The sequence below is a fragment of the Miscanthus floridulus genome, chromosome 11, assembly GCF_019320115.1.
Source record: "Miscanthus floridulus cultivar M001 chromosome 11, ASM1932011v1, whole genome shotgun sequence".
In the NCBI taxonomy this organism is placed as follows: domain Eukaryota; kingdom Viridiplantae; phylum Streptophyta; class Magnoliopsida; order Poales; family Poaceae; genus Miscanthus; species Miscanthus floridulus.
In genome coordinates this window covers 12,082,017-12,148,589 of record NC_089590.1, presented here as the reverse complement: position 1 = coordinate 12,148,589, position 66,573 = coordinate 12,082,017, and the positions used below count along the sequence as shown (strand labels likewise).

At 48.2% G+C, this 66,573-nt stretch overlaps 2 protein-coding genes and 1 pseudogene across 5 annotated transcripts; 1 reads left to right on the top strand and 2 right to left on the bottom strand.

Moving 5' to 3' along the window:
- Positions 1-21,424: 21,424 nt before the first annotated feature.
- On the bottom strand, positions 21,425-43,166 carry LOC136494484 (lactoylglutathione lyase-like). 2 transcript variants are annotated; one of them, XM_066490648.1, is made up of 8 exons: positions 43,077-43,166; positions 42,842-42,976; positions 30,094-30,155; positions 22,853-22,913; positions 22,665-22,744; positions 22,503-22,573; positions 22,264-22,353; positions 21,425-21,787 (listed from the first exon to the last, which is right to left on the bottom strand). In XM_066490648.1, exons 2-8 carry the CDS (start codon positions 42,938-42,940, stop codon positions 21,690-21,692), a joined length of 561 nt encoding a protein of 186 aa, XP_066346745.1. In that variant the 5' UTR covers positions 42,941-42,976; positions 43,077-43,166; the 3' UTR covers positions 21,425-21,689. The 2 variants fall into 2 exon arrangements, with proteins under 2 accessions (XP_066346745.1, XP_066346746.1); XM_066490649.1 differs by lacking the exons at positions 42,842-42,976; positions 43,077-43,166 and adding an exon at positions 41,765-42,134.
- Positions 24,422-26,148, bottom strand: LOC136493795 (uncharacterized; annotated as a pseudogene).
- Positions 31,852-37,657, top strand: LOC136494607 (uncharacterized). Of its 3 annotated transcripts, XM_066490769.1 has the most exons (6): positions 31,852-32,800; positions 32,962-33,047; positions 33,252-33,372; positions 33,483-33,659; positions 33,790-33,853; positions 34,017-37,657. In XM_066490769.1, the coding sequence occupies exon 6, from the start codon at positions 34,243-34,245 to the stop codon at positions 36,451-36,453; it is 2,211 nt and encodes a 736-aa protein (XP_066346866.1). In that variant the 5' UTR covers positions 31,852-32,800; positions 32,962-33,047; positions 33,252-33,372; positions 33,483-33,659; positions 33,790-33,853; positions 34,017-34,242; the 3' UTR covers positions 36,454-37,657. The 3 variants fall into 3 exon arrangements, with proteins under 3 accessions (XP_066346866.1, XP_066346865.1, XP_066346864.1); XM_066490768.1 differs by having other exon boundaries at positions 33,000-33,047; positions 33,483-33,853; XM_066490767.1 differs by having other exon boundaries at positions 33,483-33,853.
- Positions 43,167-66,573: the final 23,407 nt, after the last annotated feature.

Genomic DNA, 66,573 nt, shown 5'->3' with positions numbered 1-66,573 from the left:
GAGTCGGAAGCGAGGGTCGCCCTCCCTGGTCAGGCCTTCCGATCGGAGAAGAGGGTTGGAGCCAGAGGCGAGCGTCGCCCTCCCAGGCCAGGCCTTCTAGTCGGAGAAGCGGGCTGAAGTCGGAAGCGAGCATCGTCCCTTCCTGGCCAGGCCTTCCGGCCAGAGAAGCGGGTCAGAATCAGAAGCGAGCACCGTCCCTTCTTAACCAGGCCTTCTAGTCGGAGACTGAATCGCTCTTCTGACTTGTCGTTAGGCACTTGGGTCGGCCCAGGAGTTGCACGTCGTTCGCAACGTCATCTGCTGGGCTGAGCTTTTGCTGGGAAGCAGGCCCATTAGGGACCCCGGGTTTATGAACCCGATAGGAGCCCCCGAGCCCTCGGGCGATTCGGGTAGAATCGTCTGGGGGATTTTTTGTTTTGATAGTGGGTGTGCGTGAGCGCACCCACGGGTGTAGCCCCCGAGCCCCCGGGCGATTCGGGTAGAATCGTCTGGGGGATTTTTTATTTTGACAGTGGGTGCGTGCGAGCGCACCCACGGGTGTAGCCCCCAAGCCCCCGGGCAATTCAGGTAGAATCGTCTGGGGAGTTTTTTGTTTTGACAGCGGGGGCATTTTTTGTTTTGACAATGAGTGCGCACGAGCGCACCCGGTGGGTGTAGCCCCCAAGCCTGCATCCGACTAGCGAGTCGGTTGGAGGCTGAGCATCTTGGTACTCTTTCCTAGAGCCATAGACTATCGTTTGGGGTGTTTGCCCATGTTTGTCTTGCCCGCGACCTGCGTGGTCGGTTGATTTCCTGAGTCAGTGTCGGGCAACCTGAGCCCCTGAGCCCTATTGGGCTCGGTAGGGGTTGGTCTAGTTCCGTACGTTACCCCATCCATGGTTTCCACAACCAAAGGGGCTGAGCTAACGTTGCTTGCCTCGATGGCTTGAGTGACGTGCTCGGTGAGCTCGCTAATGGGCACGTTCGAGTGGAATCCGGGTCCATTGTTCGTGACGGGGTCGACATAGCCCTCATGTGGCATTCCACTGCTCCTTAACCCGTGTCCCAGCAGATGCCCAGGTCATTTCGGAGACTGACTCAGGTGGCCCGCTAGCCTCCCCTCGATGGAGATTCTATGGGCATGGCTCAAGGTTAGGATCGAACGAGAAGGTTGAGATGACCCTATCTGCTTCTGAGCAAATCGAGCCAGGGCTACTAAGGCTCATCTATGTTTTCTCCCTAGCTCTATTTGATGTGAGGCGGCCTCAAGCCCTTCGTGGGCCGGCCTTCGAACCTCGGTCGGTCGTTGCTCATGTTGAATGAGGCAACTACCGCTTCGTGAGGAAACACGTAGTGTTGTGATGCATTTAATTGCATATACGATGCTTTGGATGTATGGGATGAATGAATGACTATATGAATGAATGTGTGAATGCATGTATGAGAATGGATGAATGAATGATCATGCATTAGAAAAATAAAGTATGAGGGATTGGTAGAGTTACCTTGATGACTCGAGTGATAGGCTTGAGGAGTTCTTATCGGATATGTCTGAATGGGATCCATGCTCGTCATTTGTGATGGAGTCGGCATGGCCCACATGGGGCATCCCTTTACTCCTTACCTATCTCTTGGCATTCGCTTGAGCTATTTGATCGACTCAGGAAGCCCGTTGGTCTCTCCTTGGCAGAGATCCAGTCATTGGGCAATTCTAGGTCCTACTTGGGAAGGCGGAGGGCCGCCTGCATGCGGTTGCGCCTTGTTTCCCATGCTCAACGTGTGGTAGTGGTGGACCATGCCCAAGCCACATCCCATCTAACTAGACGTCGTCTCATCGGTCAGGACGCATCCCATCGCGTTCCCATCTGCATTGAATAGAGGAAGGGAGAGGGGTTTTCGCCCCAACCCTTCGCCTTTCTCCAACTGCTATCTCCTCCTTAAATAGGGAAATGTAGAGGGTTTTCATCCCATTCCTTTGCCTATTCCCCAACTATCGCCTCTCCTCCTTCCTTCTCGCCAAGTGCGTTCATGTGCCACAGCGGTTCCTAGGAGAAAAAGGGTAGAGCGAGGGAGAGGAGAACTCACAGATCTATTCATGAGTTCGAAGCGCGATGTCGAGTTGGAGGCCATCCAATGTGGATGAGATGGTGCTGGCCGCCTTCGGTGAGAAGGGGCTGCTTCCACCGAAGGAGGTGGCGCACTAGAGGGCTCCTACAAGGGAGGCTTTTTCTCAACCTTGGGCCGACGAGGTTATCTCCTTCCTCGCCTTCCATGAGCGTGGGCTAGGATATCCTGCGTGGGCTCCTCAATGAGTGGGGCCTGGAGTTCTAGCACCCCAATCTGACTAGGGTGCTATATGTCACCGGCTTCATGACCGTCTACGAGGCCTTCCTTGGGATGGAGCAGCACGTGGACTTCTTCCGGTGGATCTTCACTAGGCGGGCTTTGTCAGAGGGGAAGCCGCCTTGGACCACGCTAGTTGGGGGCTTCGACCTATAGAAGAAGCTGAGTTCATCGGGCTCCTACCCTGTGTACACCCCCTATGACTCCAATAGGGGGTGGTATGGGGAGTGGTTCTACATCAGGAACCCGGTGGAGGCACCATTCCCGTCGTTCACCAGTAGAAGGCCAAAGAGGTAGGAGAGCTGGTCATGGGTCCCTCCAGCCCGTAGAATAAGCTAGGGATCATCGAGGCGGAGCTCAAGAAGCTATTGCAGCACGGCCTCGATGGGTTGTGGGTGTTCCACACCTTCTTCCATCATCGGGTCGCCCCGATGGCGGAAAGGGCACGGCCGATGTGGCTGTACTTCGGCCCAACAGATCCCGACCGCACATTGTCGGTGGAGTTGGCGAAGGATGAAGTCTAGAGCCGACTCGACTGGGTGCTGCAACTGAAGGCCCGGGAGACCCTCGAAGGAAAGCCCGGACCTCTCCACGCTGGGAAACTCCCAATCTGGTATGTTCTCCTCTCCTTATTCTGTGTCCCTTCTGATCTTGCCCTCCTGTAATTTGACTTCAAGTCATCCATTTCGCAGGGACTCACCAGTTATAAATCTTGGCCGCATCTTCTGAAGGGGTCGAAGGGCGTGGCTCAGCAAGCTGCCCTGAAGGAGGCAGTGGTCGTGAAGAAGAAGAGAGTTGAGAAGGCTCAGAGGAAGCACATGAAGGAGATGGAGATCGCCTATTGGGTGTAGGCCGATGAAAATAGGAGCGACATGGAGGTGGAGCTCAAGTCAGAGGAACCCTCGGAGATGGGTGGCGACGTGACCTCTTTTGAGGATGGACGAGGTCAGAGCATCGTCACGACTTCAGTGGAGCATCACGAGCCTACGGCCACGTCTGCCGGTGGTGGGCGGGAGGCAGATAGGCGTGGTGATGCTCCTGTGCCAAGGAAGTAGGCCACGAGCTCGGATGCCATTGGCGAGTGGGAGGCGAAGCGGACACGGTCGCCACGACCTTTGGAGGCATCATCAGCCTTGTCCCCACTTGCTCTGGGCATAGCAGGGCAGGCCAGGTGGTCAAAGGAGTGGGCTCGCACCCCGTGTCTTCGGGGTCAGCGCATGCGTGTAGCCCACAATGGGGGGACACCCCGCCAGCTGCTCTGGTGGGCACGCCTCGAGCCGACAGTCGCTGTGACTCATGGGCCGATCGAGAGCTGGCCGGGTCGACTCACCCCAGTCAAAGTGAGGGGCATGGCTCATGACCTATGAGTGGCCCCCGTCTAGCGTGCCTGTTGCCAACGGGTCGAGGCTTTAGAGCCCTGCTGCTTACGTCCCGGTATGCATTCTTTGTTTCTTTTTCATCTCATAATTTGAGTTTTTTTAGCGTGACTAACCTATACTTTTTTTACAGTGGCCAGATACTAACGAGACTGAACATCGCCCTGCCTCCCATGCAGGAGGAGTGGAGACCTAGCTTGTAGCATGTTGCGATGAGCGGTGGGGAGAGCAGGGTGGTGGCGGTGCAACCTTCCCCTCACGGGGTTGCACCCTCCCGGCCGGTCATGGGCTCAGTGGCAGCGGCGGCGATGGTGTTGGCGATGATCCCGGTGGCGACGGTGGAGGCTGGATCGGTGGTGACCCTTGCGACCCCTCCCCCAACAGTCATGGTGGAAGAGAGGAGGGAGACTGGGCTCCCTGCCTCACCCGATGGAGGGACGCACGGCTCGCCCTCCTGGTCAGAGCTATCGGGGTTAGGAGGAGACATGGCCAGGCCAAAGGCAGAACAACCGCTGGTGGACTATGAGGTTGTGGAGGTGGAGATCCCTTGCTTCAACATGGTGGGTGCTAGGGTGGAGCCGTTGGCCATCCCGCTGTCGTGAGAGTTGGCGATGGTCCTTCGGGCATGCTTTGTTGAGGCCCGTATAATCAACGCACATTCTCCATTTTTTGGTTTTCTTCTTAACAAGAACAGGATTGGCAAGCTAGTCGGAGTGGTTCTCCTTGATGAACCCAGATGCTAGGAGTTTGGTGACCTCCACACCTATGGCCCTATGCCTCTCAACATCGAAGCGATGCAAGCATTGCTCGGCAGGCTTTAAGCCTAGGACAAGGCGTAATGCATGCTCAGTGACCTCCTGTGGTATGCCTGGCATGTTAGAAGGTTTCCATGTGAAGACATCACAGTTGGCATATAGAAAGTCAGCGAGCTCTCATTCCTATTTGGCCAGGAGTTGTGTCTCGATCTGCACCATCTTGGTTGGGTCGGTGGGGTCGATCCCCACTGCCTTAGTCTCCTTGAGTGGGCGGAAGGCAGTCGAGGAGGTTAGCTTCTTGCAGTCTAGGACTACTGGGGTCGACAACTCCCCGAGCCGAGGGAGCTCAGATGAGTTGATGATAGCAATGGCAAGCTTGAAATGCTCGCGGTGGCATGTGTAGGCATGCGAAAAGGTGCTACCCATGGTGATGACGCTGTTCGGCCCTAGCATCTTTAGCTTGAGGTAGGTGTAGTTGGGGATCACCATGAACTTGGTGTAGCATGGCCGCCCGTAGATGGCATGGTAGGACCCTAGGAAGTCCACCACTTCGAAGGTGAGGACCTCCAAGCAGAAGTTAGCTCGGTCGCCAAACATGACAGACAGGTCGATCTACCCGAGCGGGTATGCCTGCGTCCCCAGGATCATGCCATGGAAGGGAGAGCTCACTGGGTGGAGCTCCGATCGGGGGATGCGCATGGTGTCGAGGGTGTCAATGTAGAGGATGTTGAGGTTGTTGCCTCCATCCATCAGCACCTTGGTGAGGCACTTCTTGCAGACAATGGGGTTGACGATGAGTGGGTAGTGACCCAGTCTAGCGACATGGGAAGGATGGTCCCTCTAATCAAAAGTGATTGGAGATTCCAACCAGCTAAGGAAGGAGGGTACGGCCATCTCGGCGACACACGCCTCTCTGTAGCGCACTTTGTGCTAGCACTTGGAGTAGATGGCATTAGATCCTCTGATGATCATGGTGCATTCCTCAAGGTTGGGAAAGTTGTCCCCATCCTTGCCTGCCACGCCTCCTTTCTTGGCTGCTGCCTCCTTGCCATTTCCTTCTTTTGGCCCACCGGCCTATCGTAGGAAGCACTTGAGGAGCTCGCAGTCCTTATAGAGGTGCTTGATAGGGTAGGTGTGGTTGGTGCATGGGCTATCCATGAGCTTGTCAAAGTGATCAGGCTGGCCCTATTGGGGCCACTTTCCTACGTGATTGGCCGCGGTGACCAATGCAGAGTTGGCCAGTCGTCACCAATCGTTCTTGTTCTTTTTGCCCCTCTGTGTGGAGGGGCCCTCGTCTTGATCCTTGCACTTTGCCTTGCCCTTGTCTTGGCCTCCATTAAAGACCTCTCCGACCACCTCCTCACCAGAGGCATGGTTCATAGCGATGTCAAGCTGGTCATGGGTCGTCCGGGGCTTTAAACAGCCAAGCTTGTGAATCAAAGACTCATAGGTTGTCCCAGAGAGGAACGCATTGATGACGTCTACATCGATGATATCAGGGAGGGAGTTGCATCGTTTTGAGAACCTATGGATGTAATCCCGTTGGGACTCATTGGGCTCCTGTTGGTAGCTCTTGAGGTCCTAGGAGTTGTCAGGGCAGACATACGTCCCCTGGAAATTCCTGACGAAGATCCTCTTGAGGTTCGCCTAGTCGTGGATGATGTCATGTGGGAGGAATTCGAGCCACGCTCGAACATGTTCCCCCACATAGATGGGGAGGTATTGAATGATGAAGTGGTCATCATCCACTCCTCCGGCTTGGCAGGCGAGCTAGAAGTCTTTGAGCCATATACTAGGATTTGTCTCCCCGGTATATTTGGTGATGTTGGTAGGTGGTAGGAAACGCTGTGGGAACGACGCTCTCTGGATGCGTCGGCCAAAGGCCCGTGGTCCCCGGCCATCTAGGCTAGGACTCTGGTCATCAGGGGTGCGTTTCACTGGTCCCCTCAATGGTCTGGCTGGAGCCCATGCTGTCTGCTCTTACCGCTGCTTGATGGACATCATCATCATGCCGGGCCTAACACCGGTTGTTGATGACACTGCGAGCGTCTCGGTTTGGCCCGAGGCATTCACACATAGGTGGCCAGTGTGGAGCGGGTGCCGGGTCAGGCCATGGCGTAGCTGTGGCCTCCTATTCTGCGCCTAGCGACTATAGTGGTGAGTGGATGGAGCGATTCGTCTGGTGCGTCTCCACTCCCGTGGTGGGGAGAGAGGCAGTGAGTCGGTGCCACGACATGGAGCTCTCCACCTATTGAACGGTAGTGGTTTCCGATAGCGCTCGGACGTTCCGGTGGACCATCTGCTCCTAGGGTTGATAGGCTCTAGAAGGCCACGTAGAAGCATCACCATAGCGGCGATGTTCTAGCTAGCCCGAGCGAACTATGGGGGATCATTCCCCCCATCCATAATGTTGTGCTATACCTAGCGGGCGTAACCCCAAGTGTCGCTCGTCAGGTAACACGCCATAGCACACTCCCGAGACAGAGGGTGGCTAGGCACCACGATGTCACCGATGCTAGAGTCATCGCTCTCAACCTCATCATCCATGAGGATGTGGAAAGAGGCAGGAGCATAGCTTGTCATCCCCATGAATTCAGATGTGAGATGGGGCGGCGCCAGCATCCCTTGGAGCCCCTGTGCGTACGCGTCCGCGGGATACGCGAGGATGTAGGGGAACTGGCTGCATGGCGATCACGCGCGAGGACAACGGGATCCCTCTGGAGAGTCGGCGGAAGATATGTAATAGCGAGTAAAGAACAATATGTACGTTACCCACAGCGGGGTTTGAGCCTAGCATAGGCTCAGAGCAAAGCATAGGTGCCTCGTCGTTGAAGTCACCGGGTGTCCCAGAGCCGATGGAGGATGCTCCTCCTCCAACGGGCGCTAGGACAAGTGCCTCCTCATGAAGGCAAAGCACGCCGAGCCAATCAGCGATGAAGTCTAGGCTTCCGAAGAGGAAGGTCTAAGATGGCTCGAAGATGGGAGGAACCCACATCCCAACAGGTGGGAGCACAGAAAACTCCAGCGAGCCGAAGCGAGTCGTATCGCTTGAGCCCGCTGAAAGCTCTAGTTTGGTTTCGGTTAATTGATGAAACCCTAAGTGCTAACCTAGTTTATCAAGGTGATCATGAGATAGGTAGCACTACTCAAAGTGATGAAGCAATGGCAAAGATTATGACAATGGTGATGGCATGGTGATGATCAAAGGCTTGAACTTGGAAAAGAAGAAAGAGAAAAACAAAAGGCTCAAGGCAAAGGTATAAATAGTAGGAGCCATTTTGTTTTAGTGATCAAGACACTTAGTGAGTGTGATCACATTTAGGATCGATAGCCGTACTATTAAGAGGAGTGAAACTCGTATCGGAATATGGTTATCAAAGTGCCACTAGATGCTCTAACTCATTGCATATGCATTTAGGAAATAATGAAGTGCTAACACTCTTGAAAATATTTGTAAAAATATGCTAACACATGTGCACAAGGTGATACACTTAGTGGTTGGCACATTTGAGCAAGGGTGAAGGAGATAGAGATGAAAGAAGGTCAGTCTCGCTGATTCACAAAGTGACTGGACGCTGGTCCTAGGGGAACCGGCGTGTCCGGTTAGGCGTGGCAACATAGACCTAGTGTTGGTCATTTGACCGGACGCTGGGTCTTGGACTAACCGGACGCTGGAAGGCAGCGTCCGGTCAGAGCTGACATGGTAGTACCGAGATCAAGGGGACTGACCGGACGCTGGCAACGTCCGGTCAAGGTTTGCCGTCTCTGGGAGCTTACTGAAAACGACCGGACGCTGGGGGTTCAATGTCCAGTCACTTGTGCCAAAGCGTCTGGTCATGTCGTGACCGTTGAGATTGGGCGGCTTTGATTGAACGTAGTGTTACACGTGGCTATCATCGGGTGACCGGACACTGGGTCCAGCATCCGGTCAACATGACCGGAGCGTCCGATCACCCCAAGTTGTGCCCAGTGAAGGGGTACAACGACTCTATTTCATGGGGGCTTCTATTTAAGCCCCATGGCCGGTTCAAGCTCTCTCTCTTGGCTATTTTGCATTGACATAGCAACCTTGTGAGCTTAGTCAAAGCCCTCCTACTCATCTCCATTATTGATTCATCATCATTGTGAGATTGGGAGAGAATCCAAGTGCATTGCTTGAGTGATTGCATCTAGGGGCACTTGGTATTCATGTTTCACTGTGGGATTCACTTGTTACTCTTGGTGGTTGCCACCACCTAGATAGCTTGGAGCAGCGAGGATCGTTGAGCAGAGGTTGGTGATTGTCTCTAGTTTCGATCATGGTGATTGTGAGGGGCCTTGTGCCTTCCCCGGCGGAGAGCCAAAAGGTAACTCTAGTGGATTGCTCGTGTCATTGAGTTACCTCACTTGTGGGTAGGTTCTTACAGTGTCCAATTGTGTGGATGGGGTTCATGCAACACCTCTTAGCCGCCAAACCACCAAGTATTGGTCGACACAATTGGGACTAGCGTGCCGGCAAGCACGTGAACCTTGGGAGAAAAATTGGTTGTCTCTTGCCCTTTGGTATTCTCCCGGTGATTGATTTAGTATTCATCTTGTGATTGGTTCACTCCTCTACACGGTGGTATAATCACCATTCTCACTCATTTATATTCTTGCAAACTAGTTGTGGCATGCTCTTTAGTATAATTAGAATTGAGAGCTTGCTTTGTTATTTTAAGTTCATCTAGTGGAGCTCTTTAGAGTAGCAAGATTGAGAGCTCTTAGTGAGTAGTAACATTGCAAGTTGTGTACCTAGTAATCATTACAACTAGAATTGCTGGATAGGTGGCTTGCAACCCTTATAGAGCTAGAGCAAGTTTACATTTTGCTATTTGTCATACTAATCAAATTGCTCTAGTTGATTTGTAGATTTTTAAATAGGCTATTCACCTCCCCTCTAGCCATATTAAGACCTTTCAAGTGGTATCAGAGCCATGGTCACCATTTGATTGAAGGCTTAACAACCTCAGTGTCAAATTATGGCTTAAGTTGTGTTCAACCATGTGGGGGGCAAACCACCGTTCTTTGATGGCATGTGCTATGATTATTAGAAGAGAAAGATAAGGATGTATCTTGGTTCAATCAATGATCAAGTATGGGAGGTGACCGAGAATGACTATGCTATCATTGATCCCGATGACCCCACCAACCAAGACAAGACCAACAAGCAATGCAATACAATGGCTCTCAACACCATATACAATGCCATTGATTCTAAGGTGTTTGAGCAAATCAAGGATTGTAAAAGAGCAAATGAGGTGTGGAGGAGATTAGAGGAAACATATGAGGGCACACCGGCGGTGAAGAGTGCTAAGTTGTACATTCTCAAGGATAAGTTGACAAGCTTCAAGATGAAGGAAGATAAGAGCATTCCGGAAATGTTCCATCAGTTGCAAGTGATTGTAAATGACTTGAAGGCCTTGGGAGAGAATATCAAGGATGATGATGTCTCTCATCGGTTCTTGATGTGCTTACCTCTAAGATTTGAGATGTTGAGATTGCTTATCATAAGAGGAGGATTGAAGGAGATTACCCCTAACCAAGTACTAGGTGATGTCATGACCCAAGAGACATACCGTGTGGAAAGGGAGGGGATGACAAGGATGACAAGAAGGAAGAAGAAGAAAAGAAGAAGAAGAAGAAGAAGAGTATAGCATTCAAGGCTAGCACATCATCATCCAAGAACAAGGGCAAGTCCAAGAAAGAATCAAGTGATGATGATGATCTTAGTGATATTGATGATGAAGCTATGGCCCTCTTTGTATGCAAGATGGGAAAATTCATGAAGAAGAAGGGCTATGGTGCAAGAAAGAGAAGAGATTACACCAAAAGCAAAGAATATGTGAGAAGATGCTATAATTGCAAGAGTCTTGATCACGTTGTAGCAAATTGTCCCTACAATAGTGACAATGATAAGGAGGAGAAGAAGAAGCACAAGAAGGACAAGAAAGAAAAGAAGGAGAAGAAGGAGAAGAAGGAGAAAAAGATGACCTTCCAAAAGAAAAAGAAGGGTGGATAGTGATGGCTCTTCAGATAGTGATGACTCTAGTGATGATGGCAAGAAATCTATCAAGAAAGCACTAGCAAGCATCGCCATCAACAACAAGCCCTCCATCTTCGACACTTCATCAATATGCCTTATGGCAAAGCCTACCAAGGTAAAATATGATGTGAGTGATGATGATGAATGTGAAAGTGATGCTTGTAGGAGTGATGATGATGAAGAAGAGTACTCCAAGGAGGAGCTCATGGATATGTGTGAGCAAGTGCACACTTGCTTTGAGATGAAGAGTAAGGAGTGCAAAGAATTGAACAAGAAAGTCAAATTTCTTGAGCAATCTCTTGATGAGCTCAATGCCACTCATGAGAGGCTAATGGGAGCCCATGAGAAGCTTGGCAAAGCTCATTCTAAGCTTGAAAAAGCTCACTCCTCTCTCATCGAGCAAGTCAAGAAGGAGGAGGCCAAGAAGGAGCAAGTGATTATGTCTTGTAATGTGGGACTAACATGTGATCTTATTGATAAAACTTTTTATACGCCCATTGTAGTTGCTCCCACTAACACTTCTTGTAGCACTACTACTTCTACTTCACCTTTGAGTGATGATCTCACTTGTGATGCCTCACTAATGGTGGAAAATGAGACTCTCAAGAAGGAGGTGAATGAGCTCACTCGTGTCTTAGGCAATGCTTATGGTGAAGATGCCCGCTTGCTAAAGTGCTTGGATAGCCAAAGGTTTTCTCTCAACAAAGAGGGATTAGGCTATACCCCCAAGAAAGGCAAGGTGGCCTTTGTCACTCCCAAAGCTAGCTTTGTGAAGGGCAATGGTCGGTTTTGCAATAGATGCAAGCAAGTTGGGCATATAAAGCAAAATTGCAAGATTAGCAAGAACAAGCTACCTAATGTATCCTCAATTAAATTTGATTCTTGTTACATGCTTATTAAGGGTGCCAATGGTCTAAAGGCTAAATTCATTGGTACACCAATTGTGGGCCCAAAGAAGAAGGTTATTTGGGTACCAAAGACTTTGGTAACTAACCTTCAAGGACCCAAGCAAGTTTGGGTACCTAAAAAGAATTGATCTTCTTTTGTAGGTCAATTATAAAGCCAGAGAAAGGCATTGGGTGCTTGATAGTGGGTGCACACAACACATGACCGGTGATCCAAGAATGTTCAATTCAATTAATGAAAACAAGAGCAATGGGATTGATAGTATCACATTTGGTGACAATGGCAAAGGCAAGGTCAAAGGGCTTGGTAAGATTGCAATATCCAATGACATGAGCATTTCCAATGTGCTACTAGTAGAAAGCTTGAACTTCAACCTATTATCGGTAGCTCAATTGTGTGATCTTGGTTTCAAGTGCATATTTGGTGTGGATGATGTAGAGATCATAAGTGTAGATGGCTCTAACTTGATATTCAAAGGATTTAGATATGAGAATCTATACTTGATTGATTTCAATGCTAGAGAAGCTCAATTAACAACATGTTTGATCACTAAGTCTAGCATGGGTTGGTTATGGCATAGAAGGCTTGGTCATGTTGGAATGAAACAATTGAACAAGTTGATTAAGCATGACTTAGTTAGAGGCTTAAAAGATGTCACATTTGAGAAGGATAAGCTATGTAGTGAATGTCAAGCCAGAAAGCAAGTTGGTAACACACATCCTAAGAAGAGCATGATGAGCACATCTAAGGCATTTGAGTTGATACACATGGACTTGTTTGGACCAACCATATACACTAGCATTGGTGGAAACAAATATGGATTTGTGATTGTAGATGATTTCACTAGATACACATGGGTGTTCTTTCTTGTTGACAAGAGTGATGTATTTGCAACATTCAAATTATTTGTCAAGAGCATTCACAATGAGTTTGAAACAACTATCAAGAAAGTTAGAAGTGACAATGGTAGTGAATTCAAGAACACTAGAATTGATGAGTTGTGTGATGAATTTGGAATTAGACATCAATTCTCGGCCAAGTACACTCCACAATCAAATAGCCTAGTTGAAAGAAAGAATAGAACTTTGATTGACATGGCAAGATCAATGTTGAGTGAGTACAATATGAGTCATTCATTTTGGGCCAAAGCAATAAACACGGCTTGCTATTATAGCAACCGACTCTATTGTCACCCCATGATGGAGAAAACACCATATGAGCTATTGAATTGAAGAAAGTCCAACATAGCATACTTTCGGGTTTTTGGTTGTAAATGCTACATATTGAAGAAAAGCACTAGATTGAGCAAGTTTGAAAAGAAATGTAATGAAGGCTTCTTGTTTGGTTACTCCACTACTAGCAAGGCATATAGGGTTTAGAATTTGGCTAGTGGTACTCTTGAGGAGGTTCATGATGTGGAATTTGATGAAACAAATGGTTCCCAAGAGGAAGATGAGAATCTAGATGATGTAAGAGGCACTCAATTGGTCAATGCAATAAAGAACATGGACATTGGTGATATAAGGCCTAGAGAGGTGATTGATGTTGAAGATGACAAGAATCAAGTGCTCTCTAACTCAAATGTGCAAGCTAGTGGTTCTCATGATCAAGTTCAAGCAAGAACTAGTGATGACAAAGTGCAAGATCAGCAACAAGTGGCTAGTTCATCATCTCAACCAAGTGATCTATCAAATGCAAGCAATCAAGTGCAACTGCTTCAACCAACCAATGTTGCAAGAGATCGTCCCTTGGACATTATCATTGGTGATATTTCAAGAGGTGTGCAAACTAGATCAAGATTGGCTTCATTTTGTGAGCATTTCTCATTTGTGTCATCCATTGAACCTAAGAAAATAGATGAAGCTTTGAAGGATGTTGATTGGGTCAATGCTATGCATAAAGAGCTAAACAACTTCACAAGAAATCAAATATGGGAGTTAGTTGAGAGGCCTAAGGATCATAATGTGATTGGAACCAAGTGGGTCTTTCAGAACAAGCAAGATCAAGATGGGATAGTAATAAGGAACAAAGCAAGATTAGTGGCTCAAGGTTACACTCAAGTTAAAGGTCTTGACTTTGGAGAAACATATGCCCTGGTTGCAAGATTGGAAGCAATTAGAATCTTGTTAGCCTATGCTTGTGCCCACAACATCAAGTTGTACCAAATGGATGTGAAGAGTGCATTTCTCAACGGGTAAATCAATGAGCTTGTGTATGTTGAGCAACCTCCCGGTTATGAAGATGAGAAGAAACCCAACCATGTTTACAAGTTGAGAAAGGCTTTGTATGGATTAAAACAAGCACCTAGAGCATGGTATGAGAGGTTGAGAGATTTCCTACTCTCTAAGGGGTTCAAGATGGGAAAGGTTGACACCACTCTCTTCACCAAGAAGCTTGGAAATGACTTGTTTGTAATACAAATCTATGTTGATGATATCATTTTTGGGTCAACAAATCAAGATTTTTGTGAGGAGTTTGGCAAGATGATGGCAAGTGAGTTTGAGATGTCCATGATTGGAGAGCTTAGCTACTTCCTTGACCTTCAAATCAAGCAAATGAAGAATGGCACATTTGTGAGTCAAGGCAAGTATATCAAGGACATGCTCAAGAAGTTTGGAATGGATGATAGTAAAGCTATTAGTACACCAATGGGGACAAGTGGAAGCTTGGATAGTGATGCTAGTGGCAACATGGTGGATCAAAAGATGTATCGGTCTATGATTGGAAGCCTACTCTATGTGACCGCATCAAGGCCGAATGTGATGTTTAGTGTATGTATATGTGCTAGATTTCAAGCCTCACCAAGAGAAAGTTATTTGAAGGCAACAAAAAGAATATTGAGGTACTTGAAGCATACACAAAATGTTGGATTGTGGTATCCCAAAGGAGCAAGATTTGAGTTGATTGGATATTCGGACTCCGATTATGCGGGATGCAAAGTTGAGAGAAAGAGCACATCGGGCACATGTCAACTATTGGGAAGATCACTTGTGTCTTGGTCATCAAAGAAGCAAAATAGTGTAGCACTTTCAACCGCCAAAGTGGAGTACATTTTAGCCAGTAGTTGTTGTGCTCAATTACTTTAGATGAAGGCTACTTTGAGTGATTTTGGAATTAAATTCAAGCAAGTGCCATTGCTATGTGACAATGAGAGTGCCATAAAGCTCACTAACAACCCGATTCAACACTCAAGAACAAAGCATATTGATGTCCGCCATCATTTCATAAGAGATCACCAACAAAAAGGGGACATTTGCATAGAGTGTGGGCACCAAAGATCAACTGCCGATATTTTCACCAAGCCACTTGATAAGAAGAGGTTTTGCAAGCTAAGGAATGAATTGAACATACTTGACTTCTCTAATATGCGTTGATGCACCCCCATTATATGACATGCCTCTCCTTCGAGCAATTCAAGGTATAAATTGATTGGCATGGCATACATCCTTGCTAAGGACATGATTAGTATATCTAGACATCTTTCACATTTAATTAGGCTCATTAATGAAAATTAAATGAATTTGATGCTTGTATGGTACCACTATTGCTTCTATGTTTGAAATGATCTAGTGGTAGCATATGACATGTTTGTGGGCTTGTAAACCTAGTGTTTGATCTAGAAAATAAGCTATAAGTGTTTAATTCAATATGGTACAAGATAACCCTTATTGGAGGTGTGAAGAAGCTTGTCCTTGGATCAAACCGAGTTAAATATCTTTTAAAAGTGATCTAGATTGAACCAAATTAGAAAATGATCCTCATTTCACATGGTTTTACCCCAACCTATCTATAATTTGAGCTCACCTTTTGTGCTAATTGTTGACAAAGGGGAAGAGAAATTCACAAAGATAGTAAGATAGGAGGAGCAAACAAATGAAATGAAATTGTAAGGGATCAATTAAAAAGTGCACACAAGTAGGGGGAGCAAGCTCATAAACTTGTATGTTGCATTTGAATGTGCATTTCATATGTTTGCTTGCATGGCACAAGTTTTAAATTTGAATACATCATATCCATGCTTGTGTGATGTATGCTAGTTGTAAATTTGAATGATAAAATGAAAATCTAGCATGCATAGGATATGTAGTGATTTTATTTCCAAGTATTTACAAGTGGTATCTAGCTAACAATGATGCTAAGGATGGTATAATTGTGCACTCCAATTGGTATCATGCTTCAAAGGTCCATCCCTTATACCTTAGCATCATTTGGTAGAAATTGTCTCCTATATTTTCTATCTAATCATATGTGCAAGCTACAATCCAAACTCTTAGCACATATGTAGGGGGAGAAATTGCTACTATATGGAGTTCATGAAACTTGTCCATATCCTTTTACACATGGTAAATATGTTTGGGCAAGCAACATGGATTCAATTAAAATTCAATTCATATCTTTGTGAAAGGATTGTCATCAATTACCAAAAAGGGGGAGATTGAAAGCTCTAGTTTGGTTCTGGTTAATTGATGAAACCCTAAGTGCTAACCTAGTTTATCAAGGTGATCATGAGATAGGTAGCACTACTCTAAATGATGAAGCAATGGCAAAGATTATGACAATGGTGATGGCATGGTGATGATCAAAGGCTTGAACTTGGAAAAGAAGAAAGAGAAAAACAAAAGGCTCAAGGCAAAGGTATAAATAGTAGGAGCCATTTTGTTTTAGTGATCAAGACACTTAGTGAGTGTGATCATAATTAGGATCGATAGATGTACTATTAAGAGGAGTGAAACTCGTATCGGAATACGGTTATCAAAGTGCCACTAGATGCTCTAACTCACTGCATATGCATTTAGGAACTAGTGGAGTGCTAACACTCTTGAAAATATTTGTGAAAATATGCTAACACATGTGCACAAGGTGATACACTTGATGGTTGGCACATTTGAGCAAGGGTGAAGGAGATAGAGATGAAAAAGGGTCAGTCTCGCTCATTCACAAAGTGACCAGACGCTGGTCTTAGGGGAACCAGTGCGTCCGGTCAGGCGTGGCAACATAGACCTGGCGTCGGTCATTTGACCAGACGTTGGGTCTCGGACTGACCGGACGCTAGAAGGCGGCGTCCAGTCAGAGCTGACATGGCAGTACCAAGATCAAGGGGACTGACCGGACGCTGTCAATGTCCGGTCAAGGTTTGTCGTCTCTGGGAGCTTATTGGAAATGACCGGACACTGGGGGTTCAGCGTTCGGTCACTTGTGCCGAAGCGTCCGGTCATGTCATGACCGTTGAGATCAGGCGGCTTCGGTTGAACGCAGTGTTACACGTGGCTGTCATCGGGCGACCGGACGCTGGATCCAATGTCCGGTCAACATGACCAGAGCGTCCGGTCACCCCGAGTTGTGCCCAGTGAATGGGTACAATGGCTCTATTTTGTGGGGGCTTCTATTTAAGCCCCATGGCCGGTTCAAGCTCTCTCTCTTGGCCATTTTGCATTGACATAGCAACCTTGTGAGCTTAGCCAAAGCCCTCCCACTCATCTCCATCATTGATTCATCATCATTGTGAGATTGGGAGAGAATCCAAGTGCATTGCTTGAGTGATTGCATCTAGGGGCACTTGGTATTCGTGTTTCACTGCGGGATTCACTTGTTACTCTTGGTGGTTGCCGCCACCTAGATGGCTTGGAGCAGCGAGGATCGTTGAGCGGAGGTTGGTGATTGTCTCTGGCTCCGATTGTGGTGATTGTGAGGGGTCTTGTGCCTTCCCCGACAGAGAGCCAAAAGGTAACTCTAGTGGATTGCTTGTGTCATTGAGTTACCTCACTTGTGGGTAGGTTCTTGTGGTGTCCAATTGTGTGGACGAGGTTCGTGCAACACTTCTTAGCCGCCGAACCACCAAGTATTGGTCGACACAACGGGGACTAGCCTACCGGCAAGCACGTGAACCTCGAGAGAAAAATTGGTTGTCTCTTGCCCTTTGGTATTCTCCCAGTGATTGATTTAGTATTCATCTTGTGATTGGTTCACTCCTCTACACAGTGGTATAATCACTATTCTCACTCATTTATATTCTTGTAAACTAGTTGTGGCAAGCTCTTTAGTGTAATTATAATTGAGAGCTTGCTTTGTTATTTTAAGTTCATCTAGTGGAGCTCTTTAGAGTAGCAAGATTGAGAGCTCTTAGTGAGTAGTAACATTGCAAGTTGTGTGCCTAATAATCATTGCAACTAGAATTGTTGGATAGGTGGCTTGCAACCCTTGTAGAGCTAGAGCAAGTTTGCATTTCGCTATTTGTCATACTAATCAAATTGCTCTAGTTGATTTGTAGATTTTTAAATAGGCTATTCACCCCCCCCCCCCTCTAACCATATTAGGACCTTTCACCCACCATACCAAAGATGGCGGAAAGGTGGGCCATCCGATGATCAAAGGTGTGAACATACGGCGTCTTCCCCACAGACGGCGCCAACTATCGGTGCGAAAAGTGACCAACTAGTAAATATTTGTCGTTTTGCCGTATGTTGTGATTGGATGTGGCCTAACACTCAATGATATAGGGTTTATACTGGTTCAAGCAACGTGTCCTATGTCTAGTTTGAGTTGGTCGATAACTTTATTCCTGAGCCTAGGTGCTTGAAGTTTGTTGTGGGGTTACAAACGAGATAGAGTAAGATGGAGGTATCAGAGGTCCGGTCGGACTCCAGGCCAAAGGGCCAAGAGTGATGGGAGCTCCTACGTGCGCAAAGTATTGTAACGTATGCTTTGTGTAGCTTTAGAATATCTAAAGCTAGCAGAGAGTGAGTCGGAATGATCCGTCTGTTGTCTGTTGTTTGTTGGATCGATCCTTTGTTGGTTGTCCGAATCCTTCGAATCATTTGTCATCCGAATCCTCCCCTTTTAGAAGAGAGCGCATTCCCTTTTATAGATGAAGGTGATGACCTTACAAGTGAGAGAGAGGGAGTGTGTGCTACCTAGTCTTGTTGCCCACGCTGTCGGGTACGAGACGGTTTGTCGGCGCCTACAATACTATTGGCGCCCTGATGTATGTGGTTGGTTCCATCATGTTCTTCTGATATGGCAAATGTCAGCGCCTACCATACTGTAGGACAAACGTCGGCGTCCACAACACTGTTCGTGTTCTGACATATCTAGAATGTTATAAAGTATCCTTCTAACATGACCTGACAGTACTGTCCTGTAGGCGTGCAGGGTACGGTCCTCGGTGTTACGGTTGACTTGAGCACCCCGCCTTACTTGCTATGTCCATTTCCTAGGTCTTTACCAAGCTGGCGTCCCCGGTCGGTTGTTCCCCAGTCGGCTCCGGCCTCCCGGTCAGAGAAGAGCTGTAAGCAGAGGTTCGGTATATTCCCGATCGGAGAAGCGGGTCGGAGTCAGAAGCGAGCACTGTCCCTTCTTAGCCAGGCCTTCCAGTCGGAGAAGCGGGTCGAAGTCGGAAGCGAGCGTCGCCCTCCCTGGCCAGGCCTTCCGGTCGGAGAAGCGGGTCGGAGTCGGAGGCGAGCGTCGCCCTCCCTGGCCAGGCCTTCCAGTCGGAGAAGCGGGCTGGAGTCGGAAGCGAGCACTGTCCCTTCCTGGCCAGGCCTTTCGGTCGGAGAAGCGGGTCGGAGTCGGAAGCGAGCACCGTCCCTTCTTGGCCAGGCCTTCCGGTCGGAGACTGGATCGCTCTTCCGGCCTGTCGTTAGGCACTTGGGCCGGCCCAGGAGTTGCACGTTGTTCGCAACGTCGTCTGCTGGGCCGAGCTTTTGCTGGAAAATAGGCATATTAGGGACCCCGGGTTTATAAACCCGACAGTTATGAAATGTTAATCGATTGAATGATTATAAAATAATAGACATTTAGACATGTTCATATTTCCATGTTTTATAGTTCATATAATTAAGAATTTTTCATATTTTCTATAAACTTCCTAATGAAAAGCTTTTTGCGTATTTTTGTAGCTTCTAGATATCCGCTATTTGAAACCTTGTAATTTAGGCTTTGATCCTAGGAAAATTGTGCCTCATCTTGCTGCAGTGTTATTGACAGTATATACAGTTTGAACATACATTGATCAAATTTCATCCAAAAATGTCAGCATTTCTCTTGAGCATGGTGCTTTGAGCCTTTAATTCTCAATTTCACAGTTGTTTTAACTCGACATCTTACAGTTTTTTCATGGGGCAATTTCTTATTTGGCCCTGGTTTAAAATTGTCTTTTTTCCTTGGCCCTGCAACAAAATTCCTTACCTATTTGGCCTCACTTGAAGTTTCGTTTTTCAATCTGGCCTTACCGTCATCTCCAGCCTCTAACACCGTTATGTGGCACATGAAATGACCAAACTGGCCCTGAAACATTATGAGAAACCAAAGGTCACCCAGGCAGCATAACAACATAATTTTGAGCACTTTGAATCCAATTTTCATAACATAAAAATTTGTGTTATGAAAATTGGATTCAAGGTGTTCAAAATTATGTTGTTATGCTGCCAGGGTGACCTTTGGTTTCTCATAATGTCTCAGGGGCAGTTTGGTTATTTCATGTGCCACTTAACAGTGTTAGAGGCGGGATTTGACGGTAAGGCCAGATTGGAAAACGAAACTTTGAGTGAGGCCAAATAGGTAAGAAATTTTGTTTGAGGACCAAGAAAGAAAGACAACTTTAAACCAGGGCCAAATAAGAAATTCTCTTTTTTCATAGCACATGACTTACAGTAGCTTTTACATAGCTCGTAGCTGACAATAATTTTTTACAACTCACCGCTGAATCAAAAAGACCCTGAGTTCCCTGTCAAAGTTCGATCGCAGGCATTGCCACCAGTTGACCACAACCACTGTGAAATGTGTATTGCTTTGTTACACTCATCTAGTTTTGCAGCAGATTCAGCCCAATTGTTTCTTGTTCCCGGTCTCCAGCCCAATTGTTTCTTGTTCCCAGTCTCCTGGCAATGGGCTCACTTGCTTGCAGCGTCATTATCATGCTAGGAATTGGTTATATCATTTGCGCAGATCAGAACTACTCTTTATGTTCCAGATTATAAGATGGTTTTTCTGGATACATTGTTTTTACTATGTGTATAACAAAAACTACGTACCTAAAAAGACAAAACGTTTTATAATTTGAAACATAGTACTAAGTTCAAAATGTCGTATGTGGAATTCATGACTAAATGTAATAGCTTTTGGAATTGTTACCTCTTCTTAGACTATCTCCAACAACAACATCCAATACAAGACCCATTTAACGTTTGAGTAGCGTTATAGCCAAAAGGTTCGATACCCATTCGACGTCTTCTCCAACAACAGAACCCAAAAGACAATCATTTCTGCAAAAAAGATGATACATATTTGGGTTATGCCTTTCAGACAACCAAAATGAGTCTCCCGTATAGGCACTCTATTAAAGACTGATTTAGGTCTCCTGCTACCTATTTTGGGTTTGAGTGCACATATGTATCATCTATTGGAGACAGTCTTAGGTTGTCATTTTTCATTGAGTGCCTACTGCCTAGGCCTTGGCCAGTGCACATAACTTTGGTACAAGTGTGTCCATGGATTATGGCCCTGTTTGTTTCCGCTTATAAGCGGCTTATCAGTGGAAATAAGCGAGAATCCCGCCAAACGCTTTGCTTATTTCCACCGATTCTCGCTTATGTGGTAAGCCGCTTCAGAGATTTGAACTACGAGAAGCGAAAAGCGAAAAGCGAGAAAATCTTCGTTTAGATTATAATCCAAGCGTGTCTGGGAGAAGCGGAAACAAACAGGGCCTATGTTGCATCCAGATAAATGAACTACTATGTCGCGTAGTGTGTGCCAGGATAATTTGTTGAGGTTTACCCAGTGATGTGTCCCAAACTCCCAACAGAAATTTATCCTTCTCACAAGTTAGAAAAATCGGTAATTGTCTCATGTAAATCATCCAGTGACTAAATTAGCCAACGTGTGACCCAGCGCAGCTTTGGCTAACGTCCCCAACAGAACAACTGCTAACAAGTTCCTTACCACCTGTTTGCATTTATCCAACATTTCACGGCTGCCTATATGCAAACAAACAACAAAAACTTGAATTCTTTATCCGAACCTATTTTATTTCCAACGCTACTGTTCATTCCTCAACATAGTTCGCATATTATTATTGCAACAAGATACAAGGAGTAAGCAGATTCTAGCCCTTAATCCGAGTCCAGACTCCAGACACCCATATCAAAAGCAGTTCCTATGCCCACCAGAGTGTATGTTCTTGTGCACCATACAAGGAATCAACTATAGTTCATAACGACAGGTATAAAGAATCTGGACACAAAGCCTCCTAAATTTGTGAAGAACAGCACTTCATGATGCTGAAGAAGTCACCATCCCAATGGTGTGGTCAAAGATTTCGATCCAGTAACCGTCAGGATCTTTGATGAAGGCGATGCCTTTGATTTTTCCTGCAGCCAAAGGCCATCTGTCAAATCGCAGGGCTATGTGCTACAGAGATAAGAATGTAAATGGGGTATCATGACTAGATTGAAGGTAATACGCAGGTGACATTATCAACCATAAGCCAAAGAGCATGTCCTTCTTCATGATTTTAAGAAAGCAGAGTTTTCAATGTGTAGATCAGCAAATTGGTCCTATGCAACCATAGGCTTCACCATACTAACATAAACTGCTGAACTGGCCACTTCTCATTTTTCTTGTAGAGTAGGCAGAGGTTGGTAAGCACAAATACAAAGTTTGTATACTGCAAGAGTGAAGCTATGACTCAAATAAACACCACGGGTCAATATTTTGGGCAATCCCTATTGTACATCAGTACTAGTCATATGCTCAGTTACACCATAACCCTGCAAATCTTACAGAAAGAAGCATTTAACTATTTATTTTTCTTGTTTGAGTAACACTACAAAGCAAAATCACTTACCATCATCAGGTTTCTTCACAAACTCAACCCCAAGACGTTCAAAGCGTTCACATGCCTTGTGGACATCATCCACAGTTACTCCTATATGACCTGAATGAACAAAAGTGAGCAAATACAAGTGTTAGAGCACTATGTGATTCACAATTATATATATCTTAGAGCACCGAAACTATGCCTATGATTTCAGAAACAGCAACTGTCAGTCATTTCAATTGAACATGGATGGTCAAAGCACATACCAAAACCACGAGGGTCTGAGTTCCCATTATGGTAACCTTTGAATTCAGAGTCATTTTCCGTGCCCCAGTTGCTACAGATACCAAGTGTTAATTAATTTGCTGGTGACCATTCAAGCTATTAAAGAAGGGCATCTCACAAAGATACAGGGTAACAAGACGTACTGGGTGAGCTCAAGAGTAGCTTTTTGCCTAAAGGTCCATTCAGTCCGCTTGATATGATCGTCAGGGGCTGAGGTCACATCCTACAAGCACACAGTATTATTAAATTTACATAAATACTTAAGAATCAGGATTGTGTAAATTCTATTTTCAGGTGATGCATAGTTTCACAAGTCCATAGAAACTTATACCTCGTAACCAAGAAAATACAAACTGAATTTCATCTCTTCAAAATCCAACCTTTTCAGCAACCTGGAGAAGAAAGTGCACATCATAAGACATATACCTAGAAAATCTTTTGACCCCGAACACAAAACAATGACCAAACAACTTGTTTCGGTGGTGGTGACAATAGTAGTAACAAATTAGCAAGGGTATCAACAGGAATCTGGAGCCACAAAAACTTCAACTTTTCTCAAGTGTGTTCAGCATCAAAAGCAATCGTACTAGCCTGTGTAAATCGCTTGACTAAGTAGATAGCACATGAATGTATTGCTTGCAGCTGTTTACAGAGCCAGATGTGACTATGTAGAGTTACAACCAGAGGTGCTGGACAGAACCTTTGGGATCTCATCTCCGAAGTGGTACTACAACAGGATTGTGATGGCCTGATGGGCAATGTTCAGCAAAGCCCACCTACAAAAGCCTGTTTCAGGGTACTGTGCTTTTCAGCCCTTGTTTTTCTTTCATGTGGCTGGTGGTACATGAAAGGTGCTCAACAACTGATCGGTTAGCACGAAAAGGGTTGTCACATCCAGCCTGTTGCCCCCTCTGTGACGAAGAGGAAGAAAATATTAAACACCTGCTGTTGACTCGCGTCTTTGCACGAGAATTTTGGTTCTTCCTTCTGCGCCGGGTTGGCTTGCAAAGTCTCACTCCCCACTCTGATGAGATTGACTTTGATGATTGGTGGGGCAGAAGCTCAAGTGTGGTGGATGATCATTTAAATAAAGGCCTCAGCTCCATCATCTTAGGGGCCTAGACTTTGTGGAATCTTCACAATCGCTGTGTTTGATGGTAAACCACCTAGCCTAGCTAGAGCACTGTTGCTCGCTAGTGAGGAGCTTCCTTTTTGGAGTATGGCTGGGCCACAAAGTATCAATCACCCCCTTGCCCGGGGGCTGAATGTATATTAATTCTGGTTGTGGTCGTCTTCAATTTTCGCTAAGGGCGCGTTTGTTTATATAAGAACCTAGTGGTGTGTGTGAGAGAGAGAGAGAAAGGTTTTTTTGTACGGTTTCTTGCCCTATTTTTTCTTCTTAATATAATGATATGCGGCTCTCCTACATGTTCGAGGGGGAAAAAAACTATGTAGAGTTACTGTAGGTGTCTTTTCCGGTTCCTTCTCGATGAACTTTTGAATAATTTTCTACCAGCAACACACAACTGCAAAAATCAATCCAACTGTGAGGCTCCCATCTCAATGAAAGAGCAGTGCTCTGATAAAGGTTCTGCAGATAAGCTTATCTCATTTGTTCAGACTTCAGAATTTTCACATGAGTCACATTGTCAGGACCCATTTGGAAAGTGAATGCCCTAATAACTTTTGGATAAAATCCTAAGGATTTGAATCCATAATGACCCCTATCTAAAGTGGACCTTATGGCTTGTTTGGGTTTACTGCATGGATCTGATCAAATAGCCTTGATTTCTAAGAAAATAGTTTATTATTCTATTCAATCCAAGGGGAAACCATAAATCCTTAGCCCCCTCTATCTAAACAAACATTTAATGGCAATAAAAATATCAATGCAGGTAGGTCAATTTTCATCTTTCTTGCCTTCAATTAGAATACAGAAAATTTGCAGAAAATAATTGACTCGTTCAACGTACTGGTGCGAAATTATCCAACAATGTTTTTAAGGCGTCGCTTTGGCGTCGCCTAATCGGCAAGGCGCTACAGGCAGGACGACTTGGCGGACGACTCGCCTCAGAAGGAACTTGTGTTAACCAATGTTGGAGCACATTTGAGTCAGTAAGTAATCTGTCAATTACATAAGTACTCCCCTCGATTCCGCCGTCTCCGCGTCGATTCCGCTTGATTCTGCCTTCTCCTCGCCGCTGACTGCTCGATTCTGCCGTCTCCTCGCCACCATCCGCTCGATTCCGCCATCTCCTCGCCGCCGTCTGCTCGATCTGGAAGGGGACGGTGCCAGCTGTAGATCTAGAAGGGGAGCAGCGAGGGAGGGGAGCAGAGCAGCGGAGAGACGAACGGAGATGGCAGAGCAGCAGAGGGAAGCGGCGCCGCGGAGGGATGAATGGAGGCGGAATGAGTGGTGGAGAACGAGAGAAAGCCCTGGAGGGGATTAGGATAAGCCACGCCAGGAGGGGGACGGGCACATGGGCCGCCTGGTGGGCTGGGCCAGCCCACTTCTTACTCCTCTTTTCTTTTTCCTTTTTTCCTTTTCTTTTTTCTTCATCATCTACTGCTCTAAGTTGCTGTTTTAAGTTTTTCTTAAATTCGTAAGGCGTCGCCTCGCCTCACGATTTAGTCGCTTAAGTGTAAGGCGGTAGTCACTCGCCACGCCTCGCCTTACCGCCTTAAAAACATTGTTAGACTGTCTCCAGCAGGCTATGCATCACGCGACGCATCCCCAAAATGCCTATTTCACATCGAAGAAACGGCCTCCAACAGAGTAGGCAATGGGAAGACCAATTTTGCATCGGAGGTGAGAGGGCACTCAAAAATGCGTATCTCTCTCCTCGACCCAAATCGACGACAGGAGGAGAAGCTCGTCGGACGTTGCAGGGGATGAGGCGGAGCATGCGCGCGGACGGGGTGCGGAACCGGAACGCCGGCGTCTCGTCGATGGAGTACTCGCGCTCGCCGTGCCGGAGCCGGTCCCGGTCGCCGCGCGCCGCCCAGGCCGGCGAGGCCGTGGCCGTGGCGGCGGAGCGTGCGGAGGAGGCGCAGGTTGTGCGTGTGCGCCGCGCCGCCCTTCCGCGCCCACAGCACCGCCAGCCGCAGCAGCCGCGACGCCCGCGTCCCAAACGACGACGACGGAAGGGCGGTAGTGGCTTTGGCTCCAGCGAGGAAGAAGCACGGGGGGTGAGCAGTAGTGGCGGAGCAGGAAGCAGAGAAGAGGAGGTAGAGGGAGAGCAAAGCAGGACGCCGGCGAGGGTGCTTGGCCGCTCGCGGCTCCATCAGGCAGAGGCGAGCGCGGCGCTCGGCCTCGGGCGGAGCTGCAGAGCAGGGCGGCGGCGGCGGTGTGGAGCAGAGCAGAGATGAGGAGAGAGAGGAGAATGGAGGTGGAGCAGAGATGGGCGGAGCTGACCCTTTGGGTTGGCTGTTGGAGAAGAGAAGATTTGGGTGGGTGACTTTTTTACTGTGCCGGACTCAATTCATACGATGGGTCGTATGTTTAGGTTTGCGCTGTTGGAGACAGCCTTATCCAATACAAAACACTACAGTTGATAATACAACATGTTGAGGAATCTCGCATAATCAGGAAAACAATAACAATCACCCTTTGAGAAATCAACACAGGTCTCATTTTCTTACAGTTATAGGAAACAAATGTTTAGGTGTAGATCTAATATAAATATATGGCCTATTTGTTTCAAATGTGATCCTAAACTCTGCCACGAGAAACCAAAGCTAAAACAAACAGTGTGCTAGAATCAATTCACAGAATGCAGCTACCTCAGTTGCTAAAAGCCTAAAATTCTCAAAATGGAGAAGTTTTATTGTTTAGAAGTATAAGGTGGCAAAGAAGACTGCAAAGCGAGCTGTAAGTGTGGCAAAGGGTAGAGCGTACGAGGATCTTTACAACATTTGACTACGAAGGAAGGAGAGAAGGACATTTATAAGATGGCTAGGGTTCGTGAGAGAAAGACACAGGATTTCAACCAAGTTAAGTGCATTAAGGATGAAAGGGAGCATCTCTTGGTAAAGGAGAATGAGATCCGACATCGATGGCAAGAGTATTTTGACAAATTGTTCAATGGTGAGAATATGGACACAACCTTTCAGTTGGATGACTCTTTTGATGACACCAATAGGCGCTTTGTGCGGAGAATCCAAGAATCTGAGGTCAGAGAGGCGTTGAAAAGGATGAAAGGAGGTAAGGCGATGGGACCGGATGGTATCCCAATCGAGGTGTGGAGATGCCTCGGGGACATAGCTGTAGTATGGTTAACCAAGCTGTTCAACCATATTTTTCGATCGAACAAGATGCCTGATGAGTGGAGGAGAAGTATATTGGTACCGATCTACAAGAATAAAGGGGATATTCAAAGTTGTACAAATTACCGGGAAATTAAGTTGATGAGCCATACTATGAAGCTATGGGAGAGAGTTATCGAGCATCGCTTAAGAGCAATAACGCGGGTCTCTATGAACCAATTTAGTTTCATGCCCGAAAGGTCAACCATAGAAGCCATTTTCTTAATAAGACAAGTTATGGAGCGGTATAGGGAGAAGAAGAAGGACCTACACATGGTTTTTATTGACTTGGAGAAGGCTTATGATAAAATACCAAGGAATGTTATGTGGTGGGCTTTGGACAAACATAAAGTCCCAACGAAGTACGTCGGGCTCATTAAGGACATGTACAACAATGTTGTGACTAGAGTTCGAACAAGTGATGGAGACACGGATGACTTCCCGATTAGGATAGGACTACATCAAGGGTCAGCTTTGAGCTCTTATTTGTTTGCTTTAGTGATGGATGAGGTCACAAGGGACATACAAGGGGACATCCCTTGGTGTATGCTTTTCACGGACGATGTAGTGCTAGTTGATGAAAGCCGGACAGGAGTGAATCAGAAACTGGAGTTATGGCGGGAGACTTTGGAGTCCAAAGGGTTTAGACTTAGTAGAACTAAAACTGAGTATATGAGATGTGATTTCGGCACGGCTACTCGGGAGGAGGAAGATGTTAGTTTGGAAGGTCAAGTAGTGCCTAGGAAGGATACCTTTCGATATTTAGGATCAATGCTACAGAGGGACGGGGATATTGATGAAGATGTTAGCCATAGAATCAAAGCAGGGTGGATGAAGTGGCGGCAAGCATCTGGTGTCCTATGTGACAAAAGGGTACCACAGAAGCTAAAAGGCAAGTTTTATAAGACGGCGATTAGACCTGCTATGTTGTATGGTGCAGAATGTTGGCCTACGAAAAGACGACATATTCAACAGCTAAGTGTCGCGGAAATGCGTATGTTGCGTTGGATTTGCGGTCATACAAGAAGGGATCAAGTTCGGAACGATGATATACGTGAGAGAGTAGGGGTAGCGCCAATTGAAGAAAAGCTTGTCCAGCACCGGCTGAGATGGTTTGGACATGTGCAACGGATACCTCCAGATGCACCGGTGCGTAGTAGAATCCTAAGTCAGGATAGTAACGTGAAGAGAGGCAGAGGAAGACCGAAGTTGACTTGGGTAGAGGCAATAAAAGGAGACTTGAAAGGATGGAATATACCCAAAGACTTAGCCTTAGATAGGAGTGCTTGGAAGACAGCTATTCACATGCCTGAACCTTGATTGCTTCTATTGGGTTTCAACTCTAGCCTACCCCAACTTGTTTGGGACTTAAAGGCTTTGTTGTTGTTGTTGTTGTGGAGAAGTTTTATTGTTTATTCACTTCTAATTATTTTGCTCACGAAATTGCTAAGTTTGGAGTGTCTTCAGCTCATGTTCATATAAGTGGTTCAGTGATGTGCTAGAGATAATTTAGGCACCAGAGATTTCGTGGCTGCACCAAACTGAAGGAGTAAAGCTGCCACTGCCACTCCAATAAAAGTTATAGTTAATTTTGCCTCTCTGAGTCTCGCTTATAAGCTGAGTAGGATTTTCTGATAAGTCGCGATACGTAAAATCTAAGCTGAGCGTTTGGCTGGCTCGATTATTTTGGGATGGACATTTTGCACTAGGAACCCTGACTTTTCTCAAACTATGTAGCACTGTTTACTACTATTCTTGTGAGTCTACAGCCTTACAACTGGACCCAAATAGAAGTTTCTATTTACATCTAGGTCCTTCGTCGTGGGGGAGAAGCTACGGCTGCGGGCTCCGGGGAGGAGCTCCCGACGAGGGGGGGGAGCTCCGGCGGCCGGCGGAGCTACGGGCGGGCGGGGCGGCGAAGCTGCGGGCGGTAGGCGGAGAAGCGAGCGGGTAGATCCGTCGGCGGAGCTACGGGCGGGCGGATCCGCCGACGGAGCTGCGGGCGGGCGTCGTCGGGTTGCTGATGAGGCGGCGGAAGGAAACGCACGTGGCGGAGGCGCGGGCGAGGTCCACAGGGGAGGCGACGCGAAGGAAGATCTCCTCGAGGAGCTCGCTGACGAGTGACGGCGGCGGCCACTCCGGCGCCATGGCATCCAGGCAGGGAAGGACCGGGAGAGCACGCGACGCCATGGATCGAGGGTTTCAGGCGGATTTGGGTACGGAGTGGAAGCGAGCAGGCGGATCCGCCCGGGAGGGAGTGCGAGCGCTCGGGAACGCGGCTCGCGTTTTCCAAATCGCAGCCCTTCGGTCGCTTTTCCAATCGCCGTTGCGGGGAGGAAATCGAACGCGAACGCCGCGTTTGCGATGGAGACCGTCGCGAGCCGTTTGGCGGGATTATCCTGCTTCTCCCGTCGCGAACGAGCGTATGAGCGGAACCAAACAGGGCCTTAATTGCATTTTGCATTTAATTCATTTTACTGATTTGAATAATTCAATATTATCAAATATGAGGAAGAGACTAGTAATAACTACCAAAAAGCATGCAAGGCGGCAGCAACGAAAAGTAAAACTGGCTGCCTGCAGCATTCACTTGACAATTACCATTTATTACATCCTATCTTTTGTGGTTGGTGTCTAACAATTAGCTTCGACAAGATGAAATAGCTAGCACTTGTGTATATCAGGAGAGGCAACATGCTGTTCAGAATTAAGTACAAATGAAACAGGGCATGAAACAAACATAATCACACCAACCCCAAAAATCTAGATCTATTCACTCTCCATTTCAGCTTCCTTCAAGCCATTATGTATGGCCTCTTTATTGTTTCTGCAGTCTGCGCTTTATTAACCCATCACAAACAAGGTTCATGACATCACATCAGCTTTTGGACTACAGCTTTTTCTTATATTACTAAAAGATAACATCAAATGATTTGCTGACATTACCCAGAAAGCAAATAAACAAAAATGCAAGTAGTATCCTGCATGTATGGGGCAGGAAAGTTTGGCATTCATCATCAACACAACAGGCAACTAGGCAGGCCGCTTTTAACACATTAAGGGCAATTCAAAAGATGTGGACAGTGAATTTTTTTCCATATTTTCGACCAGAGCTTAATTGTCCAGGGGGGGATCCAGCGCATGACTTCTCTTAAGAACATCCACACATTTACGGAACGTAACTATTGACAAGAACAGATATGAGCTGTTATTGTTTTTCTCAGCATGGGTACATTATTTGGAGGAAGAGAAAGAAATAAAACTCACGACATGCCCATCACACGTGAGTAGAAGTCAAGGCTCACTTTTGGGTCCTTCACACGTAACATCTGAAACAAAACAGCAGAAATTTTCGTGATCATTACCTCCGCAAGTACAACAGCAGAAATTATTATGGTAATAAGCTGGCCCACCAATGGTTAATTCCAAAACCATGGAACGATTTTAGTTTAGCAAATAAACAGGAATAGTAGCAATACAAGCCCATCAAATATTTAGAACCAAATTTTGAGATTTAGGGGCCCATTTAGTAGCATTCCTAAGCACCGATTCCTTGCAGAAATCGATATCCATGTATATAGAACGATGATGATTTTGCCAGTGCCCACAGGATTTTGCATACATGTGCTTAGTTATTTGTAATGTCTGGCACTTAATTTTTCTGTGGACTATGTGATGTCTGCTACTTGTCATGCTCACAGTGCATGCTAATAATGACATGTTCAAAAAAGGGCGTACAAGCTGCTGAAAGCTCTCACACAAGGTAGGGTTTAGGGAAGGGGATTTCTAGGCAGTCTTACCCTGGATTTATTTTGCAAGGAAAGCTGGACCTAACCTAGATCCTCGAGGACACAAGTGGAGAGCTTCTACCACTGCACCAGGCCTACCCTTCTAGCAATGACATGGTACTACATTATGATTTTCACTCCAGTTTTTACATGTAACCAGTAGCTGCAGCATGTTCTTGCTTGAGCTGATTCAGTCATGAAATATAAATGCAAAAAGAGTGAAAAGGTTGTGAAATTGTGAATGCAAACAAACTGAATATATGTTTTCTGAATGTGAGAGTGTTTCCTCTGCTCATCTTATTCTTTGAACATGTATGGTGCTGCACTCCCACTACTTCTGCCATGGTGCTTTGCTGAAGAGCACTCAGAGGACAACTGCACATGAAACTTTCTGAGTGTGTTTCACACACAAGCCTACCCCCATGGTGCTTTGTTGTTGTGTTTCAGACAAAATTATTTACATCTGACCATTGAAATGTGTAAATGGCAGGTGCACTTCTAACGTTTTCAACCATAAACTATGATTTACGATATGATTTTTAAGGGCCAGATAAAAGTTCAAGAAGTGTACCATGGAGATGGAGCTTGTCAATTTCTTCATGTGCGATCAAGCAACTATGGGGATGATTTGTTGTCTTGCCCAACCTTGTCCACTAGCCTATCTTGGAAAGGTTACGCAAGCAAACCTTGCTAGGTGAGGGCGAGCAAGAGTATCCAAAGATGCTTCCTTCCCCTCTAACCTTGTTAGGCAAGGGCGAGCAAGAGAACCAAACATGCTCTATGTGACTGAAAGAGCTTGTTCATGTCCTGCCTTAACTTATTTGTTATGTTCTCTGAAAATGAGTGCTTTCCGATATGTGCAAATTTCTTTGATGTTTGGTCATGCATGCAGATATTCTTTTAATGATCCAATCAAATCTGTAAATTTCTTTCTGCTTTTCCAACAGAACAATGGAAAGCAATTGTGTTAATGCAATGATGCCCAGCTCTCCTACAAGTTCGACCCCCCAAAAAAAAGGAAAACGGGGCTTCTGGAGCCCTGCCTTACAAGCCCTTGTAGCAGGCCCGGCCCTGGGGCAGGGCGAGAAGGGCACATGCTCCAGGCCTCTGATGCCAAGGGGCCCATTAGCGGCCAGCAGGTATTTGTTCTGTATACGTATTTTATATAGTTGAGCAGAGGACATCATAGCACCGTCCATCAATACTCGGATATTGCTTGTACTGGTAGATACGTGCTGGTTGCCGACTTGTCCTACTGCACTATAATCTATCTTTTAATCTTTCAATCTTTAGAACTGAGATTTGGGATCCACGAGTCATCTATCCATTACCCTTATTTGTGTACATCAAAAAATGATCCATCCTTCAGCCACGTCACCTCTTATTCCCAGCCACAAGATTCACGGTTCTCTCCATCAGTTCGCTCCCACTACGACACCGTCCGTACACACCACGCGCAGCACCGTGCAGCCTCCAGAAGCATCGCCACCAGGGAAAAAAAAAGGAAGCAGCCCGAAAAAAAAAAGAATCAGCTCCCTCCATCTTCACGGCCTCCGCTCCCTCCCCGCGGGCGCTTCCGCCGCCACCGCTGTGCATCCACAAGGAAGCCACCACGACCTCCCTTCTGCGTCCCTGCGATCCACGGCCCGGTACGCCCACGCCGGCACAGGTCGCGGGGCCGATGTAGCCAGTCGCCGGAGCCCTCCCCAGTCCAGCCCTCTGCGGCGCACGCAGGCGACACCGGCGGCATAGGCGGCGCCGGAGGAGAATCCCTTGGCTGGCCCCGTCTCCGCTGGCCCGGTACACCGCGAGTGCCCTTCCTCCTGCGCTCCACCGGTGACTCCATCGTGACTTCTTCGCGTCCGTCTCCGCTAGCCCGGTACACCACGAGTGCCCTTCCTCCTCCGCTCCGCCGCCGACTCCGTCGTGACTTCTTCGCGTTGTTCCTCCTTCCTGTTGACGGTGACACTTCAAGACCTATTTTCTGTTCCCTTCGTGTGTTGTGCGTTCCAGGTGCTCCGGTGCATTTTAGGTGCTCGATATAATGCCGAACCAACAAAAAAAAAGACCTGCCCACGCTGAACCCACTATTTTTGACATGTGCTTTGCATTTCAGGTGACCATGGAATTCCAAAACAAGGAAAAAGAAAGGGTTGCCTTTGTGTTCACTATCTGCTGTAGGCAAGGTCAGGATGCTTACCGTTCCTTTTGTCTATGCGGATTGAACAGTACAGTCTTATTTTATGCAAATGAGCAGATTCTATGTGTCTCTTATTTTTCCTTTCCTTACTTCCAGTACCCCTTCATTTAAATTGTTTATTTGTTCAAATGTCCCATGCATGTGCAGTTTGGTATTGTTCCTAACATTCAGGATCATTGATACAGAGAAGACCAAAACATTGACATCAACAAGCACCGCAGCATCATCTTTGGGTAAGAACAGCTGCTTCTGATCAGATAATCTTTTTCAGTTTTATTTCATTGCCAGTGCGCAGGTATCTTTCATGTCAATACTCTGCTTGCAAATCTCTGTGTGTTTGATTGTGTCTACGGTATCACCATTACTTTGCTTACGTGCTTGCTTCAAAGTAATAAACCACAGACATTGATACTTTGTCCTACGATTGATTTATTCAGGTACTCTAACGGGTTGTTTATCATACTGTCCTTTGCCCTCCAACTGCCTGCGTTGTAGGTTCTTCCATTATGGATAGAGGCCACAAATGCAAACCTACTCATGTCGATCAGCCACATACAGGTAATGTTGTCATCATCAGCCCTGGTGATTTGATTTATTACTGTTGTTCCAGTAGTTGCCTTCAGTACGCGTGCACATAATCATTCATTGCCTTTTCCTTTCTGATACAGCCAGCGGTGCCAGTGCACAGCTAAGTAGTGTTGCTTCATGTACATTGCCTCCAGATTTCGGAAGGGCATCACTGAAGCTTCATCTGTAGGACAAATACCCATCTTACCAGGCTCATTCACAGGAAGTCCACGCTACTACTACCAGAACTACCAAGATTGTGTTGCGATATGTCGTAGGTTTGGATGCCCAGATCTATTCATCACCTTCACATGCAATGCTTTATGGCCAGAAATTGAAGATGCCTTATCATTCATACCAAGACAGCATGCTTCTGATAGACCTGACATTGTTGACCGGTTTTTTCAGATGAAGCTTAAACTTCTGATGGATGACATCGAAAAGTATGATTTTTTTGGGCCCATACTTGGAGGTATTGTTCTCGCTGTCCTATCATCTTTGTTTTCCCATCGCCCCAGCATCACCTTACTATTATTTACCTATTATACCTAGGGCATCCTACCTTCCAAACATGCAATTCACTACCCTTCATACTCTAAGGCACACTAAGTTTTGGTCTCCGTTCTTTTCCACAGTTGTCTACACAATTGAGTTTCAAAAGCGAGGTCTTCCACATGTCCATCTTATACTCTGGCTCAAAAAAGATAAGCCTCTTGATGCCGCTCAAATAGATGCCTTCATATCAGCACTGTTGCCGGATCCATCTATTGACCCTACAGGTTTCGAAGCAGTATCAAAGTTTATGATTCATGGCCCCTGCGGACCTCTGCGCACATCTTCTCCTTGCATGACTAATGGAAAATGGACAAGTTCTACCCCCAAAAAAATTGTGAACATATTATGGTGTTACCTAACAGCCATGTCACCTACGCCCGCCCAGACAATGGTATTACTGCTGAAAAGAATGGAGTTAAGGTTGATAACACATTTGTGGTGCCGCATAATGTCGACCTATTGGTCAAGTATCAGGCACATATAAATGTTGAAAGTGTCAACCGTAATGGAATGGAGAGATATCTATTTAAGTATACAAACAAAGGTCCTGACTGTGCTAAAGCTACAATTCAAAGAAAAAGAAGAAATCCAGATGCTACCACTGGGACGTTTAATGAAATAAATGAATACTTGGACTGTAGATGTGTAACTCCTAATGACGCAGTGTGGCGGATATTCCAGTTTGATATACACTACACAAATCCATCTGTAGAACGACTTCCTGTCCATCTCCCTTTACAAAATGGTGTCTTATACACTGATGAAGATGACCATCTGGATCAAGTGATTGAGGATCCATCTAAACTCATAACCAAGCTAACAGCATGGTTTGACGCGAACCAGCAATACCCACTTGCTCGAGAACACACTTATGTAGATTTCCCTGAACACTGGACATGGCATACTGATGGGAAATTTTGGAAGGAGCGCCAGAACAATCGGCCAAAGGTTGGACGCCTAGCTAATGTTGCTCCTAATCAAGGAGAGAGATTTTACCTACGAATGTTGCTGCATATAGTCAAAGGATCACGATGCTATTCTGATATACGCACCATCGCTGGACAGCAGCACCCGACATTTCGTGCAGCATGTGACGCATTGAGTTTACTCTGTGACGACCAGGAGTGGTTCCATGCTATGACTGATGCAGCACATTGGGCATTTCCATATCAGCTAAGGCAGTTATTTGTCACTTCACTACTTTTCTGCGAACTCAAAGACCCCCTCAAATTATTTGAAGAATATGTAAAGGTAATGGGGGAGGACATGGCCTACCGTGCAAAGCAGCTAGCTCCAGATGCGCCAGATGTAATCATACAGCAACACATTAGATCCTATGTCCTACAGGAGCTACAGGAACTCCTCAGAGATGCTGGATATAGCCTAGAGCACTTCAATTTGCCACAGCCAGACAAAAGTTCTACCGAGGTACTCATAAATAGATTGATAATGGAGGAGCTTTCCTATGCTTCAAATGATACCACCGCTGCAGTAAACCAGCTGATCACTCAGCTCAATTCAGAGCAGAGGCATATCTACGATATTATAGAGCATTCAATCTCAAATGGATCTGGGTATACCTTCTTCATTTATGGATATGGTGGCACTGGTAAGACATTTCTATGGAACACTTTGCTCAGCAGTGTCAGAAATAAAGGCAAGATAGCATTAGCAGTGGCATCTTCTGGCATAGCAGCTTTGTTACTCCCAGGAGGTCGAACACCACACTCGCGTTTCAACTTGCCTTTAGACATCCAAGAACACTCTGTATGTGCCATCAAGAAAAACACACAGTTGGCTGAGCTGATACAGCACACATCGCTAATTATATGGGACGAGGCACCTGTCAACCACAAACATTGTTTCCAAGCACTTGACCGCACGCTTAGAGATATCATGTCGTCTATCAACAATGACTCAGCATACAAACAATTTGGTGGTATAACAGTTGTTCTTGGTGGTGATTTCAGGCAGACTCTGCCAATTATCCCAAAGGGCAAAAAAGCACAAGTTTTAGATGCCTCAATCACCAGATCTTATTTATGGTGGAATTGTAGAGTGCTTAGCTTAACTGAAAACATGAGACTTAAATGCCCACAACTCTTAGAATCTGAAAGGAATGAACTGGACAAATTCGCTCAATGGCTCCTCTCTATTGGTGATGGCACAACTCCTGACAGCATGCCTACTAACAAACCTGACACGTCATGGGTTCAAATTCCGGACAACCTCCTACTACCACCTGACCAAAGGAAACTTGAGAGTTTAATTTCTTTTGTGTATGGCACACCTCCAGAACCATCACAACTAGCAGATTATCTATGCGAACGAGCAATATTAGCCCCAACAAATGAGGTGGCTGCTGCTATAAATGCAGAAATCATTGGTAAGATAACTACCGACGAATTGTCATACTACAGCTCTGACTCCATTGATGATCCTGTAGAAAGGATATGGGAAAACACCTCACCCCTAATGAGGGGGGGTGACCTCTATTATATAGCCAATCAGGCTTGATATATATGGAATACAATCAGTGTACATGGAAGGAATGAACAAGCTTCCTAATACACATATTTACTTCCTAATACCCGCCCGCAGTCGTAGCGGGAGGATCATGGACGCAAAGACTGGACCGAAACTCAGTGAACAGTGGAGTTGGAAGGCCCTTCATCATGATGTCCGCGAACTGGTGAGAGGACGGCACATGGAGGACCCGGACCTCACCCAAGGCCACCTTCTCACGGACGAAGTGGATGTCAATCTCGATGTGCTTCGTGCGCCGATGATGTACCGGATTGGCTGTCATGTATACTGCACTCACATTATCACAGTAGACAACAGTGACCGAAGCAAGCGGGACATGAAGCTCCTGGAGAAGTTGGCACAGCCAGCAACATTCGGTCACAGCATGAGCTACAGCACGATACTCCGCCTCAGCACTGGATCGAGACACCGTGGTCTGGCGCTTGGAGGACCAAGACACTAGGTTGTCGCCGAGGTAGACGCAGAAGCCGGAGGTGGAGCGTCGAGAGTCCAGGCAGCCAGCCCAGTCGGCGTCAGAGTAGGCAGTCAGAGACTGAACAGAGCCTGTGCCGATGTGAAGTCCGAAGGAGAGTGTGCCCTTCACATAGCGCAGGATGCGCTTGATTAGGGCCATATGGGTCCCGACGACGACCCCGCCATTCTGGTACGCGGTCCAGTAGTGTACCGCGCTCCGTCTACGGGTGAGACGCCGCCCTCTTCCTCCACTGCAGGACCAGCCCGCTTGGACGTCGTCCCTGCTCCTGCAGTTGGGGGCTCCACCGGCCGTCCAGCGCCTACCAGACCGCTGGTGCCGCCCCTGCCTCATCACTACACCAGGCAGCCACCGGCGGCTGCGGCATCTGCCTCGGCACCTCCTGCAGCGCCGCCCATGGTCTTGGCACCAGCAGCCCCGGCGCCCACACCTCTGCCGCCGCCACCTGCGCCTACGGCACCTCAGGCGCCCGTAGTCCTGGCATCGTCGCCACCTCCTGCTCCTACACGGCCTGTCACTCGGACTGTGACTGGGGCCATTCCGCGGGTGTCCTACCAGGGCTTGACGGCTTCGCCATCATCGCCCTCTCCGCTTCCGGCAAACTATCGCAGTGCTCTGGCTGACACCAACTGGCATGCTGCCATGGTCGACGAGTTCCAAGCTCTGATACCATGTAGAAAGGATATGGGAAAACACTTCACCCCTAATGAGGGGGGGTGACCTCTATTATATAGCCAATCAGGCTTGATATATATGGAATACAATCAGTGTACATGGAAGGAATGAACAAGCTTCCTAATACACATATATACTTCCTAATAGATCCAACATCCAGCTATTGTACTCTAGAATCCCTTTACCCTCAAGAGTTCCTCAACACCATTAAAATGGGTGGCCTTCCGGATCACCATTTGCAGCTCAAGATTGGTGTTCCTATAATGTTACTTAGAAATTTCAGTCCCTCAAAAGGTTTGTGCAATGGAACCAGACTCAAAGTTCATAGTGACACAACTCACACATCGCATCATCGAAGCTCAAATAATTACAGGAAAGGCTGAGGGAACTAAAGCTTACATTCCAAGAGTAATATCCACCTCTGCTGATCCTAAATGGCCCTTTAAGATAAAACGGCGGCAGTTCCCGGTCCATGTATCATTTGCGATGACAATTAACAAAAGTCAAGGACAGACACTTAGCAAAGTTGGTGTCTACTTACCAAACCTGGTGTTCTCTCATGGGCAACTTTATGTTGCATTCTCACGAATTACATCACCTACAGACTTGCGTGTGCTTATTGAAAACAACTCTGCTGAACATGAAAATCAAACACACAATGTTGTCAACACTGAGATTTTTAGTGATATATCAACAGCTGCTTACTAAATGCAGGTAATACTACTTCTCCCTCATTAATCAAATCATATCAGGCTCCTTTCTTTGAACTAAACTTTAGAATCCCAATCACCTCATTTACTCTTACTTATGTACTCTAATGTTAGCTGTATTCCAATTCTACAAGGTTCTATTGTTACCTCTTTCAATTTTTGAGGGACTACAATCTGATGTACTGCACTGCAGATTATGTTCATGCGATACATTATCAAAGCAATAGATAAAATATGGGCAATGGTGTAGAATCTGTAATGATGGGCCATGACAAAGTTGACAGAAGTAGCTAAATTATTGATAAATTGGTGTAGATCAACCTTCAAGTAGGGATGCACGGTTCACAAATAAACTGATAGCACCTCCTACCTCAATATGTTTTCTCCACTCAGTGTCGTTACAATTGCAAAATAATAATAAAAAAAAGCATAAGCATGAAAAGTTGAATACAGCTATCACAGCACGACAGCACTAAACACCAAAACTAATCTGTATGCATGGTTCAAATCATTAGCTTCTTTCAATGCCTTTTTATTACTCTGTTTACCATTATGGGAATTTCATACAATACTACAAATGGTCAGTAAGAATATTCATCCCCTTGCCATCATATTCATGCAGTAATTTATTTACAGCCCAAAACCTTTGTATTGTTCTTGCGTGCAGCTATGATCACTTGATTCATTTATCTAATTATTTAAACCGTTACCACCAAGGGCTGCAAGAAAATTGGGAGGTATGCAAGTTGCACACACCAATCATCTCTGTGATAAAGCAGCAGTGTTTTTGCAGACAAAGAAAAGGGAGACAAATGGATGCAAGGATCACCTTCTTACTTTTGAAGACCTACATCAGAGTTTTAAGCTTACTTTTGTGTAGCAAAACTGTTTTCAGCAGATGATCATGCCATATTCAATAAAAATGCAAAAGTTCAACCTTTGTCCATGTGAATATTTAGAGGCATGTCAAGTACTATCAACAGCATCTTTGCTGCTCTATTAGTTTCCCCTTTGACATGTGCCCTACCAATTTATTGTATGTCCTGACATGAACAATTGTGATGTCAACCTCACATTTTATTGCGTTGTCAGCCCGAATATGTATGTTCTGTAAATAGGTCTATATTGTCTTCCAAAACCTGACATTTGTCGGGCCCATTACCTACTCAGTACTTATTATTCATCATTGTATGCTTACCATTGTTTGTGCCTTCTCATGACACATTTTCTTATGCCTTCTACCCCGCACAGTTGCGCGGGGTTCCTACTAGTTTCTAGTGTTTATTGCAAGATCAACGATTGGAAATTTTTTTATTTTTAACACTTTTTGTAAACTAATTTTAAATCTAACACTGTTTAATTTTTTTTTCCAAAACTAACACTTTTGGCCGCGCCTATTTCCCTGGCTCGGCGAAACGCCTGTGCCGCGCCATGCATGGTGACGCGGCGAGAGGGATGTCGTGGCAACGATCGGGGCGCTGACCGGTGACGCGGCAGGGTCTACCGCGCCACCGATCTGAGCGCGGCACTGACGCCATGGAGAATGGCGCGGCGAGGCAAAGCTAGGCATGGCCGGAGCATAGGCCTGCCCGCGCGGCCTCGGCATGGCATCTAGGCCTGCTCATTGTAGCGATGACTGTGGGCATCTAGGCATGGCCACTGTGGCTGCCGGCTTTACAGTGGGATGTATAGGGTCATTCTTTCATTTCTACTGTGGGCATTTTGCCACTCAAGTGCTTTGATATGATAGTGGGTGAGGACTGGTTGGAAGAGTGTAGTCCAATGTGGGTCCACTGGTCTAACAAGATCATGAGGTTCACCTATCAAGGAAGGAGAATTGAGCTTCATGGGGTTAAGCAGCAAATTTCACAATGCCCTGCTATAACTTTTGTTGCCTTGCAGGGATTATTCAGTAGGGAAGCTGTCCAGCATTATGTACAATTCAAATGGGAAAGTGATCAGGCACAGCAGTCTTCAGCAGCTATGGAAATTCATGCTCTGAATGAAGGGCAGGCTGCAATGTTACCTCAACAAATTCAGTCATTACTTGATGATTATGCTGATCTATTTCAGGAACCCACCTCAATATCTCCCCAGAGACCTTTTGATCGTCACATTCAGTTATTGCCTAAAGCCCCACCAGTCAACATTAGGCCATACAAATATTCCCCAGCTCAAAAAGATGAGATTGAAAAGCAAATTGCAGAAATGATGAAGAATGGAATTATCAAAAGTCAAAGCCCTTATGCTTCACCTGTTCTGCTTGCAAAAAAGAAAGATGGGACATGGAGATTTTTTGTGGACTATAGGCATTTGAATGCTCAAATAGTAAAGAATAAGCACCCCATGCCAATAGTTAATGAACTTATTGATGAGCTAGCTGGGGCTAAGTGGCATCTAGGCCTGCTCATTGTAGCGGTGACGGTGGGCATCTAGGCCGGAGCATAGGCCTGCCCTCCGACGTCCATCGGACTGCCGAGCAGGCGGCAGCCTCGGTCCCCGCGAAAGGCTAGACGCGAGGGTCTCGTCGACCAGCTAGTACGGAGTACATCTACAACGACTCCCAGTAGATGCTACTAGATCTGACTACAGCTAAAATGTTTCAATTCATAGAAAACTAGTCCATCAACCCGTGCTCTCGCACGGGTTAGAATTTTAGAAGATATAAGTATTAGACGTTTTCTATGATACATCATTGCAGTACCTAATACTTATATCTTCTAAAATTTTAACCCGTGCGAAAGCACGAGTTGATGGACTATTTTTCTGAAACATTTTAGCTGCAGAATTGCTAAACCTCAACCGGTTGATTTGGCCTCTCTATTCAACTAATTTTTGGGCCATCTGATCTTACGCGGACGGCTAGCAAGGGACGAGGCCGACGAACAGGCGAGGCACGCGCAGTCAGCGAGGGCCGGCGAGGCAGCAGGTGCAGCCAGCCTCAGAGCTCACGGCCCCGGCCATGGCAGCAGCCGACGGCCGGCTACGAGGAGACCGACGAGGAGGGCCGCCCCCAGGCCGGATCACCGTTGCTTCTTCTTCTCCGGACTCTGTTTGCGTGCGCATTCGATGGAAGGGAAGGGAAGTGTGCAGGCGACGGAAGGGAAGGGATAAGGTTGGGGAGGTGGGTCCCACCACAATTTGGGATAATTTGTTTTGAAATTTATGAAAAATTTGTGAATAATTTGAAATATATTTCTCTGGTATCTGCAAATCATAAAAATAATTTGAAAGTATTTCTAAAAATTTTGGCATATATTTGTATTATCTCCAAATTACACCACCGTGTTCAATAAATTACACTGAAGAAAAATCATTGTAAATCTAGTAATAAGACAGTGTAAATATAGCTAGAAAACACTGTAAGTACATAGAAAAAATCAGTTAACAGGATGGACGAAAACAACTGAATCAGATCCTTTACCTGTAGTCAGATCTAGTAGCATCTACCGGGAGTCGTTGTAGATGTACTCCGTACTAGCTGTAAAGCCGGCAGCCACAGTAGAAATGAAAGAATGACCCTATACATCCCACCGTAAAGCCGGCAGCCACAATGGCCATGCCTAGATGCCCACAGTCACTGCTACAATGAGCAGTCCTAGATGCCATGCCGAGGCCGCGCGGGCAGGCCTATGCTCCGGCCATGCCTAGCTTTGCCTCGCCGCGCCATTCTCCATGGCGCGTCAGTGCCGCGCCTAGGTCGGTGACACGGCAGACCCTGCCACGTCACCGGTCAACGCCTCGGTCGTCGCCACTTCATCCCTCTCGCCGCGCCACCATACATGGCGCGGCACAGGCGTTTCGCCGCGCCAGGGAAATAGGCACGGCCAAAAGTGTTAGTTTTGGGGGAAAAAATTAAACAGTGTTAGATTTAAAATTAGCTTACAAAAAGTGTTAAAAATTAAAAAAAAATCACGATTGGCACAGCCAAAGGCCAAAGCGAGCCTAATCGTATGAGGATGTTTATGTGATTCATAGAGCGTTTCCTCGTCATTAAGACATTAAGTTGCAGGTTTTTGCTCCGTTGTAAGTTGTTTTTAGTTTGTCTTAAGCCAAACTCTAACAAGCTTACAAATCTACTAAGTAAAAAATCTACTAAGTATTATTACTACTAGTATGTTTATGTTGAGAGGCCCTGCTTGCCAGTTTCGCTCCAGGTCTGTGAAAACAGAGGACCGGCACTGCTTGTAACAAAGTAGTTGGATCTGCTTCAGAATTGAGATATCCGAATTGTTTGATAGGTATAAAATGCACTGTTACACAATTTTTCTTTGTATTCCACAGAACATGAGCAGCAGCAAATTTGGATTGGGGTGGGGGGCAAACAGGATATCGAGCACAACAACTACTGACGCATCATCCCACTGCTTATCAAGTGCACCAGGACTACTTATGTCAAATCCACACATCGAGCACCAAAACTGGAAATCCGAGCTGAATAGCACGCACATGTGCTTGATAAACACCTCGGTGAAATAGACGGGACTGAAGCTGGGGTTACCGTTTGCTGCAAGAAGTAGCCCTTGGTGGCGGGGTCGACCTCGGTCTGGAGCCCCGGGTTATTCGCTGGCGCCTCCTTTGGTCCTGAGGAAGTCGACATGGCGGCGGGCGAGAACCGGCGAACCCGGTCGAACCTCTGCGAAATCAAGAAAAAATCCCAACGGGGAATGGTGAGTGAAACCTGAGCGAAGTCTCCATAATCATCAATCCAAATCCTCCAGTACGGAACACGGAACCTTTGTGCAACGAGCAGGAGATGTGCGACGCGCAGGGAAGGCGGCGGAGGAGCGCGCAGGATGGGGACAGGAGAGAGGCACCAGCCATGGCTAGGGCGCCAGGGTTTATGTTTATATATAGGAAATAGGATTATATATGGCCCCGTTCAGCTGGCAGAATTTTAGGTGAAACTGACTAAAAAATACTATTTTAAATGAATTATTATAAGAGAAAAATATTGTTTCAATTTAAAAAAAAAAAGTCGAACAAGTCGAGTACAGGTAAGCCGAACAGAACCAAAATGAGAGAATGTCAGTTGATCTGTACGGCTTCTAGATCCTTCGGTCGGCTCGGGCATGCTCGATTTTGTGGGCATTTTTTCTTTTTATTATTATAATGTATTGAAATTCAAGAGCTATTTAAATAAAAATCATTTCTGTATCTTTTCATTCATCCTCCTTCGTGTTCTCTTGAGACAGTCCAACTCTTCATCTTTATAAATAGCGATAAATTCAAAATAAATAAAAATAATATTTAAAGATCTAATTAAAAATGGTTGGAGAGTTTTTTTAAAAAATTTATATTCCTATTATAAAAAAGATATAGAAAGGCCCTCGGACTTGCTCCAAGAGAAATCCATGGTACATGGAATTGATCCATTGCTATAATATAATACGATCCAACGTGCTTAAATTTGTCTCAATATTTAGAATCAGGGTTAAATCAATATATGAAGAGAAGAGAGTAGTAGTGAAAAGGGCGAAAGAAAAACGGTTGTTTATTATGGCCGTGTTGTATGCAAAGAAATAACCCCTCTGTAGACTCAACTTCCCATTGTTAAGACTGTCTCCAACGGATTGGACCCAAAAACAACAGGCATACCATGCTTTGGCTACCGCACAGTGAAGGGGCACGGACCCAAAAAATGACTTCTTCCAACAGCCGACGCAAACGAGGAAAGCTCCCGTCGCCTCATCTTGCCGGAGCCGGACGCCGCTAGGGCCGAGCATCGCCGGAGCCGTGCCACCGAGCGCCGCCATCCGCGACCCCTTCCTCGGCCGGCGGCCCTACGGCGAGCGCACCCCCTGGCGGCGGCCCTGGGCGAGCGCCCCCTCCCCCTCTTGCCGTAGAGCACCTTGAGCGCATACGTAGGGCCGCCCCGTCCCGCGGTGACGCACCATCAACACCGTCCCGCCGGCGCCGCTGCCGACGCGGCGCACGCGCTCCAGCTCCGTGAGCGGGGGCGGCTGCTGCTGCTGCGCGGCGCCTGAAGCGGGGACGCCCGGCGGGGTGGGCCCCCCGACGGAGGCGGGGACTGGTGGGAGAGGGAGTGGGACGGCGAGGGAGGTGGCGACCTCGCGCTGGGGCATGGGGAGGGTGAGATCCGGGCGGCGGCGCGCGCGGCTCGGCGTGCCGGGCTGCTGTTGGGTCGGCAGGCCGCCCGGACGCATGGCGTGGACGGGGTGGCGAGCGCCCCTCCCCTTTTGCGTCGTCTCTCCTAGACGATGCTTTTTTGCGCTCTTGCCGGCGTCGGACGCAAAATGGGTTGCTGGTATGGGTGTTCGGTTGAGCGCGATTTTGACACGCAAAGGTACTGTGCGCCACCGATTTTGCGTTTAGGTATCGCTATTGGAGACAATCTAAGGACCTGATTTCATGGCTATAGGGACGGCCAAGGACACTCGAAGGGCATGTTGTTTGAGCTGCATTTTTTGTGCTTTCAGCTAAAAAATATGCTTTTCTAGATTTTGGTTTCTACTGTTTATTTTTATATTGATTTTTTTTAATAAATTTTTAGCTTCTTAGCATATAAAAACTAGAAAAGCTGCTCTCAGCATGCTTTTTAACTTTTAGTTTATTTGCTCATAAGTTAGCTTTCTATTGTTTCAAAAGTTAGCTTAACAAATTGTTTCAAATTTTGCCTTCTAGCTGACGCAGAAAAAAAAAGACAATTGGAGCTAGCTCGTTCGGCTGCTCTAGAAGCCAGCCGCAGTGACTGTTTGAGCACTGTAACTTGTGTCGCTAAAAGTGGAGCAAGATCACTGATCAGCAGCCTGTTTGGTTTGCTGGTTCGTATCGTTGCTGATCCATGAAGAAGTACCGCTGGCTAGTTTGTGTGAGAGAAAAATATTATTTCGGCTGAAAATTTACGATCATTTACGATAAGCCACAGCCAAACGATCAGGCTGCGGGTTCTCATACCACCTGACACTGAACAACTACTTCAGGAATTTGATGATGTGATTCACGAGGCAACAGGTTTACCTCCACAGTCCACAGAGAGCAGTGGGTCACTTCACAGTGAGCAGTGGCCTTGACAGAAAAATAAAATAAATAGAAACAAGGAAAGAAAATAAAAAATAATAAGAAAAAGGAAACAAAAGAAAGAATAAGAAGTGTGATGGAGGATGCGTGTTGACGGATGTGCAGGCTTCGACTGGACATACAATAAGTCCACAAATCATGGGCCTTGATGAGATTCAGGTAGAGCGTGCCCCTTCACATATACTACTGTGTGTTATTTGGTTCAACAATAGGGTGTGGGAATGGTAATGCAATTAATTATTGACGTCAGATGTTAAAGGAGAATAGAAAATATACTATTTATTTATTTAGTTCACAATGTGAGTAGTATCTATTCTTCTCCCTCTAAACAGACGAAAACTTATTCTTGGCCGGCTCGGGAGCTGAGACCTAGGTGGGCTTCCACCCTATTCGCTTGATCGTTTCTGTGGTTTATAAGTTGGTTGATGATGTTTTGTTGTGAGAGAAAAATACTGTATCATGACTGATATGATCAAGCGAATAGGGTGTTTGTCTGTGCAGAAAGTGACCAACACGTAAATATTTATAGTTTTATTGTACGTTGTGATCGGATGTGGCCTAGCACTCAATGACACAGGGTTTATACTGGTTCAGGCAACATGTCCTACATCCAGTTTGAGTCGATTGATGACTTTATTCCTGAGCCCAGGTGCTCGAAGTTTACAGTGGGGTTACAAACGAGAAGGAGAAAGATAGGGGTACAAGAGGTCTGGTCGGACTCTGGTCTGAGGGGCCGAGAGTGATAGGAGCTCCGCTATATGCTAAGTGTTCGAGCGTGTGCTTGTGGTTTGAACCTGGTGGTTCTGTTGTTGTGTCCTAGTGAACTGATCGATCTTTTTTGTTGGAAGAGGGCGCATCCCCTTTTATAGATGAAGTGGGTGGCCTTACAAGTGAGAGGGAGAGAGTACGTATGCTACTAAGTCTTGTTGCCCACGTCGACGGGTACAAGATGATGGTAGACACCCATAATACTGTTTAATGTCAGATGCACGTGGGAGGTTGCATCGTCTTCTTCTGGTATGGCAGACGTCAGTGCCTGCCATACTGTTGATGCCGAGAGGCATGCAGGGGGTTTTACCATGTTCGCCTAGTACGATAAATGCCGATGTCCACAACACTGTTGATGCCTAGAGGCATGTGGAGGGGTCTTACCGTGTGTCGATGCAGAAAGTGACCAACTAGTGAATATTTGTAGTTTTGTCGTACGTTGTGATCGGAGGTGGCCTAGTACTCAATGACACAGGATTTATACTAGTTCAGGCAACGTGCCCTACGTTCAGTTTGAGTCGGTTAGTGACTTTATTCCTGAGCCCAGGTGCTCGAAGTTTGCTGTGGGGTTACAAACGAGAAGGAGGAAGAAGGGGTGTACAGGAGGTCTGGTCGGAAGGGCCGGGAGCGACGGGAGCTGCGCTATGAGTAAGTGTTCAAGTGTGTGCTTGGAGTCCGAACCCGGCGGTTCTGTGGTCGTGAGCTAGTAAACTCGATCGGTGCTTGTTATCTTCAAGAAGGGCTATCCCTTTGTTTGAGGGGGCGCGTCCCCTTTTATAGATAAAGGGGATAGCTTTACAAATAAGAGGGTGAGGATACGTATGCTACCGAGCCTTGTTGCCCACGCCTATCGAGCCTTGTTGCCCATGCCGGCGGGTACAAAATAATGGTAGGCGCCTACAATACTGTTGATGTCACTGTAGAATGTCAGATGCATGCGGGAGGTCGTGCTGCCTTTTTCAGGGATGGTAGACGTTGGTACCTGCAAATACTGTTTGATGCCTAGAGGCATGTGAGGAATCTCGCTATGTTCACCCGATACGGTAAATCCTGGCGCCCATACCACAATCGATACCCAGAGGCACGTGGGGGCCTTACCATATAGGAGTTTTAGCGGCCCCTACAATACTGTAGAGGGGGGATGTCGGCGCCTACAATACTGTTTATGTCAGGGTGGCTGCAGAGTACTGTTCTGTATAGGGTATGGTCCTTGGTACAGTGGTTTTGACTTATGAGCCTTGCCTTGCTTTTCTTCGCATGTCTTCTGGTTCCCACCGAGCGGGTGTTCCCGGTCGGATGGCTCCAGTCGGCTCTGAGTGTGCCGGTCGGAGAAAAGCGGTGAGCAGGGTCCTACGAACCCGGGTCGGAGACGTGGAGTCAGAGTCGGAAGTAGTGTTTTGGGCTAGGCCTTCTAATCGAAGAGGCTGTCCGGAGGCGGCTAGAGTCAAAGCGAACGCTCCGGTCGGAGAGGTGGGTCGAAGTAGCCGACGAGTGGGCGCTATTTCTCTTTGGCCAGACCGTCCGGTCGGTGACTGGGCTGCCCTTCCGGCCTGTCGCTTTAGACTCTTGGGCCGAGCCTTGGCGTAGAAGCCGGCCCCCGAGGGACCCCAGGTTTTATGAACCCGACAGGAGCCCCCGGGTGATTCGGGTAGAATCATCCGGAGGATTTTTGTCTTGCCGACGGGTGCGCGCGAGCGCACCCGCGGGTATAGCCCCCGGGCGATTCGGGTAGAACAGTCTGGGGGGTTTCCTATGTTGTCAGTGGGGGAGTTTTTTTGTTTGAGACAGAGTTTTGTCGACTAAGACGTCGTTGTGCAGCCGAGGCGGTTTTTTAGTCGTTTTGAGAGATTGGGTGAGAGGGAGCTCATGGATCCTGGCATCGGTGCGCGCCGTGGATCGAGCGAGGGAGTTAGTTTTAGACAAGACAGAGCTCACTGATTCTAGTGTCGATGCGCGCCGTGGGATCAGGTGAGGCAGTTAGATTTGGACAAGACAGAGCTCACTGATCTTGGTGTCGATGCGCGCCATGGGATCAGATGAGGTAGTTAGATTTGGACGAGACAGAGCTCACTGATCCTAGTATCGATGCGCGCCGTGGGATCGGGTAAGGCAGTTAGTTTTGGATGAGACAGAGCTCACTAATCCTGGCGTCGATGCGTGCCGTGGGATCGGGTGAGGCAGTTAGTTTTGGATGAGACAGGGCTCACTGATCCTAGCGTCGATGCGCGCCGTGGGATCGAGCGAGGGAGTCAGTCTTGGACGAGATAGAGCTCACTGATCCTGGCGTCGATGCGTGCCGTGGGATCGAGCGAGGGAGTCAGTCTTGGACGAGACAGAGCTCACTGATCCTGGCGTCGATGCGCGCCGTGGGATCAGGTGAGTCGGAGTCATAGGACGAGATCAGGGTCGTAGACCCGAGTTTTTGGAGCGTAGTCAGAAGCGTAGCCGGATGGGGCGAGATCGGGGTCATAAACCTAGGTTTTTTAGAGCATAGTCAAAAGCGTAGCCAGATGGGGCGAGATCAGGGTCATAAACCCAGGTTTTTGGAGCGCAGTCGGAAGGGGCAAGTTCAGGGTCGTAGTCCTAGGCTTTTTGTCTTGAGCCCCCAAGCCCTGTTGGGCCTTAGTAGGGGTCGGTGTGAGTTGTGTGCGTTACTCCATCCTTGGTTCCTCATAACCGAAGGGGCTAAGTTTTGTCGCTTGTCCTGATCGCTCGGGCTCGAGTGACGCGCTTGGTGAGTTCGCTAATGGGTGTGATTGAGTGGAATCCGGGTCCGTCATTCGTGATGGGGTTGGTATAGCCCTTTGATGACATTCCACTACTCCTTTACCTGCAACCCAGCAGATGCCTAGGTCGTTCCAAAGACCGACCCAGGTGGCCTAACGGCCTCCCCTCGATGGAGATTCTGTGGGTTTGGCGAAAGGTTCAGGATCGAATGAGAAGGTTGAGATGACCCAGTCTGCTAGACCGAGTGAATGCCGCACGGGGCTCATCTACATTTTTCTCCCCTAGCTCTGTTGGTTGCTCATGTCGAATGAGGCAACCGCCACTTCGTGATGCAACATAGAACGTTGTGATGCATTTCGCTACACGTGTAATGCTTAGTTCCTGAGCCCCCGGGTGGTTCAGGGCCCGAATCATCCAGGAGGTTCGGGCGTATAGAATGAATGCATGTATGGATGTATGAAATGATTGTAAGGAAATAGAGGGGGTTGGTAGTGCTCACCTTGATGGCTTGAGTGATGGGATTCGGAGAGCTTTAGTCGGAAACGTCCGACCGGGACCCGCGCTCGTTGTTCGTGGGTGGGCCCCTGTGTGAATAGTTTTTGTATTAATGAACACATGCTCACCTTGATGGCTTGAGTGACGGGGTTCAGAGAGCTTTAGTCAGAAATGTTCGACCGGGACCCATGCTCGTCGTTCGTGGGTGAGCCCCTATGTGAACAGTTTTTGTATTAATGAACACATCAGTCCTGTTCTCTGTGACAGAACCACTATCCGTTCCTTGTTTTTATCCTAGCGTAGCTATTATTTTTGTCCTTTCTTTTTTGCACCTGCCCGTTAGTTCCGTAGGCTGTAGCTTTTTTAAGAGCCTGGGCATGGCCTATGGGGCTTGGTTGCTCATAGCCATTTGTCGTGGCGGGGTGCGTTCGGTTAGGAGTGAGAACAAAGTTATGTAGGATAGTTAAAGGAAAGGAAATATGCTTCCATTTGGGGATAAATTTGTTTACCATGTGACAATATTCGATATTATGCCCTTATGTAGCCCCCGAGCGACCTAGGCTAAAACTATTCAGGCTGGGGTGCTTTTCAGGAGTAAGTGTTGACTAAAAAAGCGGTAATACCAAATTTTAGGGGAAAAATGACGTAGCTATTCGATGTTTCAAGTGTTGGTGAGAGCATTGCCGTTGTCGTCCTCCAGTCGGTAGGTGCCCGGTCTGATTACTTCAGTCATCGTATAGGGTCCTTCCCATGGTAGAGAGAGTTTGTGTTTTTCCTTTGTCGATTGGGTCCTCCAGAGTACGAGGTCACCGACTTCGAGGATTCTCCCCTTGATCTTTCTTTCATGGTACCTGCGGAGAGTTTGCTGATAGCAAGCGGAGCGGATGACGGTCGTCTTGCGAGCTTCCTCGAGCAGGTCGACTGTGTCTTGCTGAGCCTCCGCGGCTCGGTCATGGTCGAAAGCCTTCACTCTTAGGGCGCCATGGTCAAGGTCGGAGGGCAGCATTGCCTCAGCTCTGTAGGCCAGGAAGAAAGGCATGAACCCTATGGATCGGTTCGGGGTCGTTCTTAGGCTCCAGAGGATTGCTGGGACTCTGCCACCCATCGTCCGGTGTATTTGTTGAGTCTATTGAAGATGCATGACTTGAGTCCTTATAGGACCATGCCATTGGCGTGCTCGACCTGACCGTTTGTCGACAGAATATCATCGGCAGTCCACCGAGGGGCACCCCGCGATGGTAGATTGATCGGTAGAGGAGCGTGTAATCGAGAACAAGAAGGCAACAGAGACACACGAGTTATACAGGTTCAGGCCGTCGGTACGACGTAATACCTTATTCCTGTGGTCTGTTGATTTGCATTAGCTATCGTATGATTTGCCGTGAATTCGTAGGGGGTCCCTGCCCGCCTTATATGGTCCAGGGGGCAAGGTTACAGGTCGGTTAGATCTGAGAGATAACCGGAAAGTAATAACAGATTACAAGAAACATGGGATCGTATATATCCTATCAGATCTTGTAACATCTTTAGGATATCCTCTCCGTGCCTTGCGGGGGTCGCCGAACAGAATCATGCCCCACAAGGCTCCTTCTTGCGGGCTGGACCGCCCCTGGAGGCATAGCCCATGTGACCTGCCGTGGGTATCTGGGGTCGTACCCCCCACAGCTAGTCCCCGAGCGCCTTGTACCTGTTGCACAACGCCGTCTTGAGACTTTCCGAGCAGGTGCGATCCAAGACCGAGCTATCCAAATCATGGTCCGACCACCATAAGGAGCAGCCGATCAGTCGTGAGCAACTGCCGAGCAGTGTACAACATCGTCGTGCAGTGTGTTCCGAACACAGCTTGTCATAAGGGTGTAAGGAGCTCAAGTCCAAAATTAAAAATTCCTGCATGGTAAAGTGAAGTGTGCCCACTTAGAATCCGAAAACAATGGTAAAGATACCTGGTTTATCCTTTGGATGCTCGGATGCTTTTAGAAAAACAAACACATTCACCGCAAGGTGAAGTGTGCCCACTTAGTCCCCGAGCCTGACAGTAGGTGACGTAGTCACGTGGTGCCAGGCTCAGAAATTAGTGAACCGTCCGAGCAGGTAGCCAGTCCCCAAGCGTAGCCTCAAGACAAAAAATGAGCACATTCACCGCAAGGTGAAGTGTGCCCACTTAGTCCCCGAGCCTAATAGTAGGTCACGTAGTCACGTGGTGCCAGGCTCAGAAAGTAGTGAACCGTCCAAGCAGGTAGCCAGTCCCCGAGTTTCTGGCGTAGATATCGGATAAATCAAATTGCGGCGAGTAATTCGGAGTAATGGCCGTTCAGTATCAGTTACTAAGCCTCATTAGAATGCGGAGAATTCGGAGAAAGTGGTGGCGATAAATCAGCGGCGTGGGCTACTATGACGCGATAGCCCAAGTTGCAGCCCATCAAACCATTTTGGAGGAATCGATGTAGCGCTGATCGCGGGAACGGTTTCCCAAAAACCCTCAGAGTTAAGGCAGAGTGGGGGAACTGCTTTATAACTGCGCCGCCACTCATATCGCTTCCTTCCTCCGTCAAACCACCCTGCTTCCTACCTTCACAATCCCTATGCTTCACCTTTCGCATCCATCGTGAGCATTCCCCTTCAACCCTAGGACCAAACCATAGGAGATGGCGCCGAAAAAAGGAGCCGTAAAGCCGAAGAAAGTGGCCACCGGAGGTAGCCGCGACGAGGAGTGGGTGCCGTCGAGGATGTCGGTGGCCGATCTCGATAAGATGGTGGCGGCGGGCGTTATCCCTGACCGTCTCACTGCTGGATGGCGGCCAGCTAGCGGTGAGCCCTTCCCGACACCACATACTGACGAGGCTGTAGTATTTGAGGATTATTTCTGGCAAGGGTTAGGGTTTCCTGTCCACCCCTTTCTGAGGGATCTTATGGAGTTTTGGGTGATTAGCCTCTGTAATCTGCACCCCAACACCATTCTGCATGTTTCTATCTTCATCCATTTCTGCGAGGCATTTCTCGGTGTTCTGCCGCACTTCAACCTCTTCAGGCACTTGTTCTGTCAGAAGAAGAAGGGGGCAGTGGTTCAAAGGTGGTCGGCGGCGTGTACCTGTAGCTCAGGGATGGGATGGCCAGCAAGTATATCAATGTTCCGCTGAATACCTCCCTGAAAGGTTGGAACTCTAGATGGTTCTATATCAAACAGAGTCACCCGTTGATTCGATGCGACGTCCACTACATCCCGGTTAACCACAGTAACTGGTCAGAGAGACCCAACAACGCTGAAATGGAGCAGGTAATGGAACTTCTAGAATTGAGTAAAGGCTTGGAGCTTAGGGGTGAACTAGTTGCAGCTAGTTTCATAGTTCGGCGCATCCAACCCTGCAAAGAGAGGGCCCACCCAGCATTTGACTTTAAAGGTGACAACGACGGTACCCGTGAAAGCACGGACCGCCTGTCGAAGAAAGAAGTGATGGACCGTGCCATGGATCTGTTTTCTTCGAATGTCTCGTTCAGCTGGCCTAAAGGGACGAAGGCTTTCAACTGCACCAACCTGCCTCCTCAGGTAACCATTTCGCTTCGCGTCTATCAGGCAATAATTGCCGAGCATAGTACTGACTCACTTATGAAAAGATTCATTCGCAGGATAGGTCAATATACTTTTCAAATGTGCCGAGAGCCGATTGGCCAAAAGGAGTAGATCCTCGCTGGCCACTGCAGCATGAAGAAGGTGAGCCGAGCTCCTCGTCGGATAGTCCATCCCCAGTGTCAGAGAAGGTCCGCGGGAAGAGACCGGTAGTAGACGAGCCGGCTCAAAAAAGGAGAAAAACCGCCAGCTCTCATGCACACAAACCAAGAGGCATCTCTCTTGGAGAGGACCGAGCAGTTCAGCCGCCACAAACTGCTGTGCTGGAGTGGTCGGACGATGACGAAGACCAGTCAGCACCTCCACCGAGCACGATGGAGGCGCCGGCAGATAGTGTCGCTCCCAAGCATCGAGCAGGGGAAAGTTATGGTCGGGCAACGGCAGACGCCCCGGCGATGCAAAGTACCGAAGCCCTCGAACAGCGCATGGAAGGTGGGGCCGCCGAGCACCAAGAAGAGCGGCAGCCCGCTGCGGAGGCGCAGGAGTCCTCCCACAAGGTCGACCAAGCAGCCGCGCCTGGGGGGTCAGGCAGGCACCGCCGATTTAAGAAAATCAATCGGAAGACCAAACCGTGAGTATATTTGCCTTGGAGTAATTATATTGTTCTTTGATTTCACCTTGTTACTAAGAAGCCGATATGACGCAGTGCGACGCCAAGGCCTGTGACCTCAGAAGAAAAGATGATGACTGCCCCCGTCTAGGAGTCCCCGAGTGTTCAGTGAGTAGAGGACGAGCCAGCCGTCGCTCCCAGCAGACCTGGCGACGGTGAATCGTTGGCACACACGGTGGGTGAGTCGGCGACCGCAACCGCGGCTACGACCGAAAAGGTCGTTACCGTGGAAACGGAAGCTGTGGCTGCTGTGGATGCACCGGAGGTTACAGCCGCCACCCCGTCAACTGCTGAGGAGCAAACGTCGTCCCCCGCAGGGGCGCCAGGAGTGGTCAGTGCGGTGGTCCGACCACGGAGCCCGCCGAAGGTGCCTCAAACGATGATGGATGAGGACGAGGTCGTGGAGATCGAGCGCACCGCGCCTGAGCCCCAGTTTGTCCGGATTCTCCAGAAATGCGGGGAAGAGGTGGTAGTCGTCGAAGAAGAAAACACCACCAAAGAGATAAAGAGGTTGAAATCCGCTGTCGCCGGAGTTATGACTCAAATCGAGGTGAGTGCCACGCCAATAACGCCGATAAATGTTGTCGGAAGATCAAGGTTTATCTTTTGCACTGTTAACCCGTAGGGGATAGCTCGGACAGCCGAACAACGGCATCAATTGATAAAGAGGATGGAGCCCCTCGCCGAGGAAAATAAGATACTCCGGGAGGCTTTAAGTCTTTCAGAAAAAAGTATTCAAAGGGCCCATCGGGAGCGGGACCTTGCGGAGTCGAGTTCGTGGGACCTTGAACATCAAAATGGGGTTCTGTCCGAGCGACTAATGGCGTCGTCCGAGCAACTAAAAAGGACATCCGAGGAGCTGGCAATTGCATCCGAGGAAATTAAGAAGATGTCCGAGCAGTTGATCAAGAAGAACGTTGAACTCGTTAGTAAAACTGAACAGCTCGACCGGAAGTGCCAGCAGTTGGAGGATGCATCCAAGCTGAAATCGGGTATTCTTTTTCACATAATGTGCTTTGCAGTACGTCGCCGTATTGTTTTTTTGTCTTATCTTTTTGTGCTGGCAGAGCAAGATGCAGAACTCAACCGACTTCGCTAGACCGTCGAACAAATCCGACAAGAGAAAACGAAGGAGTCGAATCGAGCCGACAAACTGGCCGAAGAATTGAAAGGTAGGCTTCCCCTGATTGGAAGTGACGCCGTAATTCTTTTCTCTTTTTTTTTGTTTTTGCCGTGACGAACCATTGTAATTCTTGCAGATTATCGACATAAAACCAAGGCATAGTTCGATGTGCTGGTGCAAGAGGCCAAAGTCTAGAAGGACAACTTCAACACTATAACTGCCGCAATAAAACCAGTGCTGGACTGCGTCGACATTGAACCGGCGCCCCGTCCTGATGGTAGGCAGTAGGGGCCAGACACCATCGTGCAGAGATGCAAGGCGGCATGGGAAAACTTCAAAAACTTCAACCGCGATGCCGTTTTGACCGCCGCTACTCATGCCCTTGCGGTTGTTCGGTCCCACTATCCGTCCGTCGACATCCAGTCGATAGGTGGTGGGTTTGCCGATGGGCTGAGCGACGCGTAGACCCAGCAGCTGGAGGATGACGTGGAGGATGTGGCGAAAGTGCTTGTCGGCGATATAGACTTGTTTGGTGAAACCAAAGCTATTGGCGAAGCTTAAAGAGCTGCTCGGATGTTACCTCCTATATTACATGATTTATCTGGCTAAGAAGAATCTGTGTATTATGGACCCGATGCTCTTTTTTTAATATAAGATGTGTTTGATCTTTTAGTTTTCACTGAACTAAATGCCTTAGTTAGGTCGTGATCCGTAACGCATAACGCGGAGCCCATGCGTATGTTGGAGAAATAGGCGTTGTCATAAGACCGTGTTCTGCCGGCCAACATGTCGGGCACCGAGCACATGGTGCGTTTGGTGGGGTGTTAGAGTCTTGTTGCCCTCCAGAATTGCTATTGCGAAAAAAAACGTTCTGCCCAGCAACCAACGTGAATAACGTGGCTAGGGAAATGGCTCAAGCAGCGTCCGAGCGATTAATTCATAACTGAAATCTAGGCCTTGACTAGCGCATAGTCCATAACATTGAGTGCGGAGGCGCTGACACGTGTAGGATGAACAGGCATGGCCAAGGAACCACAGCCGATCAACCGTAATGAAGAGGGCGGAGCCCCTAGGCACGTGTAGGATGTAGTCGGGGACTGGGTCATTTCCATAGATAACAGAAGGAAAAAAGGTGTGCTGTTTGACGATCGGCGGGCTGTGTTGCGAAAATTGAAAGTGCAACACCGCCGTTGTTTTTGTAGGAAAAACTATGTGTCCCGGAGGAAGCATGGTAGGTGATTTTCGGGAAAAATCATGTTTGGTGATTGGGAGTTAATGTGCTCGGCGATTTGGAGAAATCGTGCTCGCTGATTTGGAGGAATCGTGCTCGTCGATTTGGAGAAATCGTGCTCGGCGATTTGGAGAAATCGTGCTCGGCGATTTGGAGGAATCGTGCTCGGCGATTTGGAGGAATCGTGCTCGGTGATTTGGAGGAATCGTGCTCGGCGATTTAGAGGAATCGTGCTCGGCGATTTGGAGGAAACGTTCTCGGCGATTTGGAGGAATCGTTCTCAGCGATTTGGAGGAATCGTGCTTGGCGATTTGGAGGAATCGTGCTCGGCGATTTGGAGGAATCGTGATCGGCGATTTGGAGGAAACGTTCTCGGCGATTTGGAGGAATCGTGCTCGGCGATTTGGAGGAATCGTGCTCGGCGATTTGGAGGAATCGTGCTCGGTGATTTGGAGGAATCGTGCTCGGCGATTTGGAGGAAATGTTCTCGGCGATTTGGAGGAATCGTTCTCGGCGATTTGGAGGAATCGTGCTCGGTGATTTGGAGGAATCAGTCATGCGTATTGGAGGCCATCGCGGTGTGGCTTACATTTCGCTTAAGGTAGTTGAAGCTTATGATGAAGGAAAAAATGTAGACAAATTATGGAGACCAGAACTTTATTAATATTAAAGTAAAGAATACATATCTATGTTATTTCATGGGAAGAATCGTATAAGGTGCTCTATGTGCCAGGAGTTGGGAACCTCGAGTCCATCTAGGTCGCATAAACGATAAGACCCTGGTCGGGTGACACCTTTTACGATGTAAGGGCCCTCCCATGGTGATGATAGCTTGTGAAGCCCTTCGGTTTTTTGTTTCCGACGTAAGACGAGGTCGCCGATCGCGAACGAACGACCTTTGACATTATGGTTGTAATACCTCCACAGACCTTCGAGGTACTTGGTTGTGCGAATGCAAGTAATCAGACGTTCTTCCTCGGCCCGATCAATGTCTTCTGTCCGAACAGCTGTGGCTTGGTCTTCGTCATAGTTTTCTACTCTGGGTGCTTGGAATGCAATATCCGCTGGAAGTATGGCCTCTGATCCGTAGACCATAAAATATGGAGATACGCTGGTACTGTGACTAGCTTGAGTGCGCAGTCCCTAGACCACAGCTGGTAGTTCTTTGAGCCACCTGCCCGGGTGCTTCTCTTCTATCTGATAGAGCCTTTTCTTGAGGGCATCGAGGATCATACCGTTAGCTCGCTCGACCTGACCGTTAGCTCTAGGGTGAGCGACGGAAACGTATTTAACAGAAATGCACCTGTCCTCGCAGAAGTCCCAAAAATGATGGCCGATAAAAGTTGTCCCAAGGTCGGTGATGATGCTGTTCGGGAGACCAAATCTATGTACGATGTCCTCAAAGAGCTCGACTGCTTTTTTAGCGGTAGCTGCGACGACTGGTTTGTATTCGATCCACTTGGAGAACTTATCGATGGCGACGTACACGTACCGGAAACCTCCTGGCGCAGGTTTGAAAGGCCCGATCATATCCAGTCCCCAGCATGCGAATGGCTAGGAAGCTGGAATGGTTTGTAATTCTTGTGCCGGCACATGTATTTGCTTGGCGAAAAATTGACATCCCTCACATCGCCGGATGAGATCTTCTGCATCGGTAATGGCCGTGGGCCAGTAGAAACCTGCTCAGAAAGCTTTGCCGACTAGTGTTCTCGAAGCCGCATGATTGCCACAGGAGCCAGAGTGAATTTTAGATAATAGCTTCACCCCGTCGTCTTGGATGATGCATTTCTGCAGTATCCCCTCCTTGGCACTTTTCCTCATCAGGCTACCGTCTACCAACACGTAGTGCTTACTTCGGCGAATTAGTCGTTCGGTTTCGATTTTGTCGGTGGGTACTTCGCCGTTGGAGAGGTACTTGATGAACTGTTCCCTCCAATCGGCGAGCTGCGAAGGTATCATGAGCACCAACTGCTCGGCAGGGGGTACTTCTACAACTTCCTTGTCTTCCTTAATGGATGGTGTCAAGAGGTCCTGAACGAAGATCCCCGCCGAAGCCGTGGTATGAGAAGATCCTATCTTCGATAGTTGGTCGGCTATTTGGTTTTGATCCCGTACCACGTGGTGGTACTCAATGCCGTAGAATTTTCCTTCCAGCTTCCTGATTTCGGTGCAGTAAGCGTCCATCTTCTCACTGGAACAGGACCAATCTTTATTGAGTTGATTGATAACCAGCGCGGAATCCCCGTATACCATAAGGCGTTTGACGCTGAGCTCGACGGCTATACGGAGGCCATGGAGACATGCTTCGTATTCCACGGCGTTGTTAGAAACCAGGAAGTGTATGCGAAGAACATATCGGAGTTTATCCTTTGTCGGTGTGATGAACATAATGCCCGCACCGGCTCCATTAACATTAAGGGCGCCGTCGAAGTACATCATCCAGTGCTCGGGGCAAGTGGCGGCGACGGGTTCTTAGATTTCGGTCCACTCAGCGATGAAATCGGTGAGCGCTTGCGACTTTATGGTCAGCCTGCTTCTGAAGTCAATGGAGTAGGTGCCGAGCTAAACAGCCCACTTGATGATACGACCGTTGGACTCTTTATTTCAAAGAATGTCTCCCAGAGGGAACTCGGTGACCACAGCGATCTTGTAGTATTCGAAGTAATGTCGGAGCTTGCGTGAGGTGATTAAGATTGCATATAACAGCTTTTGCACCTGAGGATAGCGAGTTTTGGGCTCATTAAGTACCTCACTGATGAAATAGACCGGACGTTGTACCTTGTAGGCGTGTCCAGTTTCCTTGCGTTCGACGACAATAGCCGTACTGACAACTCGAGAAGTGGCAGCGATGTAAACCAGCAGAGTTTCATCTGGTCATGGCGCTGTCATGATTGGAGGTTTTGTTAAAAACAATTTGAGCTGCTCGAAAGCTGTGTCTGCCTCCTCCGACCAAGAAAAAAGCTCGGAGGCCTTGAGAAGCTTGAAGAAAGGCAGCCCTTTTTCACCGAGGCGCGAGATAAATCGGCTTAATGCAGCCATGCAGCCTGTGAGCTTCTGTATATCCTTGACGCATGTCGGGCGTTTCATGTTGGTGATGGCGGAGACTTTGTTGGGGTTTGGTTCGATGCCCCGAGTGCTGACGATGTAGCCAAGCAGGATACCGGATGGAACTCCAAAGTTGCACTTTGAAGGGTTCAACTTCCATTGGTATTTGCTTAGGTTGGAGAAAGTTTCTTCAAGGTCGGAGATAAGATTGTCGGCGGTTCTGGTCTTGACGACCATGTCGTCGATGTAGGCTTCGACGTTGCGGCCGATCTGTTGGTCGAGGCACGTCTGGATAGCCCTCTGGTAGGTCGTGCCGGCGTTCTTTAGTCCGAAGGACATAGTGGTGTAATAATATGCACCGAAAGGCGTAATGAACGATGTTTTAGCCTGGTCTTCCTCCTTGAGGGAGATCTGATGGTAGCCTGAGTAATAGTCGAGAAAGGAGAGCAACTCGCAGCCGGCGGTGGAGTCGACAACCTCGTCTATCCGAGGCAAGCCGATGGGGTCTTTAGGGCAGTGTTTGTTAAGATCAGTATAATCAACACACATTCTCCATTCTTTATTCTTTTTCTTAACAAGAACAGGATTAGCTAACCAATCTGGATGATACACTTCTTTTATGAATCCGGCAGCTAAAAGCCGTTTTATTTCTACCCTAATTGCCTCCTTTTTGTCCGGCACGAATCGTCGAAGTTTCTGCTTGATCGGCTTAGCGGTCGGCGAGACATTCAAGGAGTGCTCGATCTTCTCCCGTGGTACCCCTGGCATGTCTGCAGGTTTCCAAGCAAACACATCAGCGTTGGCACGTAGGAAGGAGACGAGCGTGCTTTCCTATTTGGGGTCAAGGTGAGCCCCAATTTTCACCGTCTTGGAAGGGTCGTCGAGGCCAAGGCCGATCTCCTTGACTTCCTTGGACTTGGCGGAGGCCCGAGGAGGCTCTGGGATCTCCATGTCGTGTGCAGATGCAGTCTTGGATTCGGCGACCACGCTGGCCATCTGGATGGAGAGGTTGGTGGCTTCGGTGAGGGCGAGACTTTCCGTCTCGCAGGCGTAGGCGATAGAGAGGTTGGCTTGTAGAGATAGGACTCCAGCAGGCGAAGGCATCTTCAACACCAGATACGCATAGTGTGGAACGGCCATGAACTTGGTCAGAGCCGGGCGCCCTAGTATGGCGTGGTAGGTAGTGTCGAAGTCGGTGACATAAAAGTTGATATGTTCCACTCTGTAGTTGGTTGCCGTGCCAAACTGTACTGGTAGGGTAATTTCCCCTAGTGGTCTAGATGCCCTGCCGGGCACCACACCCCAAAAGGAGGAGTCTGAAGGCGTGAGGTCTGTTGTCCTGAGTCTGAGCTCCCTTAGGGCCCCAGCGAAGAGTAGATTCAAAGCGCTCCCACCGTCGACGAGGACTTTCCTGAAGAGCACCTTCTGAACAGTCGCGTCAAGGACGAGGGGAAAATGCCCTGTGTAGGGTATGTCTGCCCACTGGTCGGCCCTGCTGAAGGTGATGGAGATTTCGGACCACGGGCGATAGCTGGGGTTGGCGGTAGTTTCTTCTGAAGCTATGGCGAGCACTCATCGGGCGGCGAGCTTTCGTTCCCTTCTGCTTTCGTTGGAGGCGAGACCTCCGAAGATGGTGGCGACCACCTTGTCGTGGTCCTGGAAGGCGTTATTATTATCCCCTGGTGGTCGGCGTCCTCCGTTCCCACCATTATTGTCGTTGTACTTTTTCTCCTGGAATTCCTTAGCTAAACCAAGGCAATCTTTCATCTTGTGTTTGGCGTTCTTGTGCAGGGGGCACGGACCGTCCAGAATCTTTTTGTACTGCTTGTCGTAGTTACGCTTTGCGCGCGGCTCATTGACATTAGCGACAAAGTGATCTGGTCGGCGGCGGCGATTCTGACCAGGTTTGAATCCATTTGGCCGATCACGTCCGCTGTCCTGGTGGAAACTACGGTCGTCGTAGCGGCGATCGTAATACTGTCGGTTGTTGTTGCGGTCGTCATGGTGGTGAACGTTGTGCTGTCGGTCATCGTTGCGGTCGTCATGGCGGCGAGACGGGCGATTAGTGCCCGTGTCTTCGTTAAAACGCACCTCCGCTTCCTCGGTGTTGGCATACTGATTGGTTGTTGTGATCATCTCGCCAATGCCGGTGGGTGGCTTTCTATTGAACTTAGAACAGAGTTCTCGATGATGAAGTCCTCGGATGAAGGCGGTGATGACTTCGGCCTCAGTGATGTTGGGAATAGAATTCCTCATCTCGGAGAAACGTCTGATGTAGCTGTAGAGTAGTTCGGATGGCTTTTGGTTGATGCGGTTGAGGTCGTGCTTGGTGCCCGGCCGCCTGCATGTGGCCATGTAGTTGTCAGTGAAGACTCTCTTCAGATCTTCCCAAGAGCCGATGGAGTCCGGGGCGAGGCTTATGAACCAGCTCATGGCGGCTGGCGTGAGCATGACAGGGAGATAGTTTGCCATGACGTTGGTGTCTCCCCCGGCGGCTCGGACGGCGGTGGCGTAAGCCTGCAGCCACTGAGTTAGGTTCATCCTTCCTTCATAGGGCTCGACTCCAGTGATTTTGAAACCACGAGGCCACTGGAGCGTTCGGAGTGCCCTGGTGAATGCAGGGGGCCCTTCCGGGCTGTCAGGACCAACATCGGCAGTGTTGCCGGTGACGATCGGCTCCAGAGCTGCGTCTGGGTTGCCGTATTCCTGCTCGTACTCCTAGCGACATCGTACTTCATCTTCATGGCACCCGAAACATCGTTGGTCGATATGCCGTCGTGCGTCCCGAAGATTGCTGAGGTGCACTCGGGCGTCCTGTTCGACCTCTTGGTCGTGCTGGCGATGATGCTCGGTGCGGTGGCCTCCAAGTCCCCCCTGGGGAGGTGGTGACTGGTCGGTGAAGCGACTTTGACTGGGGCAGCGATTGGATCTAGGATCAACTGATCGGCGGATCGCGTTTGTGGAGCACGAAGGTCTTTGAACTTCTTGGATCTCGTTAACTTGACAGTGTGCCGCTTTAAGCATGGCGGCGACCTTGGCGAGCTCGGGCGTCTGCGGGAGGTTAGCGAGTTCATTGGCAGCCATGGCCAAATTAGTGCTCGGAGTCTTGAAAACATCATGGCCGTCAATGCGGAGGAATTCTTCGTTGAGGTTGCGATGAAGGGGCCTTCCTTGTGAATTGATCTGGTTATCACGAGCGGCCTCGGCCATCGCGATGGCGCATTCGTTATCACACCGTTGCGCGTGGTTGGCATTCCTGTTTTCACGGGCAGTGCGTTCCTCGTCTGTTTCGCCATTCCAGGGGGGGCTGTCGATACTAACGTTGAAAATCGCGCCACCCCGGAAAAGCAGGAGAGGAGGTTGCTTGGTGAAGGTCTCGGCGAGGGGCTCGGTGGATCCTTGAGATTTGGAGTCTGGATTTTCCTCGAGGATAGTTTGTAGGGATGCTCGAGATCTCGGCCGGCGTGCAGCATGTTGACGGTTGGTGGAAATTGGTCGGCGAGCTGGTCGGCGAATTTGCCCCTCAGGGCGTCCTGATATGTAGTTGCGGTGTTGGCGAGCCCGAAAGGCAGGGCGGCGGGCCCTAGAGTCTACCGAGCATTGATCGTTGACAGATCGGGATCGGAGGGTGCTCGGTGCTGAACAAGGGTGTCCAGAGCCGACTCAGCAACGGAGAGGCAATCGACGAGTTTTAGGCCGACCTGATCGATAGATTCGATCAGATCGTTGTTGTTGACATGCCTCCTCTGGTAGCAGGGAAGCGAGCGGTGGGTGGCTGAAGGAGCCGACCTCAGAAGTGGTTTCGAGATTGGATCTGTAGTTGCGGATGTGAGGGTGGTCGGTGCAGAGCCGATCTGCACCGGCTCGAGAAGCTCTCCAACTCCGTCGGCGTTGATGACCCACGTGATGGATCCAACTATGAAGATCTGACCGGGCTGCGGGAGGGACGAAGAGCCTACGGAAAAAACCATCTTGTTCGACAAGGAAACAGCACACACACCCCTACCTGGCGCGCCAACTGTTGACAGAATATCGTCGGCAGTCCACCAAGGGGCACCCCACGATGGTAGATTGATCGGTAGAGGAGCGTGTAATCGAGAACAAGAAGGCAACAGAGACACACGAGTTATACAGGTTCAGGCCGTCGGTACGACGTAATACCTTACTCCTGTGGTCTGTTGATTTACATTAGCTATCGTATGATTTGCCATGAATTCATAGGGGGTCCCTGCCCGCCTTATATGGTCCGGGGGGCAAGGTTATAGGTCGGTTAGATCTGAGAGATAACCGAAAAGTAATAACAGATTACAAGAAACATGGGATCGTATATATCCTATCAGATCTCGTAACATCTTTAGGATATCCTCTCCATGCCTTGCGGGGGTCGCCAAACAGAATCGTGCCCCGCAAGGCTCCTTCTTGCGGGCTGGACCGCCCCTGGAGGCATAGCCCATGTGACCTGCCGTGGGTATCCGGGGTCGTACCCCCCACACCGTTGGTTCATGGATGTCCGACCGAGGCCCAGTCGATCCTGATGTCATATCCGTCACTGAAGTCTAGGAACTTCTTTCCGATGAAGTTGGTTCCGTGGTCAGTGATGATACAGTTAGGAACGCTAAACCAGTAGATAATGTCGACGAAGAATTTGACCGCCTCTTCTGAATGGATGTTTGTGATGGGCTTGGCCTCTATCCACTTGGTGAATTTGTCGACTACTACGAGTAGGTGAGTGAAACCGCTTGGGCTCTTTTTGAGGGGTCCCACCATGTCGAGGCCCTAGACCATGAATGGCCAGGTGATGGGGATGGTTTGGAGTTCCTGTGCCGGTAGATGAGTTTGCCGAGCATAGAACTGGTATCCTTCACATCTGTGGACGACCTCCTCTGCATCTTGTAGCATGGTGGGCCAGTAAAAACCTTGACGAAAGGCTTTTCCAACCAGTGACCTTGGGGCCGTGTGATGTCCACAAATTCTGGCGTGGACCTCGAGGAGGAGCTGCTTCCCCTGGTTTGGTGGGGATACACTTCATGAGTACCCCTGATGGACTCCATTTGTAGAGTTCGACACCGAGCACGACGAAGGTCTTAGCGTATCGAGCGATCCATCATGCTTCAGTCCTTTTGGGTGGGAGAACCTCCTCAAGGAGGTAGGTGAGTAGCGGTACTCGTCAGTCGGTTTGATTGAGTGCCAATATGACGACGTTCGTGGGTGACGTTGTCATAGAGGTATTGGGATCGGAGCCCCCGAGCGCCGGCTGGGCATCGAGGTGTGTCTGAATTGAACTTTCCAGGATGCAAGCGAATGGCTCGTGGGCGTCGTTGATGAAGACCCCACTTGGGGATGGATCCCGCCTAGTGGCCAATTTTGCAAGGTAATCGGTAGCATTGTTGTCCCTTCGAGGGACGTGATGCAGTTCGATCCCCTAAAATTTGTCCTCGAGCTTGCGCACCTCTTGGCAGTACACTGCCATGAGGGGGCTTTTGCAGGAAGACTCCTTCATGGCCTGATCGGAGGGGCAGCATGTAGCCGAGCAGGCGACTGCCACCGAACAAGTGCTCAAGGCGGCGAATGCCCGTCAGGTGGAGACCAAGGTGGGGTTGCAGACATCCCTAGCGAACACCAAGGTGGCATTACAAGAGTCCTTGGCGGCCCTTGAGCCAGAGCGGGCTGCTTTGGTGTCGGCGCAGAATGCCCTAGAGTCGGCACAGAAGGCCCTAGAGGCGGAGCGGAAGGCCTAGTTAGAGGCGAACCAGGAGGTGCTCGTGCTCCAAGACCAGGTGATGGGAATGGAAGACGTGAGTGCCCGGCTGTGCGAGTAGGTGGCCCGGTAGGCAGAGGATCTCTCCATCCTTGAGAACTTCCGCGTCGGTACGTGCCTTTTCTATTCTTCGTTGTTGGTTTTTTTCCTTCAGCCTATTTCTGAGCTTGTCGCTCTTCTCTCAGAGCTGGGTGGAAAGGTGAAGACGCTGGAGCAGAACCTAGAGATGATCAAGGTGACCCTCAGCCGAAATGTGGAGGAACTAGCCAAGTCCCATGAAGAGTGACGTGCTCTCGTGGGGGATCTTGACTAGATCCATAACATTGCCCAACTTGTCATCTTGGACGTCTTTGGGTCGGCGCCCAGCACTAGCGCACCCATGGTCCAGCTGGCGAAGGTCCTGGATGTGGTTTGGGACCTTATCAGGAGTGGGCTATTCTACAGAGCGTTAGGGGTGCTGACTTTGGTGGTGACGCACCATCCAAACCTGGACTTCGCTGCCATCTGCAGTGGGTATGCCGAAGGCTTGAGCATAGAGGACATCCAATCGATCGGGGAGAGCTTGCTGCCGCATGCAAGGTCAGTGGCAGAGCAAGTCTCTACCTAGTGTGATGAGGACATCACTCCTTCAGATGCATCCACTGATCCTCCAACCGTCATGCAAGGTCCAATGACTCGGGCTCGAATGCGTCAACTCAATTTAGAGGTGAGCTCGTTCTTAAGTGATTCTTTTTATACTTTTGAGAATAGACTACCATCTAATGATGTTATCTTGCTTAGGAACATTGGAGAGGGTCATGAAGGACTTAGAGGATGTGGTGGAGGCGATGATGACCAGCAAGGACATCCAATAGAAACTGGAGTCCTGATCCAACATGATTTTGAGTCTGCCTCAGCCTCCAGGACCGGCCTGCCTTAAACTGGTCACCTAGGACGCATCTGGACTCCGTTTTCGACAATCAACATATGGATGGAAAGCTAATTTGATAAGGAAGCCAATACAAGTGGTCTCACATCAAAAGCTATTCGGAATCAATGGGAATCATGGTCACAATTCAGTGTCCAGAATCTGCCAAGGTGCAGCGACACTGTCTTTTGGTCCGTTGGACCATGTATCGTGTTTGGGCCCATTAGAGGCGCGTCCAGGGGTCTTGCATGACCCTAGAGTCTTCATAAACAACCATCACTCCTCCATTAGGGTTTAGGTTTTGCTTAGATTATTCTATTAAGAACAGCTTCGCCATTCATCGGTTTGTGAGACCCTAACTTCGTGAGATTAATCATCCATCTGTAATTTGGTTGTGTGTATTTCTTGTTCTTGCTTGTCTTCTTCATTGCACAGGCAGGGATTAGCCTTCTTGGTGAGGTCAACCTGGTCCATGACTTGGTTGATAACCAGAGGAGCTATGGTGCTAAGATTGCAGGGTTCGATCTTTTGATCTGAAGCAGAATCGGTGTGTCATTCTCCGCCACAACGATAGTTACCTCTACCGGATGGAAGATCAGGATCCTCGTCCCCATTAAGTGGTAATTAGAGCTAAGGTATACTATCAGGTTCACATTTATTCCCTAGTTTTGAGTGTTTCGCATTCATCCCATAGTCTAGTGCCATACTTTTATTTCCTATCCTAGAAACTTCCACGCCATAGCCTTTGCATATTTCAGTTTCAGAGTCTGTCGTGTTGAGTTTGTGTCTGGGTTGAGGTCTTATTGCTGGTTAGGTCATGTTAGAGTCCAGTTCATGTGTTTTCCCTCACCATTTCCATCAAATCTTCGCTGCTGTGACCAATTTTGCGCACATTGTTTCCGT

Excerpts from the sequence above, each read along its gene's own strand:
- LOC136494607 (XM_066490768.1), top strand. The coding sequence starts at position 34,243 with ATGGACAAGTTCTACCCCCAAAAAAATTGTGAACATATTATGGTGTTA.
- LOC136494484 (XM_066490648.1), bottom strand. The coding sequence starts at position 42,940 with ATGTCGACTTCCTCAGGACCAAAGGAGGCGCCAGCGAATAACCCGGGG. Across the intron at positions 22,574-22,664 it reads GCTACTCTTGAGCTCACCCA|CAACTGGGGCACGGAAAATG; the intron begins GTACGTCTTGTT and ends TGGTATCTGTAG. Across the intron at positions 21,788-22,263 it reads TGTGAAGAAACCTGATGATG|GAAAAATCAAAGGCATCGCC; the intron begins GTAAGTGATTTT and ends CTTTGGCTGCAG.